Raw genomic sequence first — 72,089 nt, forward strand, 5'->3', positions numbered from 1 at the left:
TTCAACCTCATGAAAACGTGACTGTATGAAAGGTTTCTTATGAACTGAGATTCATGGCTTCTACTCGATGAACTACTAATGGAACCCTATATTATTCCGCAATTGGTATACGTTTGATTCAAAGAGGAAATTATATGGGTTTCCATTTATCTGTATGTCATGTAGCATCATCTGGTAGTTTTGTATTACTGAGCTTTCTGAAGCTCACTCTATTACTCACCATGGCAGGTTAAAAGAATTGTACCAGTGCAGCTATCGACATCAATAAGGGAGTTCTTCCGGCGTTGCTTTCAGAGGATGGTACATGTGATTAGGGGGCATGTAGATTATATTTTGTTTTATATATGAGTTTGAAAAACCTATTTTGTTTTTGAATAATAATAAATCATTTTATGATTTTACATGTTTTAAGAAAAGTTTTAAATTTTCCACTATTTTTACAATGGGTCGCTCCGGTGGCCCAAATGTGACACTCCAGATCGGATCGGGCTATCCGCATCGGTCTGAGGGGGTTATATTTAGTGGTATCAGAGCTATGGTTTGAGTTAAAATTTTTCAATATACAATGGCCGGTCGATTGTCAAAATATGTCTGATTAGTACATGCCCCTAGACTACAATTATACCTCTCTGAGTCGAAACTCCAGGGCTGAGTCCCTATCTGTAACGAGAAAACCAAAGTTTTTATTCGTTAAGGCTATTCTTGTACAAAAAGGAATACCATTAACATATGTCTAAACACTGTAAAGTACCTCTCGAGCCATGTGAGAGTTATTCATCTGAGAAATTCTGACTCGACTTCAGAAAAGAAATTGAGATATGTTGTTGCTCTATGAGCATATTCTCATGACAAAGACTGAATTGATTACCCAAGGAAATTTTTCGTTCGGATTATTTTATTGAAATGAGGGAGAGTTCTGATAAGAATGTATGCTCAGCTGGTTAAGGATTAGTGGAGGATCCGTACTTTTATAAAAGCTACTTAAAGATATGAGAGAACTGATGGAAGATTTATTTTTGTAATTCTGTGACATGAATGAATTTTGAGGGCAAAATTCTTTTAAGGAGGGGAGAATTGTAATACCCCAATTTAGGGGGTTAAATTTTAGAAATTATAAACTATTGGATTTAATTGGTATTTTAGAAGAAAATTGATGATTAAATTGTAAAATTTCAAAGTTGGCAGACCGTTTTAAGAAGTGCAGGAAGTTCAGTGACTAAACTCATGGTTTAACCATTTTTATTTATGAGAGAATTTATAACTCCCTCCCCGTGCTGCAGAATTCATTTTTCCCAGTTTTACTCTCCCGTTGACCCTCATTTCAACTCCGATCTACTCGCCGTCCGACCTTCGATCGACGAACCGAAACCACCATTGTGTTCGTTGTCAACCAAGGAACAAAACCTCTCAAATATTTCGTCGTGAATCATCGCCGTTTGTCGTTAATTTCAGTCGGAATTATAATCAGAAATAACTCGATTTCAGTTGGTTTTTCCTCGAATCACGACTATCCGGTCATCCATTTTCGACACCTCCCACACCATCATATTCCTTGCATCGTTCCAAGTCCTCCGGTATTCTCTGTTTCTCCGTCGTCGCCGATGCGTGGAGGGGTGAGACCGTCAAAGTTTTCGACGTTTCGGAATCGAGCTCTCCGCCGTTCAAAATTGTGAACCGAACTTTGTAAGTGCCTCAAAATCACTTCAAATAATTTTTAGGAATTTTCCGACACCGTAGCACTGTTCACGCGCCACCCCCGAGAGTGGGCATCGTCTGGGTGGTAATTTAGTAATTAATTTATGTTTGGGTGCTATTTGTGTAAAATTCGGGAGTTAGATTGGTAAACATTTGCAGAATGTGGCTAATTTGGTAATTAATTTCTGTTAGGGTGATATTTGTGTAAAATGGACGGCTGTTGACCGTTGACCGGCGTTGACCACAGTTGACCAGTACTTTGACTGGGTATTAAACGACATTTGACTTTGACCGAGTATACATATCCTGACATTTTTCGACATTCCAAATCCGATTCCGCAGTCCGTTTTTCGAAATTCAGACCTGAAGGCCTCGAAATTGCTAGTCAAACCCGTTGACTTTGATTTTGACCAAAAATTTCAAATTTTCGAAAAGTCATATTTTATGCTTTCGACGTTCTGAATCTGAATTCGAAGTCCGTTTCACCAAATTCGAACCCGGTAATTTGTTTTTCACTAATTTATCATTCGATTCGATCCGTTTTTCAGAATTAAGCTCCGTTTTTTATGTAATTTCTGTTAATATGGATCCGAGGAAATATTGGAAGATGATTTCAAGATCGAGGGCGTTTGAATGGAATTTAATGGTCGATCAGTATTGCACGAAAATTGAGGTAATACTTTACTATCTCTTTATGCTTTATGGAACATGTTGATATTGGTAAATGCATGAATAAGATAATGTTGGTCACTTTTATGGAGTTGATTAATTTATACACTCGATATGAATGTGGTAGAAATTTTGTAACTGAATACGGATCGAATGACTAATATAAGAGATTGAGAAATTGTTAGAATTAAATTACAAGTTTGTGATTGGTGATAAAGAAATCAGCTCTGGATTTGTAATTTATATTTTATATCATCAAAGGTTAAATGTTAAAGGTACTTGGATGGAAAATTATGAGAATACTCTGGTATAGTAAAATTACGAAAATACACTTATGTTGTAGGATGACAAGAATTATCCCTGAAAGTTGGTTAATAACTCTGAAAAGACATATTGATCCGATATAATTACTGATGTGCATAAGAAATGTTAGTTTTACTTGGAAATTTTGGATAACCGGGTTTTAACCCCAAGAGGGTTTATGCAAGATACTAGAAGTCTGTTAAGTAATCATTTCAAGATCAGAGAAGGTTTGGGAAAACAATTAATTATAGGATTTCCAAATTATATTATTTTCGTTAACATATAATACCGAAATTATCTGGTTACGAAATTATGAAAATACCCTTGAGAGGTAAAAATAGTCTAAGTTGATTCTGAACGAGCAGGTAACCTGAGAATTTGTAATTAAACCGATAAATTACTGATTTAATGGTTGAGATCCTACTTTTGTATGGAAAATTCCTAATAATTCGTTAGTAATGTCTGAAACGAATTTTAACCTGGAAATCTCTGAGATATGAGTAAATACCTGAAGAATAAATTATCGAGGGTGCTCTTTTGTCTGAATTGTTTGAAAGGTCTGGAATAAATGATAAGATGGAATTAAATAATAAGACAGAATGGAAGGAAAGGATTGAAATACACTGAATCTGTAAGATGAAGAAAATACCCGTGTAATGGAAATGATTAAAGAATATCACAAAGACAGGAATGAATTGATATCCTCAAGCTTTGAAATGAATGGAAGAACATTGGGCATAAAAATGTCCAAAATACCCTTATGACCAAGGATAAGTAAATGAATTGGATTCATTAAGGAATCCAAATAAACATGGATGTTGCATTGTTTTTTTAAAAAGGTATGGAACATAGTTTAAGTCAGTCGACCAACGTTAATGCTATGTCAGTACATGAATGACATAAATACCACTTGAATGTTTGTTCGTCTTCTCAAATTGGGATTGATGATAATTATGGAAGTACTCAGCTCAGCTCAACGTTAGAGCGCATTCGATATTAAGAAGTGCATATTCGTGAGATAATTCAACCACGAACACAAAATAATGATTTTAGTAAATGACCAAAGAGAACTAAATGGAAGTACAAAATGTATCCGAAACGCAGAAGCATCTGAATTACTTAGAAATACTCTGAAGTAACTGGGATATTGATTTGACTACTAAATAAACCAAGTAACTTTAATGACTAAGAATTTAGTAAGTGATTGAATGAGTCTGAGTACTCCAATGATATTGTATGATGTATGATTACTATGGGTTATGAACCAAGAATTAAATACGTTGACAATTCGAGATATTGTTGCCATGTGGATAGAAATAAAGATTATTTGGATTCTCTGTTGCTTCGTTTAGATGTATTCAGTGATGATTTTGAAGATGATTTATAAACAAGAATTGTTGGTATTAAAGTGTGAATATCCTGGAAGGGAAATGAATTGACCAGTTGAAATACATCAGTTTTAGGAGTTGTTGATTGTCCGATTGATTGACATGGATGGTAAGTGCCCTGAACCTTCGTTTCTACTTTATCAGCTCAAATTACTCTGGTCATACTTGAACACTTTCCTTAGATATATGAATCATAGAGGGATTCAAAAATATCAATCTTAAATGTCTGATTAGATTGGTTATTAATCGATTTTCTTCAATATGACCTCGTTCCTGGAATCAGATCAAATTTCATAAGTTTCATGTTATCCATACTGATAATTACAATGGCCTCTGAAAACACTTGGATTCTCTAGTGTGTTCCCTAAGTACTATTTAATTATTTTATCTATTTTGAAATATGGTACACTAAAATCTATGGTTTACTGCTTATTGATACACCGACTTACTGGTGATGATTTATAGACAATGACGGATATATGATTATTGGTTTTCACTGATATATGATAAGGATGATTACAAATTTATGGAATTTATGCTTACTGCATAAATTGTATTTTTGAAATACTGATTTTGGATGGATTGAATTACAGAGTATAGCTCTGATCGAGCTGATAAACCTTACGGACCTAATGTGACTCTTGGGTAGGCTCACGGTCCCCAAGATGCTCCATTAGGTTGGCTCCCTTTGCTGTGTGCTTAGGGTAAGCCCTATGAACTTACAGACTTAAGGATACAGGCCCCAAAGCCTATCCTTAGGTTGGCTTCATTTTCGCTGTATGCTTAAGGTAAGCCCTATGGACGCAGTTCTGGGAACTGCGGCTGGTGTACAAGAGAATGGTTTAAACTACGAGTTTCAAAAGTTAAACTTCATTATGATTTTATGAGATTTACTGAACTATCATTTGATTCGTGTACCTATTGTGATTTATCGTACTGATGGAACACACTAGACATCCTATTCGACTTCATGAAAACGTGACTGTATGAAAGGTTTCTTATGAACTGAGATTCATGGCTTCTACTCGATGAACTACTAATAGAACCCTATATTATTTCGCAATTGGTATACATTTGATTCAGTGAGGAAATTATATGGGTTTCCATTTATCTGCATGTCATGTAGCATCATCTGGTAGTTTTGTATTACTGAGCTTTCTGAAGCTCACTCTATTACTCACCATGGCAGGTTAAAAGAATTGTACCAGTGCAGTTGTCGACATCAATAAGGGAGTTCTTCCGGCGCTGCTTTCAGAGGATGGTACATGTGATTAGGGGGCATGTAGATTGTATTTCGTTTTATATTTGAGTTTGAAAAACCTGTTTTGTTTTTGAATAATAATAAATCATTTTATGATTTTACATGTTTTAAGAAAAGTTTTAAATTTTCCACTATTTTTACAATGGGTCACTCCAGTGGCCCAAATGTGACACTCCAGATTGGATCGGGCTATCCGCATCGGTCTAAGGGGGTTACATTTTCGTTACAAAAACCCTTTATATTTGATGTTTAAATATATGTTAGTTATGAAAAAAATGTACTTCATGTGACGAAATAATTAATTGATTTCTACCAATATTTATTATGATAAGTTAATTATAGTAACAAAATTTCATTATTACAATAAATACTATATAATGGTAACGAACACAATTTTGTCACAATATACTTTACATGACAAGGTTGTTCTAACAAACGTGGTAACAAATAAAATTGGTCAGAATAAATATATCGTGACAAATTTAGTACTTTTAATGATAAATAATTTTGTTGAAGCAATCAAAATTTCGTGTAGTGTGTTCAATGCTTGATGAGGTATGTCCTATGCTTGTTCCTTTTTTGATGAGACATCTTCTGTTAGTTAATTTGAATTTAAAGAAATTAAAATGTAAAAAAAAAATGCAAAAATGAAAAAATGCACGATGCATGAAATTTTTTAGGCACTAATCCAAAAACATGTTGGTTATTATAAATAGTCTTTATTGAGACAAAAATGTTATATTTATGAGACAAAAAACAATTTAAAGGTACAATATAGATAGATCTTATAGACCCCAAACAACTTCTAATAGGTTGACAAGTCTTCTCGATTCATTTCTCACTGGCTGAATACCTTATCGAACAACCCCGACTTCTATTGTCAAACCATACAAATGAAGAGCTGATTTTTGTACATGCTCTAAGAAGTCTTGAATGATTGTATCTCTAGCCTTCATCCTTTTATGAGCTTGTTCCTAATGAAAACCCCACTCGATTCCTCCATCAAAAAGAATAATTTGGAGTTCATTCGCTTGTTTCTTGAATTTATCCACAATGATTTCCAGTTCAGTTATAGTTTTAGCATCCTATTCCTGTTACCTTTGAAGGGAACTTTCCAGTTCAGTTACCTTGGTCTTCAACCACTTGTTCTGGTGTTGACTTTCTGATAATTGTCTTTGGGATATCTTTAACCTGTTATCTTGTCCTGAAATTTCCTTTTCAATATGTTGGCTTCTTCATTCCAATACTTGGAAGACCTTTTCAAGCTTGTATTTTTATGAACCTGCTCTTGATGCCCTTTACTCAAATCTTCCAACTCAAATTAGACTTTCTTTTGTTCATTTTCTAATATGTTTGTTCGATCCTTTTAAGTATCGACATCTAGCTTATATTGGAATGTTTTAGCTTCTAACTCCCTCAGCCTTTATTTCAATTCCAATTTTTCAACTTCAATTTCCTTCTTTGCTATCTCCAGCTCAGAGGGAACTAGTTTAAAATTCTCTTCAATGGTCTGAGTGCCTTCATGATTCGATATAGGAATAGTATCATTCTTCCTCAGTTTCCACCGTTTCATATAGTCTAGAGTAAGCATGACTTTAGCAGACACGACATCTGTACGGAATATCTTCTTCCAAGACTCGTTTATATATTTTATATTCTTTTTATAATTATCCTCATGATATGTGAATTCGGATTTAAATATCTCGTGTGTGACTGGGACAAATTGACATGACTCATACTGTTGGAGTGCTAAAAGTGAGGAATACCCAACTCATACCCATATCCCAAGTAATATTACTACGCTTGAATCTCTGCATCGGTACATGATGTCACTATAAGTCAACCAAGAGGCTCACCATATGAATATCCTTGTCCTCAAGGTGCATAAATGACTTTGCCCACTATTCTTTCGGGATGCTTTCTTCCCATTTTTTGTGTAAGAAATTCCTCCAAGGGAGAGTTTTTCATACTAAACCGGCAGTAAGAAATCCCATCAGTCTTCTAAAAATGACTATGAATCCAAACCTGAAGTAGTTGCATGCATCCTATAAAATGCCCTCCACCAGTCCTTCTACAGTGGTTTAGTGTGCTAAAAGTTTTAGCTAAGACTGCTGGTGGAGGGTTCACTTGCTTAGGTAGTTGTTTGAACAATTCCACCACAGCTGCCTCGATGTATCTGAAAGTTTTTGGGAAGATAACATTAACCTTGACAAACACAGTGACTCATTTGTCACACAAGGGTTGATCTCATTGATAAGCCTTCAGACGTTATCTGTTAACTTCAAAAATGGTCCCCTCATCTATATTTCTTATATCAACAATGTCATGAGGGTAGACATGGTGTACTTCAAAGGGTCTAGACAATCGTGATTGTAGTTTGTTAGGAAAAAACTTCAACCTCGAGTTGAAAATGAGCACTTACTAGATAATATGAAAATGCCTTGGTAAAAGCATTCGATCATTCCACTTCTTGTTTTTCTCTTTGTAAAACTTGGTATTTTTATATGCTTGTGCTTTAAATTCTTCTATTTCATTCAGATTGAGTAATAGTTGCTCCCTAGCTAGTTGCAAGTCAAAGTTAAGCCTCTTGGTTAACCAAAACCCCTTTACAAAGGATAAAAGAAGTAAAAAAATAAACCTCTCAAAGGTAGGTGTTTACAAAGAATTAAGCTCACATAAGCACAACTATTTACAAGAGCAAGGAAAATAAAAAGTGAAAACTCTTCTCTTGTGATTGATTTCTTAGATAGGTGTTCTAACCCTTCTTCAAGTGTATTGAATTTGTATTTATATGTTGGAATGTGTTTGTGGTCGTTTGTAGCCGTTGGGAGTGATTTGGAGCCATTCGGGTTGTTTTTCTCTGCAAAATAAAACTGCCCATAACAGAGGGTATCGTTACTCCTACAGGAAGTATCAATACTACCTTTTTTATATTTAAATAAATCTAGTCGTTACTAGAAATTGGGCCTGATGGTATCGATACTAGGCTTATGGTATCGATACTACTATATAAAGTAGTATCGGTACCCCTTTGGGTATCGGTACCATTTTTGCATTCTAGAATTTGAGCAATGCTGGTAGTATCGATGCAACCTTGTGAGTATTGATACTTCCCTCACCTTTGGTATCGGTACCATATGAACAGTACCAGTTCTATTCATATGGTATCGATACCGTAAGAATAATGTCGGTACTTCTTGCACAGAAACATATTTTGTGCTCAATTCCAAGTAAAATGGACTTTGAATTATTTTTGAAAAGTTTGAAAAAATTCGATTCAAGTCCAAAAACATTTTTACCTTAAATTGTTATATCAAAATATTATAAAACAATATTCAACAATATCCCCTTTTTGATATAAAAAACATTTGAAAAAATTGTTTTAGGAAAAACTCCCCCTTAATAAAATAATTAATGAAAAAGATACCAATTGTTGGAAAATGTTCAGCTCCCTTTTATCATTGAGAAATTGAATTTTTTATACTCATACTTCTCCCCCTTTTTGTTATATAAAAATAATTCAACTTTAAAGTTAAAAAATAACATTGGAGAGTAAGTGTTAAAATTGACATAAAATTATTTGAAAAATCAAAGCTCCCCTTGAAAAAAATGAATTCCAAACAAAAATTTGACTTTAAAAGCTTGACACTTAAAAGACATTGAATTTCCAAAAAAATGAACAAACATGTTAGTAACACATGAAATTCAATATATCCAAGTTTAATAAACTTTATGCAATACTAAATGTTGAATTTGAGTGCATGTGCATAAAACTATTCAAAAATATTATTCATTTGAAAAATTGATATCAATTATTAGATAGATATCTTTTGCAATAAAACACTTGCATAAACATTTAAATTAAGGTCAAAAATTTAAAATTTGTAAAATAAAAGCTTTTGAAAAGTTGATATCATTTGTTAGAGAGATATAATTAGCATTGAAAATCAATTTTGACCAAAATTCATTATGATGAACTAAAAATTATGAAAAAACATTAAAACTTTAAATGTCCATCATAAAACACTTTTCAACATACATGAGATTAAAACAATGCATAATCATATAAGATCAAAACTCATCCATGTATAAACTAAATGAGCAACCAATTAATTAAAATAAAAGCATTAAGCTTAGAGGTTACTCATTTCTTTTCAAGTTTGGCTAGAGAATTTGAATATCATCACTTTGATCGCCATTGCTCCCACACACCTACAAGAGACATTTAAGTAGATTTTGGTATCCAAATTGCTTTGGATCCTTGAACATTAGTTTCAATGCCCCTTGTTCCATTAGGAACCCATACTTGTCGAATTTTAAAATATTTTCTTTTCTTAATGGGAAAAGTATGTTCCTTATGACCATGAAAATGGCAATGTGAGCATTTTGCCAATTTTATCATAGATTAATTGTTTTTAGAAATGATTTCTTTTTCTTTTGTTAAGCGTTCAAGCTTAACCTTCAAATCAAGATTTTCTTTTTCCAAATCTTCAATTTTGGTTAATGAAAGCCCAAAATCATTTTTCAAAATTTCATTTTTAAAAATTTCATTTTTCTTTTGAAAATCCAATTTAGCTTTTAAGAGAAAATCATTTTCAACTTTGAATTTTGAAATCAATTTATTATTTTTGTAATTCATGGTCTCAAATTCCAAATATAATTCATCATAGGCATCTTGTAACTCTTTGAATGAATAGTAATTTATATAACAAGTGTTAGAGGATACCATTGAATTTTCTCTGATGGTCATGGGGCTTAGGTTGGCTTCTTCATCTTCATCATTGGAGTCATCTTCATCACTCTAAGCTGCAACAAATGCCTTCTTGTTAGATGATCCCTTCTTATTTAAGAGGGGATAATCATACTTAACATCCCTGTTCTTTGACATTCTAAGCACACCAGGAGACTCTTATTTTTTATTGGTCCATGCTTCACTTCCTTGAAAGTCATGAATCTGATGAATCTTTTAAAGAGCTTGGACATCTCTTCTTCTTCTTCATCGTCTTCATCCACAACATCATTTGAATCTTGATTGCTCTCATTGGTAGCTTTGAAGGCAATGCCTACCTCATTTTTCTTCTTGTTTTGCTTCTCTTCATCTTCTTCCGATTCTTTCACCATCAACTCATGAGTGAGAAAAGAACCAATAAGCTCATCAAGAGTAAGAGAATTTAGTTTCTTAGATTCGATGATCGTCGGCTTCTTCGATTGTGAAGACTTTGGAAGAGAGTAAATCATATTCCTCACAAGCTTCTCTTTGGTGTTCACTTCTCAAAATCCTTGAGATTGTTGACAATAATGAAAATTCTATATGTCATAGCTTTGATATCTTCATTCGGTTTCATCTTGAAATTCTCAGGTTGAGTATGCTGATTTTGGTTTCCCTCACTTCATTGGTTCCTTCATGAGTGACTTAGAGCTTGTCCCAAATCTCCTTGGCATTGGAACATGAGGAGACTCTTCCGTATTTATCCTGAACTAATGCACAAAATAGAATGTGCATAGCCTTAGCATTGAGTTAGAACTGCTTCTTTTCTTCATCAATCCAATCATCCATCTCATCGGCCGGAATACAGTATCCATTTATGATTGAGTTCCAAGCTCTTAGATAGTTGGCTTGAATAAATAACATCATCATGTTCTTTTAATATGCATAATTAGCTCTATTGAAATACGGTGGCTTGTTAACAAGGTTGAGAATATTCGATGAGGTATGAGCCAGAGGTTGAAGCCATCTTCTCGGTTGTGTCAAAAATTGGTAAAATTTCTTAAAGGATCTTCTCAAGGTTGTTAGTCCTTCAAATATGTCAAGCTGTGATACCAATTGTTAGGATATGAAGAAGTTCGATTGTATAACTAGAGAAAATTGTAAGAGCGGGTGAATTTACTTTATAGGAATTTTATGGAGTAAGGAGTAAAAAGAGATAGAAAATTGTTGCATAAGAATTTATAGTGGTTCAAATCCCTCAATGAAGTCTACATCCACTACCTAAGCTCATCACTTAGGATTTTCCAACAAATTCACTAATTTGTTCTTTCTTTTTCAAGGATCAAGAGATAACTTTTACACTCTCTATTTTTTCACATAGCTAAGATAAAATCAAAACCCCTTTGCAAAGGATAAAATAAGTAAACAAATAAACCTCTCAAAGGTATGTGTTTACAAAGTATTAAGCTAACACAAACATAACTATTTACAAGAGAAATGAAAATAAGAATTGAAAACTCTTCTCGTGTGTTTGATTTATTGGATAGGTGTTCTAACCCTTATTCAAGTGTCTTGTTCTTGTATTTATATGTTGTAATGTGTTTGTGGTTGTTTCTAGCCGTTGGGAGTGATTTGGATCCATTGGGGATGTTTTTCTCTACAAAATAACATTGCCCATAACAGAGGGTATCGATACTCTTACAAGGAGTATTGGTACTACTTGTGTTATATTTAAATAAAACTAGTCGTTATTAGTCGTTGGTCCCGACAATATTGATACTAAGCCTATGGTATCGATACTACTATGTAAAGTAGTGTCGGTACCCTTTTGGGTATCAGTATCATTTTTGCATTTTAGAATTTGAGCAATGTTGGTAGTATCGATACTACCTTATGAGTATTTAGCAAAATCATGATAAGCATAATTTTTAAAATTTTGTAAAAATATATCAAGTATTTCGATAAAAAGGCAAATTTGTTATTCCCTAAAGTTAGATTTTATATTTTTACTTTTTTTCCTTTTATCCATATTTTAGGAAATAAAAGTAAAAAGGTTCAAAATACAAGCAGTGATAGTAACAACTGAATGAAGCCATAGTTTTACTCAGAAACAAATGATTTATTATATTATATATGGAAGATTGTAATCTGGTTCTGGGAGGAATTGTTTTGTTAAAAAATCTACTTGATAAATTTATAGAAAAGAAAAAACATCTCTGCGTTTTTCTTCTCTGTTATGATGGTAAGAGGAAGTTAAATGCATCCAATGCAATGTGTATGTACTGATATATCGATGCATTCAAATGCAGTGTTCTATATTTAAAGCAAAACATCTATGGTTGTACGTTGTACTGATCACTAAATTGGCAGATGCAAAATGAAATCCCTAAAAATTGTGGGGTTTTAATTAATTTTAAATATTGGAAGTGGATGACCAATATTATCTTTGTCATTCTGTTATTTGTGATTGCTCAAATCCTACAATTTCATTATGATATCTTTAATAACTAAATTATATTTTTTCTTTAGGCAACAACCAAGGCAATCTCACAAAGTCAGAATTCTGTAACTGTTGATGATGAAGATATGGATCCCACGTTATAGTTTAATGTTTATGATAATGATGCTTTTCACAAATCACAATGCAAAATTCATATAGATTTAAGTGAGCTCTTGGCAAAATGTTAAACTTAACCTTTTCTTACCATTAATTCCATGAGAATATGACGAAATTTCTTGCAGCTCAAAAGGCAGAAGGAAAAAAATCCATATCCTCATAAAATCTTCGCATCAATGTCTATAGTCGAATATATATATATATGAATATTGAAGCTCAGGCAATGGGGAACATTTTGAGGATGTTGTAGTGTCTTTGTCTGGTATTTAACGATGCCCTCTTAATCCCATTATATACCATCCAATGTATCATGGTTGTTTTCATTTATTTATTTTGAAATGACTCTATTGTATTTATTTTATGCTAGAGCGAATTATGAGAAAAAGAGCATCCAACTCAAAGTTTTTCCTCTATGACTTGCGTGGTGGCACTGCCAAAGTTCAAGTTATGCCTGATGCGAGGTATATGACCATTTTCATCATAAGATGTGTTTTCTTATTTATGTCCTCAAAATTTGTCTTGTTATGTGAAGGTTTATGGGACATTCAAGGTAATGCTAGTTTATGGGACATTCAAAGTCAGGCTTCGATGAAGTTGAGTTCACTAAATTCCATTTTACTGTGAAGCGTGGTGATGAAGCAATTAGGTGAAGATTTTGGAATGTCAAGATCGGCAATCATGTGATGATGAAGTAATGTATTTGGATGAAACATTATATATTCTACTTGAGTATGGATTGCTGCCAACAGGTGGTTGGGGATTGGGTATTGGTCAGCTAGCTATGTTATGAACGGATTCACAACACATCATGGTTCTATCTAGTTTATTTGTGTATTTGTATATAAATCACTCACAAATGAGATTCAATCGACTTTTAATCGGCACTCATAACTTGTTCCATGTTATGTTTGAACTGAAGGTTTTTCTCTTCCCAACAATGAAACCACGTGATGAACCATCGGCTAAAGGTAATTAATTCAATTTTTACACTGTTTATCTCCTCATATGTTTCCAAATTCTATTTCAAATGTAGAACAACATACAATATTGTACCCGTAATAAACGTGTAGTGTCTTCATGCCATGTTATATTGAATTTATAGCATGCAACTAGATTATTTGGTTGTGTTAGCAGCTCCAACAACTCAGCGAGTTTGACTGGCTTAAATCTGACACTATGAAGCCATATGCAAGGAACTGAAATAAAATTCAGATTAAATAACAGGTTCGAAATACAACGATTAAAGCTTCATTTAGTGACTAAAATGGAAGATTACAAATGTGGAGACCCTTCCCGCATGAATAGCCCATACTCTAAACACATGGTCTCTATCTCTCAAGACAGCGTCATTTGGTTTCTTAAATGTAAGCCAAACTTATGCCCTAAATGGATAAGAAACACTTTGTATCTCTTTCATATTTTTCCTAAAAGCTGAAATCCCCTATTCTCTCCATCGCATATTTTCTTTCATCGAGAAGAAGCCGGCTACCGCACAGTTAGTGGAAAATTTCCCTAAAACTTGAAACCTAAATCTCACTGAGGCTCTCTTTGAACCAAAATGTCAAATATTCGAAGTCTAAAATAAACTTTCAAATACCCCAAACCTTAAAAACACCCTCTCTTCGAGACCCCTAAACTACCCATACAAGTCTCAATATCCTAAAAGTGAGGTTTTACCCTTGAGAACAATGAATAAGCGACGGCAACCATCCCTCAAAGGTATAGTTTTTGGGGTTTCTTCTCTAATTTTGTGGTTTTGTATCTGGTTTAAAAATGGTGCTTCTCCTTTCGATTTTTCTCCCTTGTTCGAAGATGGTGATTGGGTTGCACATTTCTTTTTTCATTTTTTCTTGCTCTCCAAAACTTATCCCTTCTTCGAATCATCTTGCATGTTATATATGGAGAAAATACCTCTTTTTCCACATATTGGAGCTCTTTGACCTGACGAGGGGACACACCGGCGGGGACAATGCCTGGGTTCGGTGGTTATAATGGTATCAAAGGACAGGGTAAAGTTTTTTACCCCAAGGCATTCGTATTTTCCTCTGCAGTGATCGGAGAGAGATACGGCGGCGGTGACTATAACGATGGCGGGGTTGCATGGGGAAATGGAGAGGCGTATCTAGGACCATTGGATCAGATTTGATCCAACGGTAGAGAAGCTTGCGGTAGCTGGAAGCAATTAGGGTTAGTAATAAAACTCTAGTTTTATTTTTAATATGGGTCATTGGATCAACCCTAGATCCAACGGTTGGGGCGTCTGTTGGAATATGAGAAAATCTAATTTGATGGGTCTTCACGCGGGGCCTGGCTGATGAGTTTAATAAGTTTGGGTTTAGATTTGTAAATGGGTTTTTAGTTTTGTAATATTTGGTTCTTGTAAATGGACTTTAATTTGATCCAATGGTTTAAAAATGCGTGATTAATCACAGCTGCTGCCAAACTGCATAACATGTGATAATTAAATGTTTTATTTTATTAAATACATGTGATGTTTGTGTTTTAAGGGCTGGAAATTATTGCTGCCTAATTTTCGAACTGAAAACCATGTGTATGCCACCACTACAAACAGACTGAATAAACTGAAACACTGGTGTATCCCACTTAAAACTGAAACTGAAACTGAAACACGTTTGATGCAACATTTTCAACATAACAGACTAAAATAGAAATTGAAACAGAAACAAGTTTGATGCTACATTTGCAATATAAAGAGGAACTGACCATTGTAAACATTATACGCATAGTGAATGTAAATATTATACACATAATGAATGTTGATTGTGAGAGTATTGATTGTAACAATGTTGTTGAATTATAAGTTGGTGGTTGTTTTGGTGATTTGTTTCTTAGTTCTAGTTAAAGCTTAACTCCCCTACATTTTTATAAACTCAGTCTTCAATGGCCTCATGCTGCGTGTAATTCCGGTGGCATGGCTTGTGATACTTCCATCCCGTTTGTGTTAACCATCCATGGTATATGGCCTCAAGATGCTAACGACGTTCCGATTCCCCACTTAAAATGCAGCCAATAATCCCTGTTACTCCAAGGCACCCATTACTTCCGGAGTAGTAGTTCAGGTAAGCATCCCATCAACTTTTTAATTTACTTTTTTTTTTTAAATTTATATATATGATCTAACGTATATTTCTCTAATTTAGAATACATTAACTATAATTCAAAGCAACTTAATATCATTATGGCCGGACTTCAAGAATCCTACTCAAGCGGGTAATGGCTTTTGGGAACATGAATGATTTAATCATGGAACATGTTCTGATTACCCTAATAACCCTCTTGATTACTTCAAATCTGCCTTAACGCTTAGACAAGGCTTAACAAATCCAGGTGAGTATGTTTACTTTGCACTTGCTATTATATCTTCTGTTATTGAGTTTATGTATAAGATGGTTGAAAATTGAAATTATGTACTATCTATGGGTTTCACTATCATATTATTATTATTATTGTTGTTGTTATTATTATTATTATTATTATACAATAATTTTTAAGATTAAATAGTTGATAATTCATCTTCTTAACACAGTTTCTAACTTATTTTGATTGATTCATGAGACTTGTACCAGAAAAACAATTACATGGTTCAAGATGTTATAAAAATAATTCAGGGCCTTACAAAAGCTTCACCTGAAATTGCTTGTAACAGAAACAAAACTGGAGGATTGCAACTGTGGGAGATTTGTTTGTGTTACGTTCGACCGACTTCGTCTTCTCAAATGATTACAAATATTCAAAATTGTCCAAATAAAATGTCATTTAAAAATGGTAAAACTATAAGCCCCTGCAAATTGTTGACAGATTTTGAAGTTTTTCCCATATAAAAACTTTGAATAAAGGTTGCAGTAAACCTTCAAAATTATGATATTTGTAATAAATAATAAAATTAACTTTAAAAATATAAAAGTGATTAAATTATAAAATTAATAAATAATAAAATAATATATTAATTTAAGTCAAACCCATTCCTTGATAGTTTTATTTAATTTTCCTTGTGCATCTTCATCAGCCTGCACTAATGAAAAATAAAATATTAACCTCAAAGAATGTGAATAAAAAGAAAAATAATGTTAATTTAATCAACCCGAAATAAGGAGACCTGCTTTAAAGTATTTTCTAAAAATAATCAAGGCTTTTATAATAAATTTATCTTATCAAATTAGAAGATAATTAAAAAATCTTTGAAAAAAAATATTGTTTTGATTGAATATCATGTTAATTTAGACTCTATAAAATGAAAGAAAAATTTATTACTTCAATAATTATATAAAAAATAACATAAATCAGAAACCCTCAGTTATAAAGGTAAAAAATAGATATCATTAAAAGACCTCAATTAGAAGACTGATAATTTTCTTGTTACGGAAAAAAGAAGTTTTTTTTTTTAATTTCAAGTTTCGAGCATGACGAGTTATATAATAGATAATTTCGAGTTGGGGTGAGACTATATTTCATGTGAAAAATCACTTATCCGACCCAACCTTATATAAATTGTTAATTTACTCATTTATATTTATAATACATTTAAAGTTTAGAGGTTTTTATTTTTATAATGTTAAAATATATTCTTTAATAATAAATTATGTAAAAATATATTATTTTAATCTTTTAACATGTAATGACTGATTATAGATATATAATTATTAAATATATTATTTTAAAATACTAATATAGTGTACATAGTCAATATTGTGCAAACCCTGTCTACGATAAACTAATGGGTTTCAAAAGGGCTCGACCAGACCCATCAAAGTAGTGTAACCAATGATCAGTTTCAATTGTAGTTTTCTTGTTACAGAAAAACGTTTGATGTTACTTGTTATAAGTTTTTTCTGTCTTCGTTTTCTTTCATATTAGTTCTTACCGTCTTTCCCCAAACAAAATCATCTATTGAAAAACACAAAGGAAATATAGAAGATAAAGAGGGACGATGCAAGAGTTGATCAAAACTAGAATCGAATTACTAGAGATGTTGGTGTTGGAGATTCTCTCAAAGCTTCTTGTTAAATCCTTGGCCCGTTTCAGGTGCTTTTGTAAGCCCTGGTCTTCATCTTTTGAAACCTCTCATTTCATTACCACACATCATCAGAACAACCTCAAAAATAATAACCTTAATCTCCTCTCCAAACATTGTCATGGTGACACCCGTGATGACAACCATTATTTCTCTCAACTTTCGACCGAGAAAGACCAAAACTTTAGACTAAAACGCAATACTCACTTACCATTTTTTGAGAATTTTGTGCATGCACCTTTAGCTCATGGTCGTTGTAACGGAATATTGTGTTTAGCAAAGCCAATAGTTTGACATAATGTTGCCCTTTGGAACCTATCTACGAGAGAGTTTAAAATCCTTCCTCAATCCATGGTCCAACACCCTCCTGGACTAGAATACACTAGTTTTTATTGCCTTGGTTTTAGGTATGATTCTCAAACTGATGACTTTAAAGTTGTGATATTTTTTCTAATTGTTTTGCGGGAAAATGAAGAAGGGGTGATCATTTATAGTCATTCGATCGATCAAGATGAGTTATATTTTCTTAAAAGCGATTCATGGAAGGAAATTTCATTTCCTGGGTTGATGCTTTTGCTTCTACTTTGTTTAATAATTATGTCAATGGGTTTATTTATTAGCAGGTATTTGTAATTGATCACCTTATTCTTTCGTTTGATATGGTTAAGGAAAAGTTTTCAACTTCACCACTACCTAAATTTGGTGGGAGTTTAGAACAATATTATTTTGAACTATTGGACTTCAATGGATTGCTTGGTGCTATTTTTTACCCAATTGAAGGAACTGACAAGTCTTTTGATTTATGGGTTATGAATGGGTTATGGACTAAACACTTCAGTGTTGAATTTGTTATTGGAGTTGAGAGGCCTTTGGGGTTTTGGAAAAATGGAAAGTTGTTTCTCGAGAGCACGAATCAAGAACTAGCTTTATTTGATCACTCCATACAAGGACTTAGAGACCTTAGTATTCACGTTTATCAGAAAACAATGCACATTATTGCTTATGTTGAGAACTTGGTTCTATTGAATGGAAGATCAGAGCATGAGGAATGTATAAAACGATGGGCAGCCAGAGGTGAATCAAATTGATGTTGAACACTAAGATTCATGGGAAGCTACAACAAAAGAGGTAAGATTTAATGGGATTTGGTCTCTTCCTATGCACTTTATGTCAACTATATTGTCTAGTGATGTTCTCAAATATTGTTGTTATTGTTTTAATCGTATATACATTCCCTATATATTGACTTGTTTAGGTTTCTGTTTGCTTTTGGTTGTTTTAGTGGATTACGTCCTACATATTTTCTTAGTTGTTAACTCTGATATGCAGTTCTATTGACCTGCATATCATGATTGTAGATGCATATATATGCCACACGGAATACTTTTCGTACTTGAATTTGCTTCTAAGAGCTCAACGTCCCCTATAGTTGAATGTAATTTGAAGTTGAACATAGGAACTATTATTATTATATGTACTTTAGATCCAATGAAACAATGTCAATGGTTTGGTCTTGTTTTGTGTAAAGCCATTAAGGGTATTTGCAGGGGTAAATGGGTTAACACTACTTTCTTGAAAGAGTTTCCTTTGTGGAATATTCCTGGAAATTGTTGTATTTTTCTGTATATATATGATAATTCACAAGAGCTTTTGTGTGTGCTTATATATGTTTTTCCAGTTTAAGAGTTGGAATTCCAGACCTTTTTATGTGTGATAATTTTCATTATTGACCTCAGTTATTTGTTTTAGAGGTAAATAGATTGCAGTCTTGCAGAGGTCTTGTTTTAGTTTGTTCGTGCTTGGATGTGAGTGTCGAATATGAGTATTTTGATAGTTTTTTAATGTCATTGGAGGGTCCTTAGAAGATCATATTCTCGTACCTATATGCCGAAATGTACAAACACAGGATACATGATACCTGCAGAATTGAATAGCGCTTATAGGATACATGTTAAGATTTTGGACATATTGGTGCTCATTGGTTTGATAGTTTTGATGAAATGAGATACGACTTGTATCATACATCACATAACTGCAGAATCAAAGAAGGTGTGGCTTGTTAGTTAGATCTATATTTCTCTAAAAATATTCATATTCGATATTTATATTACATAGAATGTCGTTACAAGTGCGTTAATTTATACTTCCTGATAAATCTTTAATGGGAAAAGATAAAAAACGTAGAAAACTATGGTCTCGAGGCAAAGTATATGGATTGAAAGAGCACTTGTAGAACCTCCTGTAGTATATTCTACTAGATTGCTTCATTGGTTTTGGGTATGATTCTTAAACTAATGACTTTAAAGTTGTAAGATTTGTTACTAATTACTTTGGAGAAAATCTAGTTGAAGGGTTGATGACAGATTGGAATAACCAAGTCGAGTTATGTTCCCCTAAGAGTGATTATATTCGAGTTATAGGGAGGCAGTTGGGGATTCTGACGAGTAATGACCTTATTCTTTCATTTTATATGGTTAATGAAAAGTTTTTAACTTTACCACAACCTGAATTAGGTGAGACTTTAGCACAATACTATTTGAAGCTTTTGGACTTCAATGGATTGCTTGGTGCTATTTTTTATCTAAGGGAAGGAACTGATAAGTCTTTTGTTAGAAATCAAACTCAATTTTGTAACCATATGTCGCAACAAGACTTTGAAAAGTCAAAAGCGGTAAATGGTGACAACTAGCAATATGAAACATGGCAGCAACAACACTTGAAATACTTAATATTAAGCAAGGTTAAGTTGGCAAAAGCTAGAAGATTCTTGATTAATGAAGCATGATCTTGAATTACTTAAGAACTAAGTATGGAAAATAAACATGTGACAATTGATGATGGAAGGGAATTTCATTAAGACAAGGAACTCCATGTGGCAATACAAGAAGAAATTGGAAATGCCTAGATCTTTCATTAAGGAGGTTAATTACCCTTATAAATATACGTCTTTAGCATTAATATAAATGTATACAAAGAAAATGAGAAGGAATATGAGAAAAGGCTTAGAAAAGCCAGAATGAGAGATAGCTTAGCAAAACTATTAAAGAGATAGGGTGAAGCTTAGAAAAGCTTAGATTAGCGAGGTTGTGTTTGTAAACAAGCCGCAGCTAGTGTTGTAGTGTTGTGGTATTGTAATATTGAGTTAGTGTCGTTGTAACATATTTTGCTTCGTATCAATTAAAGTACGAGTGTTATAAATTACCGAGTACCCACCTACGCTTCCAACAAGTGGCCTCAGAGCCAGGTTTGATTTTAACGTGGTGGAGAAGATGACCAACATGATTCAACCTTAAATTCCGCGATTGACAAAGATGAATTACGGCAATTGGAGCATTCAAATGAAGGCGTTACTAGGCTCCCAATATTGTTGGGATATCATCGACGATGGTTAAACTGAGCCTGAAAATGCAAAGAAGAATATATAGCCGCAGCAGGGTGCACTTGCCAAGAAATAAGAATCGATTGGAGATGACAAGTGGAGAAAAGCTCGGAAGGGAAAGTCGAGTTTGAGGGGGAGTGTTAGAAATCAAGTTCAACTTTGTAACCATATGTCGGCAAGAAGAATGTAGAAGCATATGAATTACTTAGCAATAAAAGACTTTGAAAAGTCAAAAGCGGTAGAATGGTGACAACTAGCAATATGGAAATATGGCAGTAATAACCCTTTGAAATACTTAATTATTAAGCAAAGGTTAAGTTCGCAAAAGCTAGAGGATTCTTGATTAATGAAGCATGATCTTGAATTACTTAAGAACTAAGTATGGAAAATAAACATGTGACAATTGATGATGGAAGGGAATTTCATTAAGACAAGGAACTACATGTGGCAATACAAGAAGAAATTGAAAATGCCTAGATCTTTCATTAAGGAGGTTAATTACCCTTATAAATATATGTCTTTAGAATTAATATAAATGTATGCAAAGAAAATGAGAAGGAATATGAGAAAAGGCTTAGAAAAGCCAGAATGAGAGATAGCTTAGCAAAGCTATTATAGAGAGAGGGTGAAGCTTAGCAAAGCTTAGAATAGTGAGATTGTGTTTGTAAACAAGCCGCAGCTAGTGTTGTAGTGTTGTGGTATTGTAATATTGAGTTAGTTTCGTTGTCACATATTTTGCCTCGTATCAATAATAGTTTGAGTGATCTAAATAATCGAGTGCCCACCTACGCTTCCAACATCTTTTTGATTTATGGGTTATGAATGGATCATGGACTAAACAATCAACGGCCTGTGCAATACGGAGGCACGTCAAATCAATATTGAAGACAAAGATGGATAGGAAACTATAAACAAAAAATGGAAAGACCTAATGGGATTTTGTCTCTTGATATCTACTTTATCTCAACTATATTGTCTTGTGATGTTCTCAAATAATGTAGACATGTTTAGGCTTCTATTTGTTTTTTGTTGTTTTAGTGGATGCACAAAATTACTCTCTACAGATTTGCTTAGTTGTTAACTCTTGTCTGCAGTTCTATGACTTGCATATTATGATTTGCAGGTGCGTATATATGCTAGACTCGGAGTGCTTTCTGACTTGCTTAGAAGTCAATGTCCCCAATAGTTTAATGTCATTTGAAGTTGAATCTAGGAACTATTATTGTTGGTATTGTTATGATCATGTGTTATTTTTCGTACTTTAGATCCAATGAAACAGTGTCAATTGTTTGGTTTTGGTTCATATGTGGAATATTTATGGAAATTATTCTATTTTTTCTACATATATATAATAATTCACATGAGCTTTTGTGTGTGCATATAGAGAGTTTATTTGATTTTGCATGTTTGCTTTTCCGATTTAAGAGTCGGAATTCCAGATCTTTTTGTGTGAGATGATTTTCATTCTGGACCTCAATTATTTAATTTACAGGTAAATGGATTGCATTCTTGCAGAGTCTTGTTTTAGGTTGTTCGTGCTCGTATGCGAGTGTCAAACATGTCGAATATGGGTATTCTGATAATTTTTTAATGTAGTTGGAGGGTCCTTAGAGGATCGTATGCTCGTACGTATATCCCACGGGATACATACATTTATGAATAAGTAGCCTGGACAGATTGGTGCTTATCCTTACATTTATGAGTAGCCTGGACAGATTGGTATTTTTATTACTTTGTAGTGTTTTTTTTGGTCTTTGTAGGAGTACACTTTTCCTTTATTTAAGTTTAGGGAGGTTTTTAACGATGCTCCTAAGGTTTTAATTCAAATCGCCTAGGAATGAGGACGCTGAAAGAATGTGAATATAGCGGTTAGTTTTGATTCCTTGTATGTGTGTTTTTGTCTAAATGTTTGATATGAATTTTTCACTTTTGTCATGGAACGTAAGAGGGATGGGTAAAAAGGAAAAAGTAACGGTTATAACTCGTGTAATTTCAACGTGTAAAGCACGATTTGTGTTCTTGTAAGTATGGGTGAGCGTTCGATCGAGTCGAGTCAAAATATTTTGAGTTATTCGAGTTGACGAGTCTTATTTTATAAGTCCGAGTTGACTTGAAATTTTAAGCACGATTTGGTTTCTTGTAAGTATGGGTGAGCGTTCGATCGAGTCGAGTCAAAATATTTTGAGTTATTCGAGTTGACGAGTCTTATTTTATAAGTCCGAGTTGACTTGAAATTTTTTGGAGTCGAGTCTAGTCAAGTCAAATTTTCAAGTTTCTATTTTAATTTTATTGTAAATATTTATAATATCATGCCATTACTTTATTCCAATTTAAATGTTATTTTATAACTATATATAATACATATATATTTTTCATATTTTTTTCATATGTAATTTACATATACCGAACAAAATTGAGGGACTCGACTCATACTTCGATTCAAACTTGAAAATTAATATACTAATTACTAAAAATTTTGAGTTATTTGAGTTGTATTTTACAACTCGATTTGAAATTGAATTTTTTTTAGTCGAGTTTATGAAACTACAACTTGAAGTCAATTCGAGTCGAGTTTTTTCAAGTATAGCCAAGTCAAAAAAATTGGTTTTTTGAGTCGAATCGACCTTGTTGCAACAAACGAAATTGTCGGCCGTTAATCCTTGGACATCAAGACGTTTGATGGGAAGATATTTTGGAGAGTTAACCTTCCCACCATCCATTGGGGCTTTGGACATCAAGACGTTTGATGGGAAGATATTTTGGAGAGTTAACCTTCCCACCATCCATTGGGGCTTTAGGGGCTAATCTCATTATGGGATACAAACTTTTTTATTGCTAAATTGTGCAGAACAGAATGGTTGGTCATGGTGGATTTATTTCCTCATATTAATTTAGAAGCTGGATTGGTGAATGTATATGCGCCGAACGATACAGGGGAGAGGATGTATTTCTTTTTGAACCTTACTGAGTTAATTCTTAAGATTAGTGGCCCCGTTATTCTTCGAGGGAATTTCAACACTGTTAAATCAGATTCTGAAAGGATCGGGGTAAGCTTCCACAATAATGTAATGAGAAGTTTTGGGGAGTTTATTTCGAACAACAATCTAGTTAATCTACCGCTAATTGGAAGCCAGTTCACATGGTTTAGAGGAAGTGGTGATGTTAATGCAAGCAGATTGGATAGAATTCTTGTATCCACAGAAGTTTTAAATAAGTTTCCCCAACTATTGCAGACCAAATTGCCTAGAAGCCTGTCTGATCACAAACCGGTGGTGTTGAAGGAAGAAATTGTGAAAAAAGTGCATAGACTTTTCAAGTGGTTCACTCATTGGACGGATGACACTGGCTTCGTTTAAAGGGTAAAAAAATATGTGAGCTTAATCATGGAAAAGGAGTATGGAATATCCTACAGGAGGTTAAGACAGTTTCAAAGGAATAAGTCGATTGTTGCGTCAAAGTGATACCAGAGGAAATAGAGAAGATAAAGAGGGGGAAGATAAACCCTATCGTTTGACGACATCTTTGGAGATGTGTCACTCCAATGTTCCTATATTGATTTATCAATAATATCATTATGTTTCCTTTAATTGATATGTACTCGTTGTTAGGTAAATCAAAACTTTTGGTTCATTGTGACAAGTTAAGGACTTCTAACCGTTTGAATATTGTTCTTGCCTTGACTAAGGTACATCATTACCCTTTTTCTAATGAAAAATCTTTTCTTAATAATCACCCTAAAATTCATGACGATAGAGGGGTTTGTAACTAATTATTACAATGGAAAATGTATCTTATAATTGTGTCTTGTGGTATATGAACAATGTCTTAAGAAGGACATTTTTCGAAAAAGACATCTCGGCGTTACACATGTTGAGACATCTCAATTAGACATATTTCTATTGATTTAGCGACAGGGGAGTAATAGAGACATATTGTGTTGTACAAATAGAAATATCTCGAAACTTTCCTCAATAAATGTATCATAAGTCATCTCAATGCTTTAACTAATGAAGAGATCAGTGGTTCGCATTCTCTTATTTGAGAAGAGAGCTGCATGTAGTTTATCCTTTCTGATTTGAGGCAGAGTCACGTATAATATACATATCAATAGCGTAAAGCATCTCAACCTGAAATCTCTCTTGATGAACAGGCAAATACATCTATATTAACGATGATCTTTCTGTAACATGCTAGTTTATTAATAATTTTATAATTTTCAAAACTTCAATATTTAAAAAGAACATCATTTTAATATAACTTAGTGATTATTTATTTACTTTATACATCGTAATATATATATTGGTATTTGTTAACCATTACCTTAAGATAGTAGCTCGAGCAATATCCTTAATCGGGGATCGCTTTAAAATTTGGGTTATAGATCGTAAATGATTATATCATACAAAATATTAAAATTTCATCGACGGTACTAGTCCAAAAATTGATATGAAGATGATCCAATCCTACCGTGTTCACCCAAATCAAATGGGTTGTACGTGAAATTAGGGTGAATATTCGATCAAGTTGACGAGTGAATTTTTTTAATTATTAAAGTTGACGAATCTTATTTTATAACTCAAAATTTTATTTGAAATTTTTTCGAGTCAAGTCAAGTTTATAAAATTAAATCAAGTCGAGTCAAATTGTTTGATTTTTATTTAAATTTAATTATAAATATTTATAATATTACGGTCCTATTTGATTTCAATTTTAATGGTTTTCTATAACTATAGTTGATAATTCATCTTCCTAACACAATTTCTAACTTACTTTGATGATTCATTCATGGGACTTACACCAAGGAACATTTATATGGTTCAAGATGTTATACAAATAATTAAGGGCCTTACAAAAGCTTCACCTGAAATTGCTTGTAACAGAAACAAAACTGGAGGACTGCAATCGTGGGAGATTCGTTTGTGTTACGCTCGACCGACTTCGTCTTCCCAAATGATTACAAATATTCAAAAATGTCCACATAAATTACCATTTAAAAATGGTAAAACTTCTGGCCCCTGCAAATTGTTGACAGATTTTGTAGTTTTTTCCATATAAAAACTTTGAATAAAGGTTGGAGTAAACCTTCAAAGTTACGATATTTGTAATAAATAATAAAATTAACTTTAAAAATATAAAAGTGTTTAAATTATAAAAATAATAAATAAATAAAATAAAATGTCGATTTAAATCAAACCCATTCCTTGATATTTTTTTTTAATTTTCCTCGTGTATCTTTATCAACATGCAGTAATGAGAAAAAAACATTAACCTCAAAGAATAAGAAGTAAAAGAAAATTAATGTTGATAATGACATATACTTTCTTATGTTAATTTAATCGTAATCAACACAAAATTAGGAGACCTACTTTTATAAAGTATTTTCTAAAAATAATCAAGGCTTTTATAATAAATTTATCCTATCAAATTAGAAAATAATTAAATAAGTCTTTGATTAAAATATTGTTTTGATTGAATCTCATGTTAATTTAGACTCTATAAAATGAAAGTAAAATTTATTACTTTAATAATTATATAAAAAATAAACTAAATCAAGAACCCTTAATTATAAAGGTAAAAAATAGAGATCATTAACAAACATCAATTAGAAGATAATGATAATTTTTTTGTTACGAAAAAAATAGTTTTTTTAAATTTCGAGTTTGGGGCATGACGAGTTATATAATAGATAATTTAGAGTCGAGGTGGAACTATATTTCAGGTAAAAAAATACTAATCCAACCTACCTTATATAATTTTTTAATTTATTCATTTATATTTATAACATATTTAAAGTTTTAAAGGTTTTTTTTTAAATTTTTATAATGTTAAAATATATTCTTTAATAGTAAAAAATGTAGCAAATTATTATAAAATATATTATTTTAAGAGTTTAAAATGTAATAAATGATTATAAATATATTATTTTAATTATTTTAAAATACTAATATATGTGCAAACCCTATCTATGATAAGTTAATGGGTTTTAAAAGGGCTCGACTACACCCATCAAAGTAGTGTATCCAATGATCAGTTTCCATTGCAGTTTTCTTGTTACAAAAAAACGTTTGATGTTACCTATTATAAGTTTTTTCTGTCTTCGTTTTTCTTTCATATTAGTTCTCATCATCTTTCCCCAAACAAAATCATCTATTGAAAAACACAAAGGAATTAGAGAAGATAAAGAGGGAAGATGCAAGGGTTGATCAAAACTAGAACCGAATTACCAGAGATGTTGGTGTTGGAGATTCTCTCAAAGCTTCTTGTTAAATCCTTGACCCGTTTCAGGTGCGTTTGTAAGCCCTGGTCTTCAACTTTTGAAACCCCTCATTTCATTACCAAACATCATCAGAGCAACCTCAAAAACAATAACCTTAATCTCCTCCTCAAACGTTGTCATGGTGACACCCGTGATGACATCCATTATTACTCTCAACTTTCGACCGAGAAAGACCAAAACTTTAGAGTAAAACACAATATTCACTTACCCTTTTTCGAGAATTTTGTGCATGCACCTTTAATTCATGGCCCTTGTAATGGAATATTGTGTTTAGCAGATCTAGGTGGTATTGGACATAATGTTGCCCTTTGGAACCCATCTACCAGAGAGTTTAAAATCCTTCCTCATTCCACAGTCCAGCAACCTCCTGGACAATTGGATTTCTCTAATTTTTAATTGCCTTGGTTTTGGGTACGATTCTCAAACCGATGACTTCAAAGTTCTAAAATTTGTTACTTATTACTTTGAAGAGAATCTAGATGAAGGGTTGATGGAAGATTGGACCACACAAGTTGAGTTATATTTGCTTAAAAGTGATTCATGGAAGGAAATTTCATTTAGTGGGGTTTATGCTTTTGCTTCTGATTTGTTTAATAATTATGTCAATGGGTTTATTTATTGGCAGGCAGTTGGGGCTGATCACCATATTCTTTCGTTTGATATGGTCAATGAAAAGTTTTCAACTTCACCGCTGCCTGAATTTGGTGGGACTTTAGAACAATATTATTTGGAACTTTTGGAATTCAATGGATTGCTTGGTGCTATTTTCTACCCAAGGGAAGGAACTGACAAGTCTTTTGATTTATGGGTTATGAATGGGTCATGGACTAAACAATTCAGTGTTGAATCTATTCTTGGAGTTGAGAGGCCTTTAGGGTTTTGGAAAAATGCCGAGTTATTTCTTGAGAGTTCGAATCAAGAACTAGTTTTATTTGATCCATCCATACAAGAGCTTAGAAATCTTGATATTCACGCTTATAAGGAAACAATGCACATTACTATTTATGTTGAGAGCTTGGTTCCATTGAATGGAATATCAGAGCATGAGGAATGTATAATACGATGGCCAACAGGAGGATAATAAAATTGATGTTGAACACTAAGACGGATGGGGAGCTACAACAAAAGAGGTAAGATTTAATGGGATTTGGTCTTTTCCTATGCACTTTATGCCAACTATATTGTCTAGTGATGTTCTCAAATATTGTTGTTATTATTTGAATTGTATATACATGCCTTTGATATTAACTTGTTTAGGTTTCTGTTTGCTTTTGGTTGTTTTAGTGGATCCATGAAATTACATCCTACAGATTTCTTGATGAATGTTTAATGTGAAAACATAAAACAAAGTTGAAAACTATTATCTCGAATCAAAATATATGGATTGAAAGAGCACTTTTAGAACCTCATGCAGTAGATTCTACTAGATTTGGCTTCCTTGGTTTTGGGTATCATTCTCAAACTGATGACATTAAAGTTGTAAGATTTGTTACTAATTACTTTTAAGAGAATCTATTTGAAGGGTTGATGGGAGATTGGAACAAGCAAGATGAGTTATGTTCCCTTAAAAGTGATTCTAGTTGAGTTATAAGGAGGCAGTTGAGGATTCTGATGAGTGATGAACTTATTCTTTCGTTTGATATGGTTAATGAAAAGTTTTCAACTTTACCACTGACGGAATTTGGTGAGACTTTAGTACAATACTATTTGTAGCTTTTGGACTTCAATGGATTGATTGATGCTATTTTTTTATCTAAGGGAAGGAACTGATAAGTCTTTTGATTTATGGGTTATAAATGGATCATGGACTAAACAATTCAGCGTTGAATCTGTTACTGGAGTTCATTGGCCTTTTGGGTTTTGGAAAAACGGTGAATTGTTTCTTCAGAACTCTGATCATGAATTGGTGTTGTTTGACCCCTTCACACAAGAGCTTAAAAATCTCAGTATACGTTCTTATCGAGAAACAAAGCAGATTATTGCTTATGTTGAGAGCTTGGTATCGATAAATGGAAGACAAGAGAACGAGGAATGAATTATATGTCGGCCAGCGGAGGTGCATCAAATTGATATTAAAAACTACGATGGATGGGGAGCTACTTTAAAAGAGGAAAGATGTAATGGGATTTGGTCTCTTGATATGCACTTTATCTCAACTATATTATCTTGTGATGTTCTCAAATAATGTTGACTTGTTTAGGTTTCTCTTTGCTTTTTCTTGTTTCAGTGGATGCACAAAATTACTCTTTACAGATTTGCATAGTTGTTAACTCTTATATGCAGTTCTATTGACTTGCATATTATGATTTGCAGGTGCGTATACATAATAGACTTGGAGTGCTTTTCCTACTTGACTTTGCTTCATATAAGTCAATGTCCCGGATAGTTGAATGTCATTTGAAGTTGAATCTAGGAACTATTATTGTTGGAATTGTTATGATCATGTGTTATTGTCCTTACTTTAGATCCAATGAAACAACATCAATGGTTTGGTTTTGTTTCCTTTGTGGAATATTTCTGGAAATTGTTCTCTTTTTTCTGCATATAGATAATAATTCACATGAGCTTCTGTGTGTGCATATGGAGAGTTTATTTGCTTTTTCATGTTTGCTTTTCTGATTTAAGAGTCGGAATTCTAGACCTTTTTGTGTGAGATGATTTTTATTCTGGACCTCAGTTATTTATTAGGTAAATGGATTGTATTCTTGTAGAGGTCTTGTTTTAGGTGGTTCGTGCTTGTATGCAAGTGTCAAATATAGGTATTCTGATAATTTTTTAATGTAGTTGGATGGTCCTTAGAGGATCGTATGCTCGTACATATAACCCACGGGATACATACATTTATGAGTAGCCTGGACAGATTGGTGCTCATCCTTACATTGTTTTAATGGTTTTGCTGAAATGAGATATTGTGGGTCAAGGCCTTGTATCATTCATCACATGACTGCAAAAAAAAATTAATTGGTCGAGGAACTCGTCCTATTGGAATGCCGTGTTCACTTTAATTTATCCTTTGACTCCTTTGATAATATGATGGTGCCTCCATAGATATTTTTCCTTTACGTTTAGGCATAGAAAATAAGTCGATTGTTGCGTCAAAGTGAGTTATAGTTGTTTAAAATTTTCATTCGACAACTTATTGCAAATTTCTTTTACAATTTCTTTCGACGATTAGAGAGTTTGATGGTTTGGCACAAATATAATCTATCTTTTGTTATTTAAAATTTATTACCAATACAAATATTCATATGTAGTTTTGGTTTGGCATAACTGTCATGATTCCATTGCTTGAATCTCAATGTTTTCTCTCATAAAATTTCCTCTTATATTCTAACAAATTCAACCCTACCGGTGGGAAGTAATCTTCAGTTTATGTGTTTTATCCTACTAGTGGTTATAGTCAAGCATCTCCAGGGCTATTATTTCTCATAATTTCGTGGTTAATATGTTGTTTGGTGGTACTTCTTAGGTTAGTATTATGCCCTCAATTGTCGGGTTAGGTCTCTTGTTGGAGAATTAGTGCGAACTCTGTGACGATTGTATTGTCTATTGAGATTATTTTGTAGTGTTGTTTTGTTCTTTGTAGGAGTACTCTTTTCCTCCATTTTGGTTTAGGGAGGTTTTTAAGGAGTCTCCTAATTAATATTTAATTCAAAGCGCCAAGGAGTGAGGTGATAAAAAGATTCGAGGAAATTAAGGATGTTGAAAGAATGTGATTATAGCGGTTAGTTTTGATTCCTTGTATGTGTGTTTTTGTCTAAATGTTTGATATGATTTTTTCACTTTTATCATGGAACATAAGAGGGATGGGTAAAAAGAAAAAAGTAAGGGCTATAACTCGTGTAGTTTCAATGTATAAAGCATGATTTGTGTTCTTGCAAGTAGAGGTGAGCGTTAAATCGAGTCAGGTAAAATTTTTTGAGTTATTTGAGTTGATGAGTCTTATTTTATAAGTCGGAGTTGACTTGAAATTTTTTCGAGTCGAGTCTAGTTGAGTCAAATTTTCAAGTTTCTATATAGATTTAATTGTAAATATTTACAATATCATGTCATAACTTTATTCCAATTTAAAAGCTATTTTATAACTATATAATATATATATATATTTCGTATTTTTTTCATATATAATTTACATATACCAAACAAAGTTGAGGGGCTCGACTCATACTTCGGCTCAAACTTGAACATTAATATACTAATTACTAAAAATTTCGAGTTATTCGAGTTGTATTTTACAACTCGATTTGAACTTGAAATTTTTTTAGTCGAGTTTATGAAACTACAACTTGAATTCAATTCGAGTCGAGTTTTTCAAGTCGAACCGAGTCGAAAAAATGGTTTTTCGAGTCTTATCCACCTCATTGCAAGAAACAAAATTGTCGGTCGTTAATCCTTGGACATCAAGACATTTGATGGGAAGATATTTTGGAGAGTTAGCCTTCGCACCATCCATTGGGGCTTCGGGGGGCTAATCTCATTATGGGATACAAACTTTTTTATTGCTAAATTGTGTAGAACTGAACGGTGGTCATAGTGGATTTATTTCCTCATGATAATTTAGAAGTTGGAGTGGTGAATATATATACGCCGAACGATCCAGGGGAGAGGATGTCTTTTTTTTAACCGTACTGAGTTAATTGCTGAAATTAGTGGACCCGTTATTGTCGGAAGCAATTTCAACACAGTTAAATCAGATTTGGAAAGGATCGGGGTAAGCTTCCACAATAATGTAATGAGAAGTTTTGGGGAGTTTATTTCGAACAACAATCTAGTTAATCTACCACTAATTGGAAGACAAATCACATGGTTTAGAGGAAGTGGTGATTCTAATGCAAGCAGATTGGATAGAATTCTCGTATCCACAAAAGTTTTAAATTTCTTCAACTATTGCAGACCACGTTGCTTAGAATCCTATCTGATCACAAACCAGTGGTGTTGAAGGAAGAAATTGTGAAAAAAAATGCATAGACCTTTCAAGTGGTTCACTCATTGGGCGGATGACACTGGCTTCGTTTAATGGGTAAAAACATATGTGAGCTTAATCAAGGAAAAGGAGTATGGAATATCCTACAGGAGGTTAAGACAGTTTTAAAGGAATATGAAACCCCCTCAGACCAATGCGGATAGCCCGATCTGATCTGGAGTGTCACATTTGGGCCACCGGAGCGATCCACCATAAAAATAGCAGAAATTTTAAAACTTTTATTAAAAACATGTAACTTATAAAATTATTTATCAGTATTGAAAAATAAAACAAATTTTCAGACTCGTATATAAAACAAAATATCATTACATGCCCCCTAATCACATGTACCATACTCTGCAAGCAACGCCGGAAGAACTCCCTTACTGATGTTGATAGCTGTACAATCTTTTAACCTGCAATGGTGAGTAATAGAGTGAGCTTCGAAAAGCTCAGTAATACAGAACTACCAGATGATGCTACATGACATGTAGATAAATGGGAAGCCATAATTTCCTTATTGAATCAAACGTATACCAATTGCGGAATAATCTAGGTTTCCATTAATAGTTCATCGAGTAGAAGCCATGAATCTCAGCTCATAAGAAACCTTTCATACAATCACGTTTTCATGAGGTCAAATAGGATGTCTAGTGTGTTCCATCATTACGATAAAATCATAATAGGTACACTAATCAAATGATAGTTCAGTAAATCCCATAAACCATACTGTAGTAAAGTTTTTTAAACTCGTATTTTTAAAACCATCGTACAAAGAGTTAACCTAAGGGAACATCTTAGGGCCTGAGAGCCTACCCAAGAAAGTTCAGGGCCACGGGGCCTACCTAAGAACACATCTTAGGGCCATAGGGCCTACCCGAGAATGATCTCAGGGCCGCAGGGCTATTCCCGAGAATGATCTCAGGGCCGCAGAGCCTACCTAAGAGTTACATTAGGTCCATAAATTTTTTTTAGCTTGATCAGAGTTGTACTTTACAGATCTGTATCTCCAAGATACAGTTTATACAATGATACAAATCCATAAGCCATCACCGTTAAGTCAGTGCATCCATAAAATAGTAACCATAGATTTCAGTGTACCACATGTTAAAACAATAAAACAATTTTTCAAAATATAAGGAACACACTAGAGAATCCAAATATTTTTCAGATGCATTTTGTAGTTATCAGTATGGATAACATGAACTTGTGCAATTTGATCGGATTCCAAGAGTAAGATCTTATTGAAGAGAATCAATTTCTAACCGATCTAATCAGACATTTCAAATTGATACTTTAGAATTCCACTAAGTTTCCATGTGCATCAGGAAAACGTTCAGAAACCTTTATACATAATAATTCTAAATTCATATTTACTGTGAGTGATTCCATTACCCAAACAATCAGGGGTATTCAGGAATATACTTTGAATTCATAGGATTTCAGCCCAATTGAACCAAATGAGGTATTCAGAATCATTTCCTTCTACGTTACTTGCGTTTTCAAACATGACCAAAGTGATTTTAGATGAAAATATAGAATCGAAGATTCAAGTCATTTACAATCTATGACTATCGATCGTATTATCAAACAACTTGAGTTACACAACTCCTAAACTGATACATGTTAACAAATCAATTCATTATCCTTCCAGTGTATTCACTTTTTAATACCATAATGCAGATCCATAGATCATCCCCATAATCATCGCTGAATAGATCTTCCAACGTTCTTTATTTCATTTCCACGTTTCAATGATATCAGGAAATACAGATATACTTAATTCATGGTTCATAACCCATAAGGAGAATTCATCATGTAAGTACAAGAGTGTTTCCAAACTCATCCAATCACCTATTTAATCCTCAGTCATTGAGGTTACTTAATTCATTTAGTAAGCAAGTCTATCCAGTTACTTTAGAGTTTTTGAGAATAATTCAGACATTTCTGAATTTCAAATATATGTTGTACTTCCTTTTAGTTCAATTTATTCATATAATAAAGTCATTCTGGTATTCATGGTTGATTTGACTCACGAATACCCACTTATTAGTACTGTATGCACTCTAGAGTTGAGTTGAGCCAAGTACTTCCAGAATTATCATCAATCCAAATTTGAGAAGATGAAAAAACATTCAAGTAGTACTTATATCATTCAAGTAATGATATAGCACTAGCTTTGGTTGATCACTTAAGTTGTGTTCCATAACTTCTACTGGTAGCACAACATCCATGTTTATTTGGATTTCTTAATTAATCCAAGACATTTACTTATTCTAGGTCATAAGGGCATTTTGGTGCTCAATATTTTTCTATTCATTTCAAAGCTTGAGTATATCCATTCATTCTTGAGCTTGTTGACATTCTTGAGTCATTTCCATTCTAGGGGTATTTTGGCCATTTTACAGATCCAATGTCTTTCCATCATTTCCTTATATCCGATCTTATTACTTAATTTAATCTTATCACTTACTTCAATCCTTTCAAACAATTCTGACCAAAGAGCACATTCGATAACTCATTCTTCAGAATTCTGTAATTTCCAGGTTAAATGTCTTTTCAAATGTTACTAACGAATTTTCAGAAATTTTCCATACAAAGATAGGATCCCAAAAATCAAATCAGTAATTTATCGATTTAAAAACAAATTTTCAGGTTACTCTCTCATTCAGAGTCAACTTAGACTATTTTCAACTCTTAATGGCATTTTCGTAATTTTGCACCCATATACTTTTGTTATTAACTCTTAACGAAAATAAATATAGTTCAGAGATTCTATGCTTAATTGCTTACCCGAACATTCTCGGATCTTGAAATGATTGATTAACAGACTTCTAGTATATTGCATAAACCCTATTGGGTTAAAAACCGATTATCCAAATTTTCTAAGCAAACTAGCATTTCTTATGCACATCTATAGTTTTATCAGATCAATATATCCTTTCAGAGTTATTAATCAACTTCCAGGGACAATTATTGTCATCTTACAACATAAGGGTATTTTCATAATTTTACCCCACCGAAATATTACCATAATTTCCCATCCAAGTACCTTTGATGAAATAAATTATATGTTACAGATCCAAGTTGATTCCTTTATCACTATACACATAACTTGTAATTTTAATTCTAATAATTCATCAATTTCTTATAAAAGTCATTTGAACCATAATTAGTTACCGAATTTTTATCGTATTCGGATCAAGTGTAGAAATTAATTAACTACACATACGAGACCAATATTATCTTATTCATGCATTTACCAATATTCACATGTTCCATAAAGCATACAGAGATAGTAAAGTATTACCTCGATTTTTGTGACATAATGATCGACCTTAAAAATTCCATTCAAACGCCCTCGATCTTGAAATCATCTTCCAATATTTCCTTAGATGCATATCAACAGAAATTACATCAAAACTGAGCTTAATTTCAAAAAAAGGATCGAATCGGGTGATAAATCAGTCAAAAACATATTACCGGGTTTGAATTTGGCAAAACGGACTTCGAATTCGGATTTAGGACGTCGAAAGCATAAAATATGACTTTTCAAAAAATTTGGAATTTTCAGTCAAAGGTAAAGTCAATGGGTTTGACTGGCAATTTCGAGGTCTTCGGGTCTGAAATTCGAAAAACATATTACGGAATCAGATTTGGAACGTCGAAAAATGTCAGGATATATATACTCGATCAAAGTCAAAGGTCGTTTAATGCCCGGTTAAAGTCGGTCAATGTTCTGGTCAACTATGGTCAATGCCAGTCAACGGTCAACGGTCGACCATTTTACACAAATATCACCCTAACAGAAATTAATTACCAAATTAGCCACATTCTACAAATATTTACTAAACTAACACCCAAATTTTACACAAATAGCACCCAAACATAAATTAATTACAAAATTATCACCCAGACGATGCCCACTCTCGGGGGGGGGGGGTGGCGCGTGCGGCACGTGAACAGTAACCCGGTGTCGATAAATTTATGGAAAAATTCTTAAAAATTATTTTAAGCGATTTTGAGGCACTTACAAAGCTCGGTTCACAATTTTGAACGGCGGAGAGCTCGATTTCGAAACGTTGGAAACTTTGATGGTCTCACCCCTCCACGCGCCGGTGACGATGGAGAAACGGAGAACACCGGTAGACTCGGAACGATGCAAGGAACACGATGGTGCGGGAGGTTTCGTAAACGGATGACCGGATTGTCATGAATCGACGAAAACAACTAAAATTGAGTTATTACCGACGATACTTCCAATTGAAATTAACAACGAACGGAGACGATTCACGATTAAAGGTATGAGGGTTTTGTTCCTCGGTCGACAACGAACACGGCGGTGGTTTCGATTCGTCAATTGGAGGTCGGAGGACGAGTAGATCGGAGTTGGAAGTTGTTAAACGGGAGAGGAAATATGAACATTTTTCTGTAGAAATACACGATAAATGGGGGTTATATTATCTCCTAAAGAAAAATGGTCAAATCATAAGTTTAGTCATTGAATTTCTTGTATTTCTTAAAACGGTCTGCCAAATTTAAAGTCTTATAATTTAATCCTCAATTTTCTTCCAAATTACCAATTAAATCCAATACTTTATAATTTCTAAAATTTAGCCCCTAAATTGGGGTGTTATAATTCTCCACTCCTTAAACGAATTTCGTCCTCGAAATTCGTTCATGTCACATAATTACATAAATGAAACTTCCATCAGTTCTTTCATATCTTCAAGTAGCTTTTACAAAAGTATGTGTCCTCTACTAATCCTTAACCAACTGAGTATACATTCTCATCAGAATTCTCCCTCAGTCCAAGTAAATAATCAACCTTGGTTACGTGAATTGACTCATAGAGCAGCAGTATATCCCAATTTAATTTCTGGAGTCGGGTCAGCATTTCTCGAATAATTAACTCTCACATGGCTTGTGAGGTACTTTACAGCATTTAGACAAATGGTACTGGTATTCCTTTTTGTACAAGTATAGCCTTAATGGATAGAAACTTTGGTTTACTTGTTACATATAGGGACTCAACCTTGGAGTTCCGGTTTAGAGAGGTACGATTGCAGTCTAGGGGCATGTACTGATCAGACATATTTTAACATTCGATCGACCGGTCTAACTTGAAAATTTTGGCTCAAACTATAGCTCTAATACCACTAAATGTAAACCCCTCAAACCAATGCGGATAGCCCGATCCGATCTGGAGTGTCACATTTGGGCCACCGGAGCGACCCATCGTAAAAATAGCATAAATTTTAAAACTTTTATTAAAAACATGTAACTTATAAAATTATTTATCAATATTGAAAAATAAAACAAATTTTCAGACTCATACATAAAACAAAATATCATTACATGCCCCCTAATCACATGTACCATACTCTGCAAGCAACGCCGGAAGAACTCCCTTACTGATGTTGGTAGCTATACTGATACAATCTTTTAACCTGCAATGGTGAGTAATAGAGTGAGCTTCAAAAAGCTCAGTAATAAAGAACTACCAGATGATGCTACATGACATGCAGATAAATGGGAAGCCATAATTTCCTTATTGAATCAAACGTATACCAATTGCGGAATAATCTAGGTTTCCATTAATAGTTCATCGAGTAGAAGTCATAAATCTCAGTTCATAAGAAACCTTTCATACAATCACGTTTTCATGAGGTCAAATAGAATGTCTAGTATGTTCCATCAGTACGATAAAATCATAATAGGTACACTAATCAAATGATAGTTCAGTAAATCCCATACACCATACTGTAGTAAAGTTTTTTAAACTCGTATTTTTAAAAACATCGTACAAAGAGTTAACCTAAGGGAACATCTTAGGGCCTGAGAGCCTACCTAAAAAGTTAAGGGCCACGGGGCCTACCTAAGAACACATTAGGTCCATAGAAATTTTCCAGCTTGATCAGAGCTGTACTTTACAAATATGTATCTCCAAGATACAGTTTATACAATGATACAAATCCATAAGCCATTATCGTTAAATTGTTGCATCCATAAAACAGTAACCATAGATTTCAGTGTACCATATGTTAAAACAATAAAACAATTTTTCAAATTATAAGGAACACACTAGAGAATCCAAATATTTTTCAGATGCACTTTGTAGTTATCAGTATGGATAACATGAACTTGTGCAATTTGATCAGATTCCAAGAATAAGATCTTATTGAAGAGAATCGATTTCTAACCGATCTAATCAGACATTTCAAATTGATACTTTAGAATTCCACTAAGTTTCCATGTGCATAAGGAAAACGTTCAGGAACCTTTATACATAATAATTCTAAATTCAGATTTACTACGAGTGATTTCATTACCTAAACAATCAGGGGTATTCAGGAATATACTTTGAATTCATAGGATTTCAGTCCAATTGAACCAAATGAGGTATTCAGAATCTTTTCCTTCTGCGTTACTTGCGTTTTCAAACATGACCAAAGTGATTTTAGATGAAAATATAGAATCGAAGATTCAAGTCATTTACAATCTATGACTATCGATCGTATTATCAAAAACCTTGAGTTACACAACTCCCAAACTGATACATGTCAACAAATCAATTCATTATCCTTCCAGTGTATTCACTTTTTAGTATCATAATGCAGATCCATAGATCATCCCCATAATCATTGCTGAATAGATCTTCCAACGGTCTTTATTTCATTTCCATGTTTCAACGATATCAGGAAATATGGATGTACTTAATTCATGGTTCATAACCCATAAGGAGAATTCATCATGTAAGTCCAAGAGTGTTTCCAAACTCATCCAATCACCTATTGAATCCTCAGTCATTGAGGTTACTTAGTTCGTTTAGTAAGCAAGTCTATCCCAGTTACTTTAGAGTTTTTGAGAATAATTCAGACGTTTCTGAATTTCAAATACATATTGTACTTCCTTTCAGTTCAATTTATTCATATAATAAAGTTATTCTGGTATTCGTGGTTGATTTTACTAACGAATACCCACTTATTAGTACTGTATGCGCTCTAGAGTTGAGCTGAGCCAAGTACTTCTAGAATTACCATATATCCAAATTTGAGAAGATGAACAAACATTCAAGTGGTACTTATAACATTCAGGTAATAATATAGCACTAGCGTTGGTTGATCACTTAAGTTATGTTCCATAACTTTTACTGGTAGCACAACATCCTTGTTTATTTGTATTTCTTAATTAATCCAAGACATTTACTTATTCTAGGTCATAAGGGCATTTTGGTCATTTTGGTGCTTAATATTTTTCTATTCATTTCAAAGCTTGAGTATATCCATTCATTCTTGAGCTTGGTGACATTCTTGAGTCATTTTCATTCTAGGGGTATTTTGGTCATTTTATAGATCCAATGTATTTCCATCATTTTGCTTACATCCGATCTTATTATTTAATTTAATCTTATCACTTACTTCAGTCCTTTCAAACAATTCTGACCAAAGAGCACATTCGATAACTCATTCTTCAGAATTCGGTAATTTCCAGGTTAAATGTCTTTTCAAATGTTACTAACGAATTTTCAGAAATTTTCCATACAAAGATAGGATCCCAACAATCAAATCAGTAATTTGTCGATTTAAAAACAAATTCTCAGGTTACTCTCTCATTTAGAGTCAACTTGGACTATTTTCAACTCTCAATGGTATTTTCGTAATTTCACACCCATATACTTTTGGTATTAACTCTTAACGAAAATAAATATAGTTCATAGATTCTATGCTTAATTGCATACCCAAACATTCTCGGATCTTGAAATGATTGATTAACAGACTACTAATATCTTGCATAAACCCTATTGGGTTAAAAACCAGTTATCCAAATTTTCTAAGCAAACTAGCATTTCTTATGCACATCTATAGTTTTATCAGATCAATATATCCTTTCAGAGTTATTAATCAACTTCCAGGGACAATTCTTGTCATCTTACAACATAAGGGTATTTCCATAATTTTATCCTACCGAAATATTCTCATAATTTCCATCCAAGTACCTTTGATGAAATAAATTATATGTTACAGATCCAAGTTGATTCCTTTATCACTATACACAGAACTTGTAATTTTAATTCTAATAATCCATCAATATCTTATAAAAGTCATCTGAACCATAATCAGTTCCCGAATTTTTATCGTATTCGGATCGAGTGTAGAAATTAATTAACTACACATATGAGACCAATATTATCTTATTCATGCATTTAGCAATATTCACATGTTCCATAAAGCAGAAAGAGGTAGTAAAGTATTATATCGATTTCTGTGACATATTGATCGACCATAAAAATTCTATTCGAACGCCCTCGATTTTGAAATCATCTTCCAATATTTCCACAGATGCATATCAACAGAAATTACATAAAAAACTGAGCTTAAATTTTGAAAAACAGATCGAATCGGGAGATAAATCAGTCAAAAATAGCTTACCGGGTTTGAATTTGGTGAAACGGACTTCGGATTCGGATTCAGGACGTCGAAAGCGTAAAATATGACTTTTCGAAAATTTGGAATTTTCGATCAAAATCAAAGTCAACGGGTTAGACTGGCAATTTCGAGGTCTTTGGGTTCGAATTTTGAAAAACGGATTATGAAATCAGATTTGGAACGTCGAAAAACGTCAGGATAGGTATACTCGGTCAAAGTAAAAGGTCGTTTAATGCCCGGTTAAAGCCGGTCAAAGTTCTGGTCAATTGTGGTCAACACCGGTCAACGGTCGACCATTTTACAGAAATATCACCCTAACATAAATTAATTACCAAATTAGCCACATTCTAAAATTATTTACTAAACTAACACCTAAATTTTACACAAATAGCACCCAAACATAAATTAATTACAAAATTATCACCCAGACGATGCCCACTCTGGGGGGTGGCACGTGAACAATAGCCCGGTATCGATAAATTCCCGGAAAAATTCCTAAAAATTATTTGAAGCGATTTTGAGGCACTTACAAAGCTCGGTTCACAATTTTGAACGGCGGAGTGCTCGATTTTGAAACGTCGAAAACTTTGATGGTCTCACTCCTCCACGCGCCGGCGACGACGGAGAAACGGAGAACACCAGGGACTCGGAACGATTGTAGGAACACGATGGTGCGGGAGGTGTCATAAACGGATGACCGTTTACCGATGATACTTCCAATTGAAATTAACGACGAACGGAGACGATTCACGACGAAAGGTTTGAGGGGTTTTGTTCCTCGGTCGACAACGAACACGACGGTGGTTTTGGTTCGTCAATCGGAGGTCGGACGGCGAGTAGATCGGAGTTGAAAGTTGTTGACCGGGAGAGGAAATATGAACATTTTTCTGCATAAATACACGAGAAATGGGGGGTTATATTATCTCCTAAAGAAAAATGGTCAAATCATAAGTTTAGTCACTGAATTTCTTGTATTTCTTAAAACGGTCTGCCAACTTTAAAGTCTTATAATTTAATCCTCAATTTTCTTCCAAATTACCAATTAAATCCAATACTTTATAATTTCTAAAATTTAGCCCCTAAATTGGGGTGTTATAATTCTCCACTCCTTAAACGAATTTCGTCCTCGAAATTCGTTCATGTCACATAATTACATAAATGAAACTTCCATCAGTTCTTTCATATCTTCAAGTAGCTTTTACAAAAGTATGTGTCCTCTACTAATCCTTAACCAACTGAGTATACATTCTCATCAGAATTCTCCCTCAGTCCAAGTAAATAATCAACCTTGGTTACGTGAATTGACTCATAGAGCAGCAGTATATCCCAATTTAATTTCTGGAGTCGGGTCAGCATTTATCGAATAATTAACTCTCACATGGCTTGTGAGGTACTTTACAGCATTTAGACAAATGGTACTGGTATTCCTTTTTGTACAAGTATAGCCTTAATGGATAGAAACTTTGGTTTACTTGTTACATATAGGGACTCAACCTTGGAGTTCCGGTTTAGAGAGGTACGATTGCAGAGGGGCATGTACTGATCAGACATATTTTAACATTCGATCGACCGGTCTAACTTGAAAATTTTGGCTCAAACTATAGCTCTAATACCACTAAATGTAACCCCCTCAAACCAATGCGGATAGCCCGATCCGATCTGGAGTGTCACATTTGGGCCACCGGAGCGACCCATCGTAAAAATAGCATAAATTTTAAAACTTTTATTAAAAACATGTAACTTATAAAATTATTTATCAATATTGAAAAATAAAACAAATTTTCAGACTCATACATAAAACAAAATATCATTACATGCCCCCTAATCACATGTACCATACTCTGCAAGCAACGCCGGAAGAACTCCCTTACTGATGTTGGTAGCTATACTGATACAATCTTTTAACCTGCAATGGTGAGTAATAGAGTGAGCTTCAAAAAGCTCAGTAATAAAGAACTACCAGATGATGCTACATGACATGCAGATAAATGGGAAGCCATAATTTCCTTATTGAATCAAACGTATACCAATTGCGGAATAATCTAGGTTTCCATTAATAGTTCATCGAGTAGAAGTCATAAATCTCAGTTCATAAGAAACCTTTCATACAATCACGTTTTCATGAGGTCAAATAGAATGTCTAGTATGTTCCATCAGTACGATAAAATCATAATAGGTACACTAATCAAATGATAGTTCAGTAAATCCCATACACCATACTGTAGTAAAGTTTTTTAAACTCGTATTTTTAAAAACATCGTACAAAGAGTTAACCTAAGGGAACATCTTAGGGCCTGAGAGCCTACCTAAAAAAGTTAAGGGCCACAGGGCCTACCTAAGAACACATTAGGTCCATAGAAATTTTCCAGCTTGATCAGAGCTGTACTTTACAAATATGTATCTCCAAGATACAGTTTATACAATGATACAAATCCATAAGCCATTATCGTTAAATTGTTGCATCCATAAAACAGTAACCATAGATTTCAGTGTACCATATGTTAAAACAATAAAACAATTTTTCAAATTATAAGGAACACACTAGAGAATCCAAATATTTTTCAGATGCACTTTGTAGTTATCAGTATGGATAACATGAACTTGTGCAATTTGATCAGATTCCAAGAATAAGATCTTATTGAAGAGAATCGATTTCTAACCGATCTAATCAGACATTTCAAATTGATACTTTAGAATTCCACTAAGTTTCCATGTGCATAAGGAAAACGTTCAGGAACCTTTATACATAATAATTCTAAATTCAGATTTACTACGAGTGATTTCATTACCTAAACAATCAGGGGTATTCAGGAATATACTTTGAATTCATAGGATTTCAGTCCAATTGAACCAAATGAGGTATTCAGAATCTTTTCCTTCTGCGTTACTTGCGTTTTCAAACATGACCAAAGTGATTTTAGATGAAATATAGAATCGAAGATTCAAGTCATTTACAATCTATGACTATCGATCGTATTATCAAAAACCTTGAGTTACACAACTCCCAAACTGATACATGTCAACAAATCAATTCATTATCCTTCCAGTGTATTCACTTTTTAGTACCATAATGCAGATCCATAGATCATCCCCATAATCATTGCTGAATAGATCTTCCAACGGTCTTTATTTCATTTCCATGTTTCAACGATATCAGGAAATATGGATGTACTTAATTCATGGTTCATAACCCATAAGGAGAATTCATCATGTAAGTCCAAGAGTGTTTCCAAACTCATCCAATCACCTATTGAATCCTCAGTCATTGAGGTTACTTAGTTCGTTTAGTAAGCAAGTCTATCCCAGTTACTTTAGAGTTTTTGAGAATAATTCAGACGTTTCTGAATTTCAAATACATATTGTACTTCCTTTCAGTTCAATTTATTCATATAATAAAGTTATTCTGGTATTCGTGGTTGATTTTACTAACGAATACCCACTTATTAGTACTGTATGCGCTCTAGAGTTGAGCTGAGCCAAGTACTTCTAGAATTACCATATATCCAAATTTGAGAAGATGAACAAACATTCAAGTGGTACTTATAACATTCAGGTAATAATATAGCACTAGCGTTGGTTGATCACTTAAGTTATGTTCCATAACTTTTACTGGTAGCACAACATCCTTGTTTATTTGTATTTCTTAATTAATCCAAGACATTTACTTATTCTAGGTCATAAGGGCATTTTGGTCATTTTGGTGCTTAATATTTTTCTATTCATTTCAAAGCTTGAGTATATCCATTCATTCTTGAGCTTGGTGACATTCTTGAGTCATTTTCATTCTAGGGGTATTTGGTCATTTTATAGATCCAATGTATTTCCATCATTTTGCTTACATCCGATCTTATTATTTAATTTAATCTTATCACTTACTTCAGTCCTTTCAAACAATTCTGACCAAAGAGCACATTCGATAACTCATTCTTCAGAATTCGGTAATTTCCAGGTTAAATGTCTTTTCAAATGTTACTAACGAATTTTCAGAAATTTTCCATACAAAGATAGGATCCCAACAATCAAATCAGTAATTTGTCGATTTAAAAACAAATTCTCAGGTTACTCTCTCATTTAGAGTCCACTTGGACTATTTTCAACTCTCAATGGTATTTTCGTAATTTCACACCCATATACTTTTGGTATTAACTCTTAACGAAAATAAATATAGTTCATAGATTCTATGCTTAATTGCATACCCAAACATTCTCGGATCTTGAAATGATTGATTAACAGACTACTAATATCTTGCATAAACCCTATTGGGTTAAAAACCAGTTATCCAAATTTTCTAAGCAAACTAGCATTTCTTATGCACATCTATAGTTTTATCAGATCAATATATCCTTTCAGAGTTATTAATCAACTTCCAGGGACAATTCTTGTCATCTTACAACATAAGGGTATTTCCATAATTTTATCATACCGAAATATTCTCATAATTTCCATCCAAGTACCTTTGATGAAATAAATTATATGTTACAGATCCAAGTTGATTCCTTTATCACTATACACAGAACTTGTAATTTTAATTCTAATAATCCATCAATATCTTATAAAAGTCATCTGAACCATAATCAGTTCCCGAATTTTTATCGTATTCGGATCGAGTGTAGAAATTAATTAACTACACATATGAGACCAATATTATCTTATTCATGCATTTAGCAATATTCACATGTTCCATAAAGCAGAAAGAGGTAGTAAAGTATTATATCGATTTCTGTGACATATTGATCGACCATAAAAATTCTATTCGAACGCCCTCGATTTTGAAATCATCTTCCAATATTTCCACAGATGCATATCAACAGAAATTACATAAAAAACTGAGCTTAAATTTTGAAAAACAGATCGAATCGGGAGATAAATCAGTCAAAAATAGCTTACCGGGTTTGAATTTGGTGAAACGGACTTCGGATTCGGATTCAGGACGTCGAAAGCGTAAAATATGACTTTTCGAAAATTTGGAATTTTCGATCAAAATCAAAGTCAACGGGTTAGACTGGCAATTTCGAGGTCTTTGGGTTCGAATTTTGAAAAACGGATTATGAAATCAGATTTGGAACGTCGAAAAACGTCAGGATAGGTATACTCGGTCAAAGTAAAAGGTCGTTTAATGCCCGGTTAAAGCCGGTCAAAGTTCTGGTCAATTGTGGTCAACACCGGTCAACGGTCGACCATTTTACAGAAATATCACCCTAACATAAATTAATTACCAAATTAGCCACATTCTAAAATTATTTACTAAACTAACACCTAAATTTTACACAAATAGCACCCAAACATAAATTAATTACAAAATTATCACCCAGACGATGCCCACTCTGGGGGGTGGCACGTGAACAATAGCCCGGTATCGATAAATTCCCGGAAAAATTCCTAAAAATTATTTGAAGCGATTTTGAGGCACTTACAAAGCTCGGTTCACAATTTTGAACGGCGGAGTGCTCGATTCTGAAACGTCGAAAACTTTGATGGTCTCACTCCTCCACGCGCCGGCGACGACGGAGAAACGGAGAACACCAGGGACTCGGAACGATTGTAGGAACACGATGGTGCGGGAGGTGTCATAAACGGATGACCGTTTACCGATGATACTTCCAATTGAAATTAACGACGAACGGAGACGATTCACGACGAAAGGTTTGAGGGGTTTTGTTCCTCGGTCGACAACGAACACGACGGTGGTTTTGGTTCGTCAATCGGAGGTCGGACGGCGAGTAGATCGGAGTTGAAAGTTGTTGACCGGGAGAGGAAATATGAACATTTTTCTGCATAAATACACGAGAAATGGGGGGTTATATTATCTCCTAAAGAAAAATGGTCAAATCATAAGTTTAGTCACTGAATTTCTTGTATTTCTTAAAACGGTCTGCCAACTTTGAAATCTTACAATTTAATCCTCAATTTTCTTTCAAATTACCAATTAAATCCAATACTTTATAATTTCTAAAATTTAGCCCCTAAATTGGGGTGTTACAGAATAAGTCATTTGTTGTGTTAAATTGATACTAGAGGAAGTAGAGAAGATAAAGAGGACGGAAGAAGAAGATGCAAGGGTTGATAAAAAATAGAACCGAATTACCAGAGACTTGAAGCCACCCTAGATTAATAAATAAATAAAGTATCAATCCATCATGTGCATACATATTTATAAATTAATCCATGTATTGCATACATTTAACACTTAAACATATTGCTAGACTAGCAGAATAATAATACTTTACCATTATTATTATTATATACAATAATATTCCTCTTAGTTGACACCTCCATTTTCTAATTAGGATAAAAAATTCCTGTTCCTCCTTAAAAATTATTATAACAATAAAAAAATTTATGGAATAGAGTCTAACCTTAATTATGAACCCTGAATTGATTTATATTTTAAGGACGTTTTTTTATCAAAACTCTCTCAATTTTAAAAAAAAAAGTATGAAGAATTAGTTTTGTTTATTTTTCTTTGTCAAAAAGTTAAAATTTTGATGAGAATATATATATATAGGTTCCAATTGAGACTTGGTATGAAGAGGAATGCTAATTAAAATGCGACTTACGAAGGAGATCCAAAATAGGTACAACAGATGTCCCTTATTGAGGGAATGTCATAGAGTGTCTTAATTCGAGACTTGTGAGTGAAACGAATCAACCGATCTTTGGTGGACGATGGTTCTTTCGTGTGTAAGACTTATCAAAACGAGACCAATGGTTTATTGTGGGAGAATATTGAGTTTAAGTTTGACATCCCCTTTGAATTGTGTTACCTGAGGGATTACAACGAGGTTTCAGGCGATAATCGATAGTGATTTTATTTACCCCTATTCATTTCAGAGGTTTGGTTCTCATTCTCAATGTATACCTTTGTGAAGGATGTGTTGAACTCCTATAGGATGATTTCGGAACAATTAATCGAAGTGTACTGATAAATCTTTATTGACTACTTTATCTTTTACCAATGAAGAAAGTGGATGCAATATGTGACTATGATGCAAAATCTTCGCTTGGAGCAATTTTTCGTTTATAGATATGAGGTAAATACAAGGTATTATATGTTCAAAAGACTTGAATCATTTAACAATGAGCATTACGACCTTTGCATACGCAATGCTCAAAGTGTTACGACCTTTGCATACGCAATGCTCAAAGTTGGGATCTTAAGGGATAACAACAAATCCCTTAACCACTAATATCCATTGGTTCGTGCCACTTTCAACAATTTGTGTATTATATACATATGTGTGTTTTTAAGCAATTTTATATTTCTATAGTCTTGTTATGTAACAATTTTATTCTCTTGGATTATTTAACAATCTATAAAATTAAATATTAACCTTTTTGTTAACGTTGTCACATCATCAATTTAATGGGATGACGGTGGAGTGATTAGTTAGTTACAAATTAATAATGTTAGTTGTAACCCCCTCAGATCGATGCGGGTAACTTGATCCGATATGGAGTGTCACATTAGGGCCACTAGAGCGACCCACTGTAAAAACCTTAGAAAATTTAATTTTTTTTATTAAAACATGTAACTCATAAAATGGTTTATCAATGTACAGAGATAAAACAGATTTTCAGACTCATATATAAAACAAAATACAATAGCATGCCCCTAATCACATGTACCATACTCTGCAAGCAACACCGGAAGAACTCCCTTACTGATGTTGATAGATACACTAGTACGATTCTTTTAACCTGAAAAAGTGAGTAACAGAGCGAGCTTTGGAAAGCTCAGTAATACAGAACTATCAGATGATGCTAAAGAATGCGCAGATACATATAAACATATATTTCATTATTAGTTTAGACATCTACAGATCTTTATATTGAGCGGAGATCCTACTGATATTTCAGGTAGTAACAGACAATGAGCTTTCAGTGCAAAGAAATATTTCGGATGATTGAGTTTCAGAGATCAGAATAGGTTATCTAGTGTGTTCCCGCAAAACGAGTGAAAAGATATAGATCTTTTATTTTTAAACAGTAATAGTTTAAAACATATTTTTATTCAAAAACCATATTAATCCCTCCAACCGAACACTCCATAATGTATAGGTTTCCCAAAACCATACACCCACCTACACACCAAGTAAGTACTTACCCTGAGCACAAAGTAGAGGAGCCTGCAGTAACGGTAATGGTAATTGTATCTAACAACACCCTTAAATAAAACATTTATCAAAAACCATAGTAATCACTCCAACCGAACAATCCATAATGTGTAGGTTCCTCAGGACCATACACCTACCTGCACTCCTAGTAAATTCCATGATTCCAAAATCAAGAACAATTCATATTTTCCAGTGAAAATAGGAAACCTGATAACATATTTCAGGTAATCATAATTCATAAACCAGTAAATTCCATGATTTTATAAATCAAGAACAATTCATATTTTTTAATGAAAACCGTAATCGGAGATCACATACCATGTTGCCATGGTTCATAAACTAGAAAATCAATATTTTCATTAAAACTTATTTCAAACATATAAAACCGTCATGTAGTACATGTGGAACACACAAGAGGATCAAAGTATTTATTCTGAGATACTATATAATCTTATCGGGAAGAGAAATACAGTTCTTAAGTATACCAATAGAATGACAGAAGTTAAAATCAATATAGGAAAAGCTCATTAACTGACGGAATCATCAATTATTCAGAATTAGATTTGAGCTGATAAGGAAGAAATGAAGGTTTAGGACATTTACAGTCAGTGTCGATCTATCGGATTATCGAAATAACTCAAGCTGAATAACTCTCATAACTAAAACATATTAACTGGTCCATTTGTTGCCCTTCCAGGTATTCACTCTTTAATTCCAATAATGCTTTCCATAAATCATCTTCTAAGTCATCGCTGAATGGATCTTAAGGAGACGAACATATATTCTAATGGCCTTTATTTCATTTCCATGTTTCAACTATATCAGGAAATGTCATTGTAATTGATTTGTGGTTCATAACCCATAGGGATGGTACATCATGTAAGTTCATCCGAGTTTCCAAACTTATCCAAATCACTTATTAAAACCTCATTCATTGAGCTTACTTAGTTCACTTAGTAGTCAAGTATATCCAGATTACTTCAGAGTTTTCCAGAGTAATTCAGACATTTCTAAATTTTGATAAATATTGTACTTTCGTTCAGTTCAATTTGATATTCATGTTTGATTTGTCTAACGAATATCCACTTTTTAGTACCGAATATGCTCTAGAGTTGAGTTGAGGTGAGTACTTCCAAAGTTAATATCAATCCAAACTTGAGGAGACGAACAAGGATTCAAGTAGTATCTATGCAATTTAGATATTAGCATAGCATTAGGGTTGATTGACTCACTTAAGTTGTGTTTCATAACTTTTAAGGTAGTATAACACCTATGTTTATTCGGATTCCTTAATTAATCCAAGACATTTACTTAGTCTAGGCCATAAAGGCATTTTGGTCATTTTGGTGCTCAATGTTTTTCCATTCATTTTAAAGCTTGAGGATATCCATTCATTCTTGGGCTTGGTAAAATTCTTGAGTCGTTTTCATTCTAGGGGTATTTTGGTCATTTTATGGATCCAAGGTATTTCAATTTGTTCTTTCAGTCTAATCTTATTATTTAATTCAAACTTATCATCTATTCCAGTCTTTTCTAATAATTCTGACAAAAGAGTACCATCGATAAAATATTCTTCAGGTATTTACTCATAACTCAGATATTTTCAGGTCAAGTGCCTTCTTAGATGTTACAAACAGGTTATCATGAATTTTTTACATAAAGACAAGATCTTAATAATTAAATCTATAATTTATCGAGTTAAGTATGAATCGTCAAAGTAATTTCTCATTCAGGGTCAACTCGGACTATTTTTACCTCTTAAGGGCATTTTCGTAATTTTTTAACCAGATATTTTTGGTATTAAAACTCTTAACAAGGATAATTATAATTTAGAGATTCTAGGTTTAATCACTTTCCCTTATAATCTCTAAACTTTAAATTATCCCTTATTAAACTTCTAGTATCTTGTACAAGTCATCTTAGGTTTAGAAATTGGTTATCCAGATTTCTTAAGCAAAACTAGCATTTTCTATACACATTAGTAGTTTTATCAAATCAATATGTCTTTACAAACTTCTTATCCAACTTCCAGGGTTAATTCTTGTATTTTTACTATGTAATGGTATTTTCGTAATTTTACCTAATCGAAGAATTCTCATAATTTATCATCCAAGTACCTTTAATGAGATAAATTATAATTTACATATTCAGGACTGATTCCTTTATCACTCAATCACATAACTTGTAATTCAATAGAGTTTTAACTAATTTATCACTTAAACCGTGTTCGGTTCGAATCCATCCATAATAAAATAGACATTATAGACCAATCATATACATCCAATATAAACATGTTCCATAAAGCATAAAGAGGTAGTAATGTATTACCTCAATTTTTTGCCATACTGATCAACCATTTAAATTTCATTCTAACACCCTCGATCTTGAAATCAACTTCCAATAATTCCTCAGATACATATCAACAGAAATTTCAACAAAAACGGAGCTTAATTATGAAAAATGGATCGAATCGAGTGATAAATCAGTGAAAAACTGCTTACCAGTTCAACTTTGACGAAACATACTTCGAAATCGGACTCAGGACGTACAAAACCATAAATATGACTTTTCTAAAATTTTAACTTTTTTGTCATAGTTAACGGTCAAAGTCAAAGTCAATAGTCGGTCAACGGGTCATGTCGAGTAGTCGGGTCGGGCTGGGTCAGACCGGGCCAAAACTGTCCACCTTGTGGTGGACGTGTAACCTCGCACGGGTTCAGAAAAATGTCACAAAAATTTCTAAAATTATTTTAAGGGATTTTGAGACACTTACCAGGATCAATTCACAATTTTGACGGTGGAGAGCTCGATTCCGAAACGTCAAAAACTTTAACTTCCTTACCCCCTCACGCGTCGACGACGACGGAGAAAAGAAGGACATCGGAAGATTCAGAAATACAAGGAACACGATGGTGCGGGAGGTGTCGAAAACGGAGCAACTATCGATGATGAATCGACGATTTTCACGGTAGTGGAGTTTAAAAAATTCTAACTTTGAGTTGAATTTTACAACGAACGAAGACGATTCACGATGAAAAGTTTGAGGGGTTTTGTTCACCGGTCGACAACGAACACGATGGTGGTTTCGGATTGACGAATAGTGGTCGGACGGTGGAGAAATTGGAGCTCAAAGGAGTTGACTGGGGAGAGGAAATGGGGAAGCATTCTGGGAAAATAGACAGGGGAGTGGGTTTATAATTCTCACTTAAAGAAAAATGGGTAAATTATGAGTTTGGTCCCTGAATTCATACACTTTTCTAAAACTAAATACCAGTTTCAAAAACTTATAATTTACCCCTAAATTGGGGTGTTACAATTCTCCCCTCCTTAAAAGAATTTCGTCCTCAAAATTCATTCATGTCATGTAATTGCATAAATGAAACTTCCATCTGTTCTTTTATATCTTCAAGTAGCTTTTACAAAAATATTGTTTCTCTATAAATCTTTAACCAATTAAGTATACATTTTCTTCAGAACTCTCCCTCATTCCTATAAAATAATCAGAACAGATTTATCATTGTTGAATAAATTCAGCCTTGGCTATGATAATATGCTCATAGAGTGATAACATATCCCAATTTCATTTCTGGAGTTGGATCGAAATTTCTCAGATAAGTAATACTCACATGGCTCGTGAGGTACTTTACAAAATTTAGATAGACGTTACTCGTATTCCTTTATGCAAAGGTAGAGCCTTAACGGATAAAAACTTAGGTTTGCTCGTTACAGATAGGGACTCAACCTTAGAGTTTCGGCTTAGAAAAGTACGATTATAGTATAGGGCATGTACTGATCGGACATCTTTTGACATTCGACCGGTTGGTCTATCTTAAAAAATAAATGAACCGATACGGGTAACTCGATTTGATATGGAGTGTCACATTAAGGCCACCGGAGCGACCCACTGTAAAAATCTTGAAAATTTTAAAACTTTTATTAAAACATGTAACTCATAAAATGGTTTATCAGTATACAAAGATAAAACAAATTTCCAGACTAATATATAAAACAAAATACAATTACATGCCCCGAATCTGATGTACCATACTCTGCAAGCAACGCCGGAAGAACTTCCTTACTGATGTCGATAGATGCACTGTATAATTCTTTTAACCAGAAAAGGTGAGTAACAGAGTGAGCTTTGGAAAGCTCAATAATACATAACTACCAGATGACGCTGAAGAATGTGCAGATACAGATAAATATATATTTCCTTATTGGTTCAGACATCTACAGATCTTTATGTTAAGCGAAGATCCTACTAATATTTCATGTAGTAACAAACAGTGAGCATTCAGTTTAGAGAAATATTTTGGATTACTGAGTTTCGGAGATCAAAATAGGTTATTTAGTGTGTTTCCGTAAAACCAGTGAAAAGATACATATCTTTTATTTTTAAACAGTAATAATTTAAAACATATTTTTATTCAAAAACCAGATTAATCCCTCCAACTGAACACTCTATAATGTATAGGTTTCCCATAACCATACACCCACCTACACACCAAGTAAGGATTTACCCTGAGCACAAAGTAGAGGAGCCTGCAGTAACGGTAACAGTAAGTTCATACAACAACACCCTCATATAAAACATTTATCAAAAACCATAGTAACCCCTCCGACCGAACAATCCATAATGTGTAGGTTCCTCAGAACCATACACCCACCTACATACCTAGTAAATTCCATGATTCCATAAATCAAGAACAATTCATATTTTCCAGTGAAAACAGGAAACCGATAACATATTTCAAGTAATCATAATTCATAAACCAGTAATTTCCATGATTTCATAAATCATGAATAATTCATATTTTTTGATGAAAATCGTAATCAGAGATCACATACCATGTTGCCATGGTTCATAAACCAGTAAATCAATACTTTCGTTAAAACTCATTTCAAACATATAAAACTGTTATGTAGTACATGTGGAACACACTAGAGGATCAAAGTATTTATTCAGAGATACTGGATAATCTTATCGGGAAGAGAAATACAGATCTTCAGTACACCGATAGAATGATAGAAGTTAAAATTAGTATAGGAAGAGTTCTTTAACTGACGGAATCATCAATTATTCAGAACGTTATTTGAGGTGATAAGGAAGAAATGAAGGTTCAGGACATTTACAGTCATTTTCGATCTATCGGATTATCGAAATAACTCATGCTGAATAACTCCCAAAATCTAATGCATGTTAACCGGTCCATTCGTTGACCTTCCAGGTATTCACTCTTTAATTCCAATAATTCTTGTCCATAAATCATTTTCTAAGTCATCGCTGAATAGATCTTAAGGAGACGAATATATATTCTAATGGTATTTATTTCATTTCCATGTTTCAACTATATCAGGAAATGCTGGCGTAATTGATTTATGGTTCATAACCCATAGGGATGATACATCATGTAAGTTCATCCGAGTTTCCAGACTTATCCCAATCACTTACTAAATCCTCAGTCATTGAGCTTACTTAGTTCACTTAGTAGTTAAGTCTATCCATATTACTTCAGAGTTTTTTCAGAGTAATTTGAACGTTTCTAAATTTTGATACATATTGTGCTTTTGTTCAGTTCAATTTGATATTCGTGGTTGATTTGTCTAACGAATATCCACTTTTTAGTACCAAATGCTCTCTAGGGTTGAGTCGATGTGAGTACTTCCAGAATTAATATCAATCCAAACTTGAGGAGACGAACATGGATTCAAATGATATCTATGTCATTCAGATATTGGCATAGCATTAGGGTTGATCGACTCACTTAAGCTATGTTCCATAACTTTTCAGGGTAGTATAACACCTATGTTTATTTGGATTCCTTAATTAATCGATGACATTTACTTAGTGTAGGCCATAAATGCATTTTGGTGCTCAATGTTTTTCCATTCATTTCAAAGCTTGAGGATATCCATTCATTCTTGGGCTTGGTGATATTCTTGAGTCATTTCCATTCTAGGGGTATTTTGGTCATTTTATAGATCTAAGGTATTTCGATTCGTTCCTTCATTTTAATCTTTTTATTTAATTCAAACTTATAATCTATTTTAGTCCTTTCGAACAAATTTGACAAAAGAGCATCATCGATAAATTATTCTTAAGGTATTTACTCATAACTTAGAGATTTTCGGGTCAAGTGCCTTCTCAGATGTTACAATCAGGTTATCAGGATTTTTTTATACAAATACAAGATCTGAATAATTAAATCTGTAATTTATCGAGTTAAGTACGAATCCTCAATGTACTTTCTCATTCAGGGTCAACTCAGACTATTTTTACCTCTCAAGGGCTTTTTCATAATTTCTTAACCAAATAATTTTGATATTAAAACTCTTAACATGGATAATTATAATTTAGAGATTCTAGGTTTAATCACTTTCCCGGATAATCTCTAAACTTGAAATTATCCCTTATCAAACTTCTAGTATCTTGTAGAAGCCATCTTGGGTTTAGAAATCAGTTATCCAGATTCCCTAAGCAAAACTAGTATTTTCTATACACATCAGTAGTTTCATGAGATAAATATGTCTTTACAAACTTCTTATCCAACTTCCAGGGTCAATTCTTGTCTTTTTACAACATAAGGGTATTTTCATAATTTTACCTAATCGAAGTATTCTTATAATTTATCATCCAAGTACCTTTAATGAGATAAATTATAATTTACATATTCAGGACTGATTCCATTATCACTCAATCACAGAACTTGTAATTCAATAGAGTCTTAACTAATTTATCACTTAAACTGTATTCGGTTTGAATCCATCCAAAATCAAACAACATAATAGGCCAATCATATACATCTATTATGTAATACCCAAAAAATGTAGATAAAGACCAAAATGCAAAATTTTAAAAGTTAAATGGTCAAAGTAAAAAATTAGGAAAAGTTTAATGACCTAAGTGGTAATTTTTCCAAAAAGAATTTTATTTTATAAATGGATTTGGTCAGAGACCAAAATATAAAATTTTAAAGTTAAGTGACCAAAGTATAAACTTTGGAAAAGTTAAGTGACCAAAGTATAAATGTTGGAAAAGTTTAGGGACTAAAATGATAATTTTAGAAAGTTACAATTGGAAAGTAAATAAATATTTTATCTCAAGAATAATGTTCTATGAGAATAAGAATCGAATAGAAAATTAAGGAAAATATAAAGGATGGTAAATTACCTAAAAAATATATATTATTATCACATTTTTTTAAATGTTTGAAAATAATTTGGAGCATTTGATTTGAGGATTTAATTAAATGTTAAATGTGCACCGTTTGATTAAAGTGACTAAATTATAATTTTTTGAAATTTCAAGGGTAAAACAGTAAAATGAAAAAAATATTTTGTTCAACTTTAACTGTGGAAGATGAAAAGGTTTATATGACTTGGTATTGAGGTAAATATCAAGTTCATTAATGGAAAATTTAGAAAGATATTTTAATTTTAAGGGTAAATTGGTAATTTAACATTTAATGAATTTTTAATTCATTATTTTATAAAGACATATGAAGAATTGTCAAAGAAAATTCTTCATCTTTATCAGCACCTGCCATGAGCTATCTCAAAGGTAAGAAAAAAATTTCTTTTCCATTTTTGAGCAATTTTCTTTGGATTTCGGGTTATACCGTAAAATAGAAAATTGTTCCACGCGAAAAACGCTATCATTTGGTACAAATATTGCTTGCTAATCTTGTTGGAATTCAAAGATCCCAAATCTAAGGGTTTATGTTCATGATAGGGTTCATGAAGTTGATGATGAATCTTAATGTTTTTGAGGTTGTAGATTCATTTTCAAGCTTGATTTATGGTTAAAACATGTTCAATCTTCCTTGAAATTATTCTTTAAAATTTGGCCTCTGTCTTAAAGGATAAGGAAAATTCTGGAAAAATTATATAAGGTCTGGAAATGATGTAGGAAGTATTCTACAAGCCTAAGAAAAATTTAAGGACCATTTTTTAATTTTTGAAAAGTTAGGGAACTAATTCGATAATTTTGGAAAAGTTATGAATGGTTGTATAATTGTTTAATAGTTGATGTACTATGCTTGAAGTTACGGTTTTGGAATTGAAAGGAGTGTTTAGATGTGAAATATGATCATTTTAGAAGTTTGAAAATATTGATGATTTAAGTGCAATATTCGCATAGTTGGGGTACTTAAATATAATTGTACTTTATAAAAGCACTTAATTGGTAATAATTTCAGTGCTGGAATTTTTTTGTATTAAAATATTTAGTGATAAAATGGTGAATGACCATTTTGTGTAAATTGGAAAAGTTTGTGCTAATGATAAAAGGAATTATTAAGTGTTAAGTATTTTTGGTAGAAAATGAGTTTCAAGTATATGTGAATATTGTTTTGGGGATGTGTTTATGTTAGTATAATACTAACATATGTATTATTATGAAATTTTGAATTATATAGATCATGATTGATTTGTGAACAAAGCAAGTTAAATATAAAAAGGGTTTATTGTGGATCATAGTGGGGCACATATTTTGGAAATATAAAGTGTCAAGATGAGTGCAATACATGCATGACATGGTACATAGATTTTTTATACATTATCCGGAAGACTTGCGACAAGTCGACCTTGTTTATATTAGCATGATATTATGTCATTTTTATAATTTCAATATGACATTGATATTTCACAGTGTGAAATTATAGTGCATTGATCATGGATAATGTGATATCTTACCATGAATGTTATTTTGAGTATGAACTGCACCATTGTTAAATTATGATAATATACTTTGCCATGGATGTATAAAATAAAATAGACTATATGACCAAGTATGTTATTGAGGATCAATGGTATTAATGGCATGCCATAGAGTCTAGCAGCTGCATATTAGGTAGCACTAGAGTGTCTAGAGAAGGCACATAGTGCAGGCCTCAAAGTGTCTAGCGAAGACACAATATAAAACACTACGGTGTACAAGGTGGGTAAAGCCCGACCTCAGCACTACGGTGTATTATTAGATGAGCAAAGCTCGACCTTAGCATTGCGGTGCAATATTTAACTCTTATACTGGGGTTCTAATATAGTTATACTTTGGGTTATGGTTTATTGGTTAATAAATGATAAACATGCAAGTAAGATTACGAGCTTATGGAATAAATGGCAAGTATATTGGTAAGAAATTTTATATTCAGTTATATTATTTTGATCATGGTAAAATATTGGATATGCTGGTAACTTGATCTTATGACATTTGTTTATGATATTAAATTTCATGCATGAGTTGTATTGCATTGTTTATTGTTTTTAATTACCTCACTAAGTATATACTTAGCGTGTGATGATTTTCACGCGTAGGTAAAAAGCAATGAATAGAGTAAAGAGTACAGGGCACTCCGAGCATCCAGGAATACACTACAATATCAGTAAGACATCCGATGATGAAATTTTGACTTTGTTAGTGGCATGCAATTATTAATGTCCTAGTTGCTTTGCTAAACTATTTTGAAAAAATGGTTTGTAATGGTTAAACTAAACTGGTTTACTCATTTTCAATATGGATAGCATAAATCCATATTAATATATGTTTTAAATAGTATGTGATAATTTGATATGATATGATATTTTTATAATATCATTTACTATTTTAAGTAAAGAAATTTTAAATCACTTTAAATTGAAAATATTTTTAGAAATTCAGGTGACATCTATAATCTGTATAGGTATAATTATTTGGGTTATGGGTGTTATATTTATTGGCATCAGAGCTACAGGTTTAGCCGTTTCTGGACATGGAAAGAGTTTATTTTAAGTCAAGAATGTATACATGCCACTAGGATGTCAAAAGTTTACTGATAGTTGTATATATATTATGATGATGCTTATTGGGAGTAAAGTTACTCTTTACTAATGTAAGATGATTTTGATTATGTTCAGATGTCAGAAATTAAAGACGAAGGTAAGAAAGTTGAAAATGTTGAAAAGAAGGTTGAGATTGAAACGACAAAAAGGAACCTGACATGACTGTTGTAGCACGCCTTAAAAGGGTGAATGTTGTTAGGGATTTTACTCTATTTTGTGGAAGAAATGCCCTAACTTTTAACGAAGTTTCTGAATTGGAAGAATCCATTAAAACTTTTTAACGACTTACAAGAAAAGTTGAATCAGATGAGGATCCAAAGGAGATTTTTGAATCTAGTGATGATTCTGAGGTTCCTCCTGGTAAGCTTAAATAATTGAGAAATATTTAAGTTAAGCATTAAATTGTTTAAAGCATTGTTGATTTGAGTAAGAGGAATTGAGTAAGCGGTAAATATGATTTCCGCTAAAAGTTTATAGAAAGATGAGTTATTAGTGAATCAAATGATTATGAGTTTGATGTAGAATAGATATCAAGTCCATAAAACTTGATAGAATTAGCTTTTGAAGGTAAATTTATGAATTATTCTTTAGATTGAGATATATTCTCAAGAACTTGAAAAGTGTCAAGTTTGTAATGATAAGAAAAAAGTAAATTTGCTTGAGAGTGTGATTTTAGCATTAACTGCTATGAAGTTGTTGCTACAAATTGTCAATTCTTCTTATTGGACAACGTGGACATTTAAAGTTTCAATTGATATGGAAAATGTATCAACTGTTCGAGAATAATTTCTATGGATTTGGAAAAGTTATACAGATTACCACATGAATGAAATAAGGAATTCTAAAGTAGAGATATTTAATTCAACTAGAAAAAAAGAGTTATTATGGGAAGACCTATGGGTCATGATACAACTGTTAGTAGAATAAATAGTAAATGTCTGATAAAGATTCAGGAGCTTATGTTACCGGTGAATCTTACGAGATTATCATTAACGGGTTTTAGATCATTTTGATCATGTGTTGGTTGTCTTTGTATTAAGGTTGGGTTAATGGTCGCAAGAAGAGATTAATTTACAAAGATGCAGAGAAATTAAAAATTTTAATGATTGATGAAAAAGTGAAATCATCAATAACGTGATATCAACAATGGTTATGATTAAGATGATGTAAAAAGGATGCATAATTTTCTAGCTAAGGTGATAGATACTCAAGTATCTGAAGTAAGATCATATGATATTTCCATAACCCGAGAATTTCCATATGTCTTTTTTAGATTTATTATTTGGGTTACCTCCAGATTTAGAGGTGGAATTCAATAATTATGGTTATCAATATATTGATCTTGTATTTATAGGTTTGTATCGAATGGTTACAATTGAGTTAAGAGAATAAAGAACCAATTACAAGAGGTGCTAAATCGGGGATTTTTTTAGACCGAGTATTTCACCTTGGGGTGAACTGGTGTTATTTTTGAAAAAAATGGATCTATGCGATTATGCATAGATTATCGATAGTTAAACAAAGTAACTATCAAGAATAAATATCATATTCTGAGGATTGATGACTTGTTTGATTAGTTTAAAAAAAGCATCAATTTTCTCTAAAACAATTATCCTTGAATGTGATATCACCAGTTAAAGATTAAAGATGAAGATGTTCCAAAGATAGTTTTCATAACACAGTATGGACACTACGATTTCGTAGTAATGTTGTTTGGTTTGAAAAATGCTCCGGTAGCATTCATGGATTATATGAATCGAGTATTTCAATTTTACTTGGATTAATTTGAGGTGGTATTTATTGATGACATTCTGGTATATTCGAAGACAAAAACAGAGCATGATGCTTATCTTCGTACTGTGCTCGAGATACTCAAGGGTAAAAAGTTATATGTCAAACTGTCAAAATGTGAGTTTTGGCTATCAGAAGTTACTTTTCTTGGTCATGTTGTCTCGGCAGAAGGCATAAGAGCTAAAAAATAAGAAAAAGAAAAAAATAGAAAAAAAATAGAAAAAAAAACAAGAAAAAAAGAAAGAAGAAAAAAAATAAAAAGAAATGAAAAAAGAAGAAGATGAAAGGTGCTTAAAAATATTTCACTTGTGGGAAAAGGGTAAGACTAAATACTTTGAAGTCAAATCTGATGGGTGTCTATTTTATCGAGGAAGAATTTGCATTCCTCATGATTATGAATTGAAGAAAGATATTCTTTCTGAGGCACATTATAGTCCACTAACTATGCATCCAGGTGGGAACAAAATGTATCAGGATGTAAATAGTCATTTTGGTGGACAGGTATGAAAAGAAACATTATTGAGTTTGTTGCTATATGTTTGACATGTCAACAAGTAAAACCTGAGCATCAAGTGCTTTCAGAATTATTGCAACTGATTTCTATTCCATAGTGGAAGTGGTTAAGAGTTATTATGGATTTTGTTATAGAGTTACTATTGATATCAAATAAAAAGGATTCCATTTGGGTGATAGTGATCGGTTAACTAAATTGACACATTTCATTCCGGTGTGAATGAACTATACATTAGATAAATATGCAGAGTTATATATCAAAGAGATAGTTCGGCTACATTGAATGCCAATATCAATCATATCCAACAAGGATCCAAGGTTCACTTCAAGATTTTGGAATTCTTTGCATAAAGCTTTGGGTATTTGATTAAATTTCAGTACGACCATTCATCCACAGACGGATGGTAAGTCAAAGAGTACTATTTAAATATTAAAAGACATGTTGAGAACATGTATGATGGAGTTCAAGGAATCATGGAAAAAGAAAATTATTTGTCTCTATAAGAATTTATCTACAATAACAATTATCAATTGAGAATCAAGATGGCTCCGTATGAAGCTTTATATGGGAGAAAATGCCGAACACCATTAAATTGGTTTGAGTTAAAGGATCAGATTCTTGTTGGCCCATATTTATTGAAAGAGGTTGAGGATAAAGTAAAGATAATCTCAAGATATCATTTGATATGCAGAAGTTTTATTCAGACTTGAAGCGAAAAGAGATTAAATTTCAAGAAGGTAATAAAGTTTTTCTTAAAGTATCACCTTGGAAAAAGATTTTACGTTTTGGGTGCGAAGGAAAACTATGTATAAGATTCTTTGGACCTTATGAGATATTAAAAAAAGTTAGACTGATGGCTTATCAGTTAGCATTAACTCCGGAGGTAATTGAGATCCGAAGTTAGACAAAGTATACAATGTTTTTCATGTATTGATGCTTAGAAAATATCAATCATATCCTTCACATGTAATTGTATGAGAGGAAATTGAGATCAGACCAGATTTGACTTATGAAGAAGAACCAATACGGATCTTGGCTCGAGAAATCAAAAAACTACATAGAATGAAGATTCCTCTAGTCAAAGTGATTTAGCAAAAACATAATGTCGAGGACGTTACTTGGGAAAGAGAATATGATATGAAGAAATAATATCCACACCTTTTCGTATCGGGTACGTCTTAAAATTCGAGGATGAATTTTATTTAAAAGAGGGAGAGTTGTAATACCCCAAAAATTTAGATAATGACCAAAATATAAATTTTGAAAATTTAATGGTCAAAGCATAAAATTAGGAAAAGTTTAAGGACCTAAGTGGTAATTTTTCCAAAAAGAATTTTATTTCATAAATGGATTTGATCAGGGACCAAAATACAAAATTTTAAAGTTAAGTGACCAAAGTATAAACCTTAGAAAAATTAAATGACCAAAGTATAAACTTTAGAAAAGTTTAGAGACCAAAATGGTAATTTTAGAAAGTTACAATTGGCCCAGCAAATAAATAGTTTATCTCAAGAATAATGTTCTATGGGAATCAGAATTTTAATATATGTTTTGTATTAAAAGTTATAAAGCAATGGAGTTTAGGAAAAATTCGGTAAATTGGATCGAATAGAAAATTCAGGAAAATAAGAAGGATGATAAATTACCGAAAAAAATATATATTATTTTTACATTTTTTAAATGTTGTAAAATAATATGGAGCATTTGATTTGAGGATTTAATTCAATGTTAAATGTGTATTGTTTGATTAAAGTGACTAAATTGTAATTTTTGAAATTTCAAGGGCAAAACGGTAAAGAGGGAAAATATTTTTTTCATCTTTGACTTTGGAAGATGATAATATTTATGTGGCTTGGTATTGAGGTAAATATCAAGTTCATTAAGGGTAAATTAGGAAAGATATTTTAATTTTAAGGGTAAATTGGTAATTTAACATTTATTGAATTTTTAATTCATTATTTTATAAAGACATATGAAGAATTGTCAAAGGAAATTCTTCATCCTTATCAGCACCTGCCGTGAGCTATCTCAAAGGTAAGAAAAAAATTTCTTTTCCATTTTTGAGCAATATTCTTTGGATTTCGGGTTATACCGTAAAATAGAAAATTGTTCTATGCGAAAAAGCTATAATTTGGTACCAGTATTGCTTGCTAATCTTGCTGGAATTCAAAGATCCCAAATCTAAGGGTTTATGTACATGATAGGATTCATGAAATTGATGATGAATCTTGATGTTTTTGAGGTTGTAGATTCATTTTCAAGCTTGATTTATGGTTAAAACATGTTCAATCTTCCTAGAAATTATTCTTTAAAATTCGGCCTTGGTCTTAAAGGATGAGGAAAATTATTGTTTTGAAATTGAAATGAGCGTTTAGATGTGAAATATGATCATTTTGGAAGTTTGAAAAGATTGATGATTTAAGTGCAATATTCGCATAGTTGGGGTACTTAAATGTAATTGTACCTTTATAAAAGCACTTAAATGGTAATAATTTCAGTGCTGGAATTTTTTGTATTAAAATATTTAGTGATAAAATGGTGAATGACCATTTTGTGTAAATTGGAAAAGTTTGTGCTAATGATAAAAGGAATTATTAAGTGTTAAGTATTTTTGGTAGAAAATGAGTTTCAAGTATATGTGAATATTGTTTTGGGGATGTGTTTATGTTAGTATAATACTAACATATGTATTATTATGAAATTTTGAATTATACAGATCATGATTGATTTGTGAACAAAGCAAGTTAAGTATAAAAAGGGTTTATTGTGGATCATAGTGGGGCACATATTTTGGAAATATAAAGTGTCAAGATGAGTGCAATACATGCATGACATGGTACATAGATTTTTTATACATTATCCGGAAGACTTGCGACAAGTCGATCTTGTTTATATTAGCATGATATTATGTCATTTTTATAATTTCAATATGACATTGATATTTCACAGTGTGAAATTATAGTGCATTGATCATGGATAATGTGATATCTTACCATGAATGTTATTTTGAGTATGAACTGCACCATTGTTAAATTATGATAATATACTTTGCCATGGATGTATAAAATAAAATAGACTATATGACCAAGTATGTTATTGAGGATCAATGGTATTAATGGCATGCCATAGAGTCTAGCAGCTGCATATTAGGTAGCACTAGAGTGTCTAGAGAAGGCACATAGTGCAGGCCTCAAAGTGTCTAGCGAAGACACAATATAAAACACTACGGTGTACAAGGTGGGTAAAGCCCGACCTCATCACTACGGTGCATTATTAGGTGAGCAAAGCTTGACCTTAGCACTGCGGTGCAATATTTGACTCCTATACTGGGGTTCTCATATAATTATACATTGGGTTATGGTTTATTGGTTAATAAATGGTAAACATGCAAATAAGCTTACGAGCTTATGGAATAAATGGCAAGTATATTGGAAGAAATTTTATATTCAGTTATATTATTTTGATCATGGTAAAATATTGGATATGCAGGTAACATGATCTTATGGCATTTGTTTATGACATTAAATTTCATGCACGAGTTGTATTGTACTATTTATTGTTTTTAATTACCTCACTGAGTATATACTTAGCGTGTGATGATTTTCACGTGTAGGTAAAAAGCTAAGAATAAAGTAAAGAGTACATGGCACTCCGAGCATCCAGGAATACACTACAATATCAGTAAGACATCCTATGATGTAATTTTGACTTTGTTAGTGGCATATAATTATTAATGTCCTAGTTGCATTGTTGAACTATTTTTGAAAAATGGTTTGTAATTGTTAAACTAAACTAGTTTACTATGTTTCAATATGGATAGCATAAATCCATATTAATATATGTTTTAAATAGTGTGTGATAATTTGATATGATATGAAATTTTTATAATATCATTTACCATTTTAAGAAAAGAAATTTCAAATCACTTTGAATTGAAATGTTTTTAGAAATTCAGGAGACATCTATAATCTGTATAGGTATAATTATATGGGTTATGGGTGTTACACATTATCAACATGTTCTATAAAGCATAAAGAGGTAGTAATGTATTACCTCGATTTTTTTGCCTTATTATTCAACCATTTAAATTCTATTCGAGCGCCCACAATCTTGAAATCAACTTCCAATAATTCCTCGGATACATATCAACAGAAATTTCATCAAAAACGGAGCTTAATTGCGAAAAACAGATTGAAGCAGGTGATAAATCAGCGAAAATAGCTTACCAGGTTCGAATTTGACAAAACAGACTTCGGAATCGGACTCAGGACGTCAAAAAACATAAAATATGACTTCGAAAATTTTAACTTTTTGGTCAAAGTCAACGGTTAACAGTCGGTCAATGGTTAACAGGTCGGGCTGGGCAGTCGGGTCGGGTCGGGTAGGGTAGGACCGGGTCAAAACTATCCACCTCATGGTGGACATTCCCCATGCACAGGGGCGACACGTGGGGGCGCGTGCGGCCTCGTACGGGTTCAAAAAAAATTCACAAAAATTTCTAAAATTATTTTAATTGACTTTGAGACACTTACCAGGCTCGGTTCAGAATTTTGAATGGCAGGGAGCTTGATTCTGAAACGTATAAAATTTTAACTTCCTCACCCCCTCACGCTCCGGCAACGATGGAGAAAAGAACACTAACAGACTCGGAATGATACAAGGAACACGATGGTGCGGGAAGTGTCGAAAACGGAACAATTATCGACGACAAATTGATATTTTCATAGCGGTGGAGTTTAAAAACTTCGAACTTTGAGTTGTATTTTCCGGGGAACGACGACGATTTACGATGAAAAGTATGAGGAGTTTTGTTCTCCAGTCCACAACGAATACGATGGTGGTTTCGTATCGATGAACGGTGGTCGAACCGTGGAGAAATCGGAGCACAAAGGAGTTGACTGGGGAGAGGAAATGGGGAAGCATTATGGGAAAACAGACGGGGGAAGGGGTTTATAATATTCACTTAAAAAAATGGGTAAATTATGAGTTTCATCCCTGAATTCCTACATTTTCCTAAAACTAACAACCAGTTTCAAAAACTTATAATTTACCCCTAAATTGGGGTGTTACATTAGTGACTATTTTGTTACAAGTAAATAATGTTAGTCACCAATTTGTTACTCTAGAAACTTTAGTGGAGAAATTTAAAACATATTAAAACATTAGTAATCATTGGTACAGTTTACCCTAAAATAAATTCATAGAAAGACAACAAAACGTTTTTTTACAACAGTAAGTCGATCTGGAGGAAGCAAGAGTTAACCCGTCTGATATTTAAAAAAAGGGTAAAATATATGTTTAGTATCTCAATTATCACTTTTGTTCTGTTTTGGTCACCCAATTATTTTTTCCAAAATCATACATAATGTTACGTTTTGATTTTATTTTAATCATCCATTGTTAAAATATTAAAAGAAGTCAGTGGCAGAGCCATATAATGCCTACCATGAAATTTTAATTTTATTTGGTTAGTTACTTATTTTACTAATAATGTCCACCCTGAAATTTTATTTGAGTTCATCGTGTTCAAAAATTTTGTGTTGTTAACATAAGTGTGCTCACCCTAAAAAATATTTTTGGATCCACCACTGACAGAATTACTGACATGACATTTTTTATTTTTTTCACTGATGATGTGGTCAGGGGAAACCAGGAATTTTGAAGGCGGGGTTAAATTAATTTTTATTTTTCAAAAATATAATTTTTTAATTGAGGGGGTTGTGTAGGTTTTTCTTTATTTATTTTTTTAAAAATATATATATATTTTTCAATATTAATTAATAATTAGAAAATTGGCGGTGGCCAAGGCTCCTCTTGACCCCCATTGCCACACCCCAAAATAGGGTCTAAAGTTCTTTTAAAAATTTATCGAGGACTAAATTGAATTTTGATTAATTTTGGGGACCAAAGTGAATTTTTGATTAAATTTATATCCAAATTCAAAAATATATTAAAGATAGAGGACATATGACATGATTTTTCCATTTTTTAGGATTTATATAACCCCAAATCTAGTGGAAAATTAATTAAAATTTCTCTCTCTTTAATATTTTCCTCTTTTAGGAAAAAGTATTTGATCGTCGTTTCGTCGTCGATCATTGCTCCTTTTTCAACACCTCATGGACCATCGTGTTCCTTGATTCATCCCGAGTCCACCAGTGCCCTTATCTCCGTTATCACTGGCATGTGAGGGGGTGAGGAATATGAAGTTTTTGACGTTTAAAAATCGAGCTCTCCGTCATTCATAGTTATGAACCGAGTTTGGTAAGTGCCTCAATACCCCTTAAAACACACTTACGATTTTTTTTAGAATTTGGTTGACCCCCTGCAGCCCCGTACAAGCCCCTACTCGTGGGGAAAGCCCACCGTCTAGTGGACTGCTTGGAAATATCCTAACCGACTCGTGTCCGACCCGACCCGCTAATTCTACCCGCCTGCCAGTCCCGACCTGACCCAATCCAACCCAATCCAACATTGAACATTGACTGACTGTCGACCGTTGACCGTTGAATTTGACCCAAAAAGTAAAATATTTTGAAAAGTTATATTTTATGTTTTTCGACGTCCAGAGTCCGATTCTGAAATTCGTTTTGCCAAATTCTGACCCAAAAGCACTGAATCAAACTCTTTAATAAAAAATGCTTATTATTTTTACATTTTTGCTTATTTATTTGAGATTTGGTTATGAAATTGATCCAAGAAGATATATTTATGAAGGTACTCGTGTTTCACCTGAACGAGGGTCAGTTAGGTCCAGTGTTTCCCGTCTGTCAGACTCGCTCGATCCGTGTTCTATGAGAGTTACCCATAGGTTTCTGTAAATTATTTAAATAAAGGTTAATATTATTCATATTAGGATTCCGATATAGATTTTCAGATTCGTATGATCTAGCACTACTATTGATCGTGATAGACAAAATCAGTAGTAGGCTTCGCTATCAGACTACTCAGATCGATACAAGTGTGTTTCTTGATGGTGTTACATTACTGTTTTAAACTACCCATTTGAACTATTTCAGATTTGTGATAATTCTGAATATTTTTATGACATGATACCTGATTTCTGAATACTGCTTATCCGATATTTGCTTTACCGTATATTACTGATTTGATTTCTGATTACCACATTTTTGTAAATGATTTCCAAGCATGAAACATTTTCATGTTTTAATGGAATAATTACCATTTTCACTCGAATACATACATGTTTATTACTGTCATTGGGGGTATTATTGGAGAAGTATTTCGGGCCTAGTATATAACTTGTAAGACCTTATCGTTTCTGCAGGCTCCTCTGTTATGTGCAAGGGTAAGACCTTACCGTTTTTGTAGGCTCCTCTGCTACATATAAGGGTAAGACCTTATTGTTTATGCAGGCTCCTTTGCTCTGTGCAAGGGTAAGACCTTACCGCTTTTCACAAGCTCCTCGAATTTATGCTCAGGGTAATTCCTTACTACAGGCTCCTCAGCTTTATGCTCAGGGTAAGTCCTTACTGCTGCTTTGTGCACAGGGTAAGCCCTTACTGGGTGTACAGGTGGGTGTATGGTTATGGGGAACCTATACATTCTGGCAATCGGACGGGGATAGTGTTCGTGCATTTAAAACATGTTTGATAAACCAATTTTACTGAAATATTTTATATTTATGTTTTTATACATCGTAAGGGGCACACTGAGCTTTTTAGCTCATTCCGTAAATTTTAACATTTTCATATAATAGCAGACTACACTAGCAGACTTGGGATCAGGAGGATCAACTACTCCTACTTTTGTACTAATATATATCTCTATATGTCTTTCAGTTATATTTTGGTGACATGTGTTTTGCTACTGTCTTGATATATATGTATTACCGATATTTTGTTCCGTAAATGTTTTATACAGTTTTCTGCGGTATTTTGATATGTATATGTTTTATAAAGTTTTCTGACATATGTATACATATATGTTTATCATATTAATCTTTTATATGGATTGTAACGTTGCTTTAAATATGAAAAGATTCTCTGAATGCGATACTCGTGACTAAAATGAAACCAAAACTAAATATGTATACATATATGTTTATCATATTAATCTTTTAGGTTTGGGTCTAACTTCCATGGCGGGTCTTGGGGGTTACACCCATGAAGTTCTGCCCATGGACGTGGTATTACCTTATGGCGACACTCGTGACTAAAATGAAACCAAAACTAAATATTGGATATAACTTTTAAAAAAATAATTGAGTGACCAAAACATAATAAAAGTCATAGTTAGATACTAAACATGGTGCTTACCCTAAAAAATGGAAAACGATATCATTAAAGCGAGAAATCTTGGATTTCTATATTTATAAAATTTTCTCCTATTATTTGATATGATTGCTGTCCAAATAAAATTTTCAAATTATTATAAACCACAATCTCGTTAAGAAAACTAAATGTATACCTAAAATAAATTTACATAAAGACCAAAAAAGAGTTTATTAAAACAATAAGCACATGACAAAAAACATATGGGCAAAAAAAGGGTTTGTTGCAACAATAAGTACATGACAAATAACATAAAGACAAAAAAAAGGTACTTACAACAATAAGCAAATTAGGAAAAACATGTTGACTAGATATATAAAAAATGTATGGTGCACGTGTAATAGTGTTATAAGAAGGTCAACCCTTGAATTGAATACTACAATACAAAACATTATAGATTTCGTCTAGTTGATGTTGTTGTAATATACATTAGTGGCTGCTTTGGTGAGTAGAATTAGCCAAATAATTCAAGTGGAAAATTAATTAAATTTATTTGGTAATTAGAAAATTATTTTGATATTTACGGTTAATGTTACATTTGGTTTGAAACTTGTCATTTTTATTTTAAGAGTTTCATGAGATATTACTTTTATTGGATTTCGCCAAATGAGCTTACCGAGTAGCATGACCTATATTTTTTAAATATTATTTAAGGAAATTTTCAATTTCATCTAATGAATTTCATCTGTTTTTAAATAATTTTTATGGGTGTTGAATATAATAATTATTTATTTTTTATGTTAAAATACAATAGGAGTTGTTGTTTATAAGTTTATACGAGAAGAGAAATATAGATTGATATAGTGTTGAGATTGAAAAAAATACATACATGGGAAAATTATGCGTAAGATTTTAGGAATGATTTATATGGATTCTACGACTCCGATGATTCAAGCTCATCTTCAGTTTATGGGATGGTATATTGCTCAATTATTTCAAAGCTTCGAGGGGAAAATAAATTGAAGGAAATTGAAGAAGAGTTTCAAAAATCGAAGGAACTTGACAAAAATCTTTAATTATCAAATAAAGTTGTAGAAAATCATGAGAAATCGGTGAAGGTGAAATATTTTTGTAATAGGAATAGTGAGAAGTTTGAAAATTTATTATTACGACGTAGCAAACGACTTATAAAGAAAGATGAAAAAATAAAGAGAAGTGTATGCAAAAAAAAAAATATTACGGGGTGTAGTGAAAGAATAAGCAGAAGAAAATAGATTTGAAGGATTTGAGGTTTATGTCTTAATTAATGTATGGAATTTTCATATTTCTATCCAAGGCCTTTGTCAACGCATCTACAAATAATGTTTGAAAATGAATTATATGTATGACGAATTATTTTTGTGTATTTTATTTTATCAAAAAATTAAAAAATTTAATGAGAAAAAAGAATTATATATTTTATTTTTATATGCATATTTTGAATTGAATTTTGACTAAAATAAAGGGTCAAATGAATGTGTTGCAATTTTAAGCAATTCAATTATTGTCATTTATATAGGTTATCCACACTTGAGGTTAAAAGTATAAGCTAAAATGATTAAGTTATATGATTAAATCTTTAAATCATCTCATGTGAAATTTAAATTGATAGCTAAAAAAGTTGAGAGAAATTATTATGATAAATCTATATTTATGTCACACAAACTCTTAACGATAAAATCTAATGATTTAAAATTAGACTTATAATTCGAATAGATATTGTATTAGATTTTTTAATGAAAATTTCACACTGAATATATTCAGAAAAGTGAATTCTTGAAACAAGGAGATATTTGATTTAAATGAGGACAAGTTTTTAATTGGTAGAAGAAATTATTAAGGATTTGAATGAAGGGATCAAATTGAATGGAACACAAAGGTGAGAGATTAAATAATAAAAAAAGCAAAATTTGCTTTGGAAAAAAAGATATTTCAAGGAGGTTGATTAGCATTGGGTTCAAAATTTATGTCGTTGTGGTTATGTGTGTTCACATTTCAGTTTTAATCAAATTAATCGATTAAATTGAAATATTGGATTCATCGATATATGCGACTCATATACTGACAACACTTCAAATGTGATTTTCTTTATTATTTAAAACTTATTAACAATGCAAATATATTTAGATATATTTTCTGTATTTTCATTTGTTTAAATTTATGATTTTTTTAAATTTGTTCAAATTATTTCTTATAAATATTGAAAAGATATCAAGATAAAATTTAGTTACGATTGAGAGGCCAAATAAGATGTTTCTCGTTAGTTTAGCATCCAATGTCATCCCTTTGACGTCAATTAACGATGCACTGATCATTTTGTAATTGAATCGAAAGTTTAGTGATTATTTTATAATTTTTGAAAGCTTAGTAGTAAAAATATTATTTTAACATAATTTAGTTATTATTTATACATTATATCTATTAGAAAAATGCATATTTTTTTAAAGAAAAGGTAAATGATATTTTGATCCTTAAAGTTTTATTTTATTATCACTTTGGTACTTATTTTTTATTTAAAACTAAACGTTTCAATCTTGGTACAAATTACTCCAAACTATTTTTATGTCACCAAAAAAAAAACAAAAAACATGACGACACTCTTAGAGCATGATACGATGCACATAATACATATTGAATTTATAAACCTTCAATAAAATTATAAAATCCCAAAAAGTCCTTAAATTTTTCTTTTTTAAGAAAAAAATTATACTAATATGATATATACTTTCATATTATTGTTTTTAACAGATTTAACATTTAATTTAATAGTATAATTGCTTTCAGCATGTTTTCAATCAAGTCAATACATTTCTACATATAATTGATAGTTATTAAGCCAATAATTATTCATATTTAA

General features: G+C 32.6%; 1 protein-coding gene and 1 pseudogene across 1 annotated transcript; both read left to right on the forward strand.

Annotated features, from left to right (window-relative positions):
* The first annotated feature begins 14,610 nt into the window (after nt 1-14,610).
* On the forward strand, nt 14,611-18,761 carry LOC120176154. Its single transcript, XM_039182649.1, has 4 exons — nt 14,611-14,759; nt 15,537-15,616; nt 15,669-15,721; nt 18,297-18,761. The coding sequence occupies exons 1-4, from the start codon at nt 14,611-14,613 to the stop codon at nt 18,759-18,761; spliced, it is 747 nt and encodes a 248-aa protein (XP_039038580.1).
* A 958-nt stretch (nt 18,762-19,719) lies between these two features.
* Nucleotides 19,720-28,410, forward strand: LOC120176165 (annotated as a pseudogene).
* Nucleotides 28,411-72,089: the final 43,679 nt, after the last annotated feature.

This window comes from Hibiscus syriacus, unplaced genomic scaffold (genome assembly GCF_006381635.1).
Source record: "Hibiscus syriacus cultivar Baekdansim isolate YM2019G1 unplaced genomic scaffold, ASM638163v2 tig00003398_pilon, whole genome shotgun sequence".
In the NCBI taxonomy this organism is placed as follows: domain Eukaryota; kingdom Viridiplantae; phylum Streptophyta; class Magnoliopsida; order Malvales; family Malvaceae; genus Hibiscus; species Hibiscus syriacus.

Excerpts from the sequence above, each read along its gene's own strand:
- LOC120176154 (XM_039182649.1), top strand. The coding sequence starts at position 14,611 with ATGCCTGGGTTCGGTGGTTATAATGGTATCAAAGGACAGGGTAAAGTT. Across the intron at positions 14,760-15,536 it reads GCATGGGGAAATGGAGAGGC|TCTTCAATGGCCTCATGCTG; the intron begins GTATCTAGGACC and ends TTATAAACTCAG. Across the intron at positions 15,722-18,296 it reads CTTCCGGAGTAGTAGTTCAG|GTATTTGTAATTGATCACCT; the intron begins GTAAGCATCCCA and ends ATTTATTAGCAG.